Source organism: Gasterosteus aculeatus, chromosome 18, assembly GCF_964276395.1.
Source record: "Gasterosteus aculeatus chromosome 18, fGasAcu3.hap1.1, whole genome shotgun sequence".
Taxonomy (NCBI): domain Eukaryota; kingdom Metazoa; phylum Chordata; class Actinopteri; order Perciformes; family Gasterosteidae; genus Gasterosteus; species Gasterosteus aculeatus.
Genome location: NC_135706.1, coordinates 15538364 through 15608456, shown reverse-complemented (window position 1 = coordinate 15608456; position 70093 = coordinate 15538364). Strand labels below are relative to the sequence as shown.

The window sequence follows — 70093 nt, the reverse complement described above, 5'->3', positions numbered from 1 at the left end:
AGGGACGACAGCGATGGGGGAAAGCACTTTGTCTGCATTAGAGGGGGAGGGCTGGGCCGGGGGGGGGGGGGCATGTTAAAGGGGCACAGGTCAGGGTTCAGTCTGAGTCCTCACTAGCGTAGAATGCTACTGGTGTAGTGTGGTGCGATAATCCAGCACATTCTAGCACGGGCTATTATTTATGTATATATATATATATATACATATGTATATTTGTATCTTTACATGATGATTCCTAATCCGGGCTTTACGCGTATCTCTGCAGGAAGTCGAAGTCGCGTTCTTGTGTTTTATTGCAGGTTCTGACCGCGTGTTTTGGATTAATGGAACGGCATCTTAACCCGGTTGGTTACATTACACTGACAAAGCAAGGAAACAGGACTGGGAAATATTTATAAGCCCACGTTTCCAGCTCACAAAAGGGGGCTTGGGAACAAGTGTCCGACCCCGAGTGCGAGACTCTCCCACAGGGACCCCCGACCCAGTCACCTGACCCCGGGTTCTCCCCGCTCGGGGTCACGACCCTGTGGTCAAACACCATAGTGTGCCTGTCGTCGGGTCGATGCCGGCGCCGCCCCCCCCTTTTTCTGCCATTGTGCCAGATGACGTTAATTCCTCATCAGCTGCGCGTGGAAGGGACCACTTCAGCAGCAGACCCCGGGTCAGATTGCTCTCGGCGGTCGGTCGGGGGTCGTTTGAGGGCCGCAGGGCACCCGGCGCGCTGCTGGCAGCGCCGTGGCCCGTGACCAACCGGCCGGGCCTGTTTGTTCGTCCTTTGTGCCTTTTGTGTGAGATGGAGAATAAATCACTTTTCTCACAATTTCTCTGTCTTTCATGTTCTCTCTCTCTCTCTCTCTCTCTCTCTCTGTGTCTCTCGTCCATTCTCCATCACTCTGAGCTCTCATCAGCAGTACAGTCAATAAGGACACGTGCTTTATTTAAACAATCACCAGATTAGAGACAGATTTAGGAGTATTGATCCCCAGGATGAGCCTCTCTGGTGTGAAAGGGTCTTTATCCTTGAGAGTACAGTCTTATTGAAGACTCGTATTGATCAGGAAACCGTTACTAACCTTTGAATCGATTGGGATGCTCGTCTGTATTCCGCCAGTAAGCGGACGTATTATGAAAGATATCAGGTCAAAAACAATGCAGAGAAAGTGATAGAATATATATTATATATATATTTAATGCTCTCAAAGCACAAGCTCACACAGTTGGATGATGTCATTCATTTCTGGGTTTCAGATAAGGAGAGCCTCATCACGGAAAGTGGGAAGCTCCACACCTTGGACGTCCTGCTGAGCCGGCTGAAGGCCCACGGCCACAGAGTGCTCATCTACTCGCAGATGACCCGCATGATCGACCTACTGGAGGTATGAACGCACACACACACACGCACACACACACACACACACACAGGGGACTCTACGGAAACTTATATTAACTTCGATTTTAGTTTCGACGGCTCCCACTAGCGAGGCTGCCCCTCGTTAGCCGGCTAGTTAACGGGTCAGGGCTGATTAGCGGGGTCTCACGCAGCCAGATGGGAGGGATGAGGCGAGGTGGGGGGGTAAAAGGGGACGATGGGAGGGGCCAGGGCCTCGGGGTGAGAGGAGAGAGACAACGGTTGTTTTTTAGGCAGGGAGGAACACTTTTACCTCCAGAGGGTAAGTGAGCTAAGCTGCCTTGAAGTCCACACACACGCGTCAGCGTGATGAGGTCATCGACGGACACGACCGCGAGACGTCGTCCATGCTAAACATCACCGCGGGGCCAGAAGCCTCTGGCATGACGTCGCTGGGAAACCCTTCCCCAGTCACACTGATGGCAGACGGACCCGGGTGGGTTCGGTCTGCCTGTAACTGTTTAAGGTCACAGGAAAACGCAAAGGGGGGTGGGGGGGGCGTGTCCGAGACGGCGTGCGTTGACCCTTCTGGTCCCGACTTCTTTGAGGTGTTTTTTCCAGCTTGAAATAAGGATGAGCTGCTTTCTGCTGTGTTCTCCAGGTTGCGATGAGGTCATCATACGGCGTGAGTGCATTCTGCAGATGGAGTTGATTTTCTGAACCTGAGTCCGGGGGGGGGGGGGGGGGGCGGGCGAGGAGGGTGAGGGAGTTGGGGGAATTTGGGGGAGGGCCGACGCTAATCTGTGTCATTAGCGTTGGTGTTTTCGTCGCCGGCCGGCCGCCCGGCTTCTTCTGGTGACGTCTTCGGATGACGGATCGCTGAGCTGCGGGTGGCCCCCCGCAGAGAGGAAATAACAACGCTGAGTTTCTCTGGCAGCGGCCGACAGCCGAGGCCTCACACGACGCCGTCCCGTAAACGGACTTTGAGAGAAATCAAGTAGTTCTGCTGCTTGATGCTGTAGATGTTCCTCTCTGTGTTCTCGGGTGGGGAACCGAAGTAACTGCTATTAATGTGCGCGCTGTTTCTTGACTTCGGGCGCTCGTTATTGTTCAGGAAGCTGTCACGGTTTCGCCTTTTCTGAGAGCCGGTTGTGTGAAGCTTTTTCAAATTCATTCGCGCAGAGACACGATCTTAAACGGGATGGAGGGAAAACGTCTCTCTCCTCCCATCCGTCACGTCGGGTCTGTTGTTTCCGCAACGGGCTGCAGACCGCCGGCTGGACGGCTTGAACCTCGCACACTTCGACCAGTCGCGGGCCAGACTAAGGAACGCATAAAGAACCCGGGAAACACCCCAGATACAAAGAAGTGTCACTAGTGATTAACAGCAACCCAAACAAACTCCCCGGGTAAATTGCCAGCTGTTGAGGTAAAGATTGCAGGCAGCGGCCTCGCAGAGAAAGTCCAGCCCGGGTCCAGACGGGCCCTAAATCACGTCGGCTGAAGGCCGCAGAGATTGTAGCCGACCCCCGAAGCCTCGGACCTACTTCTCGCCTCGGCGTTCAGGCGGATGAGTTTTTCTTTTGTCTTTTTCGCTGAGATCACGTTGGCGTTCCGACGCTTCCTGTTCGAGCAACAATATCCGCAGCATCCTGCTGGCCGGCCGTCAAAACCCACGCCAACGAGGTTAGCGGCGTTTTGGCGAGCACCGGGCTAATGGCCCCTAATGGGGTGTTCACTCAGAGCAGATGGGGCTGCCGGGAACAGAGCCGGGAGGGCGAGCCCTGGGGCATGTTTGAGCGAGGAGGTCGGGGGGTTCAGGGCAGCGCTTAAAGAGAGGGCAGCGCTTAAAGAGAGATCAACATGTCACCTCATCACTGCTGTTGCACTTACAGGACCCCTCCCGTCAGACCTAACTACCCCCCCCCCTCCCCAAACACAGACACACACACACACACACAGCTCAGCAGACATTTGGGGGGATTGAGTTTCAAGTGTTGCTGTTCTGTGTGTCTCTCAGGGCCGTGATTGAGGTTTTAACTCCGGCAAATGTGCACAAGATAATGTGTGTTTTTATATTTCGGACTCGGCGGTTTTGTTGACTGTCTGTCAACCTGCGTTGGCGATTAGTGTCCGTCGACCCTCAGGACTCTGCAAGTAGACCTGCGGGGGCTTATTGACTTCAGAAGAGCAGTTTGGAAGCTCCGTGCAGCTCTGGCTCCACTTATTGTCATTACAGCGGCTTTAGGAGTAACTGATCTCACATGACAACTCGTGCATAGCAAGCGCTTTTTTAATGTGGCCATTTTTGGTCTCTGTCTTGGGTTTCCTCCCGTCCCCCCAGGAGTACATGGTCTACCGTAAGCACACCTACATGCGCCTCGATGGATCCTCCAAGATATCTGAGCGCAGGGACATGGTGGCCGACTTCCAGAGCCGGTGGGTAAAGATGGATATGATCCACAGCGCGTGTGTGTGTGAACCAAACACCGGCCTTTCGTCACTAACTAACTTTAAATCCGCCGTTTTGTACATTTGCTCATATCTATTTGTGTGTGTCCCCGTCCTCCCCCTGTAGGACGGACATCTTTGTCTTCCTGCTGAGTACGCGGGCCGGAGGCCTCGGCATCAATCTGACTGCCGCTGACACGGTGAGTCATCGACACCCCGACGGGGAAAACACTTCCAAGCCCGAGGCGTCCAAACGCTGCAGCGTACATTCCCTGCAGAGAGCCAGTTAATAACGCTCTGATGATCATTGTGACGATCTCTCTGTGTGTCTATCAGCATCTCTCAGCCTAATCTCCCTTCGCGTCCCCAACGCCCCGTTCCAGCGGGATTAGCTTCTCGCTGTGACTGTTAATGTGGGACAGCTGTTAAAGGGAAAAGTTTGTTGTTCTGCAGGTCATCTTCTACGACAGCGACTGGAACCCCACGGTGGACCAGCAGGCCATGGACAGAGCTCACCGGCTGGGTCAGACCAAGCAGGTCACCGTCTATCGCCTCATCTGCCAGGGCTCCATCGAGGAGAGGATCCTGCAGCGCGCCAAGGAGAAGAGCGAGGTCTGCGGCGCAAAGCCACCAATCCCAGTAAACCCAGACAAAATGATGTTAATTACCATCGCTTTTCTTCCTTTGTGCAATAAGATCCAAAGGGTGGTCATCTCCGGGGGCAACTTCAAACCGGACACGCTGAAACCCAAAGAGGTGGTCAGCCTGCTGCTGGACGACGACGAGCTGGAGAAGAAACGTCAGTATTTTGCGTTTTGAGTTTCGGGTTCGTTGCTCGGCAGCCAAGAAGAAAGCAATAAAAAGAAAAATGCTGTAATCCCGTATTTCACCCAGTGCGTCAGAGGCAGGACGAGAAGAGGCAGCTGGAAGAGTGCAGCAAGGTGAAGGAGCGCAAGAGGAAGAGGGAGAAGTACGCCGAGAAGGTACGGTACCTGCAGGGACCTCCAACGGGGCTGAATCCCCCGCGGTGTGTGGGTGTTTTCCAATATTCCTCACGTACAGTGATTAGTTTGTCCTCACAGGGAAGCCAGATGAAAAGGATTTGCCCGCTCGGCGTCCAGGAGTGGGAGAAAATTGAATGGAAATTTGTTTGAGGGGCCGTTGTGTCACCAACACCTGTTTTTAACCAGCAGAAGAAGAACGAGGACTCGGAGACCAAGAAGAAGAAGGAGGTGAACCTGGTCATCTCTCACGCGCCCTCGGCCGACAACTCCAACCTGTCGGCGGACGGAGACGACTCCTTCGTCAGCGCGGAGATGGACTCGGCCATGCCCAGTCCCTTCAGCGAGGTGAGGCAGGCTATGAAAAGTGAGGAAGAGGAGGAAGAATCCACAGAACCTTTTGAGGTTTATGTCTCCTCTTCCTCCCTTACTTCCTACTTCCTTCTTACATCGTTCCCCCATTTGTTTGCTGACCCCGTGCCTCTGTGTGTGTGTGTGTGTGTGTGTGTGTGTGTGTGTGTGTGTGTGTGTGCGCGCGCCCCACGGCCAGATCTCCCTGAGCAGCGAGCTTCAGCCCGGCTCGTTACCGCCGGACGCCGACGAGAGCAGCAGCGACATGCTGGTGATCGTGGACGACGCGGCGTCCTCCGCGCCGCAGTCCCGCGCCACCAACTCGCCGTCGTCCGTGTCGGGATCCGTCTCGGACAACATGAACGGTGAGCGCGAGGAAGACTGAAGTGGGCCGTCGTGGCGCAGGGGGTAGAGCGGCCGCGCTGGGAGCCGCAAAGGTTGGTGGTTCGAGTCCCGGCTGCCCCCATGACGCCCAATTGCTCCTAAAAGCTAAATGACCTGTAATGTAAAGTGGAAACAAGTCGTGCGTTACCCTCACGTGCACCGCGCAGGTGATTGTTTCGACTTACGGGCGTTTCTTTGGACGTTTCGCCGCGTTCTGCTCATCGAGACGCACCGCGGCGAGGTAATCCCTCCTAAATGCTCGCTGCTCCGTCGAAAACCCATGTGGGATTTTCGTTAAGAGGCTCCTGCCAGGAAAGAGAGGAACGGCGGTTACTGCCTGCGGAGTCGGCTTTGTGATGACCGCTTGGAACGAGGGAGGCGAGACTGCAGGATTTGTCCTGTGTGGCCGGAGGTTTGTCTCCTCTCTCCTCACACAACGGGGGGTCAGCGCGTGCATGGAAACATGCGTAGAAGATGTGAGGGCGGGATTAAGCACGTTAGCAGTGAGGCAAGCGCTGGCTCTAGTTCTGCAAACTCTTTAGAAAATGAGGGCGCCGTTGTGGTTCTTGCCGTAGCCTGTACTTACAGGACCAGTGGTAATTCTTCAGCATTACAGGAAAGCGATCACGTCCGCGTCCTCCGTCCACAATGTGACATCGTGCAGTCGGACCATTTCTCACGTTTTCGCCCCTTAATGCGCCTGCGTTCCCTCCTCAGGCGTTTCGGCCTCGGAAACCATCAGTCCCGGCAGAGGCCGGTCCGGGCGGAGTCGGGGGCGGCCCAAAGGCTCTGGCGGCGGGTCGAAGTCGGGCGGGAAGGGGCGCGGGCGCAAGTCAACGGCGGGCAGCGCGGCGGCCATGGCGGGAGCGATGGCCGGCGCGGCGGCCGCGTCTGCAGCAGCCTACGCCGCGTACGGTTACAGCGTCTCCAAAGGTCAGCACGCACACACACACACACACACATACGCGCACACACACACACACATATTAAGCCTGCCTCTGTCTGTCCCACCTCCCAGCAGGCCTCGCCGCCTCCAGCCCCCTGCAGCCCTCCCTGGGCCGGTCCGGTACTAGCCCCGCCTTCAACCCCAGCAGGAGCTCCTCCCCCCAGGCCAAAGGAGGCGCCTCCACGCCGAGCCCCCACAAACAGCTGACCCACAGCCACCACCACAGCAGCCACGCCGCAGTCAGGAAGGGCAAGGGCCCCGGTGGTCCCGGGGCGCGATGATGCAAACCGCACACGCACACACACACACGCACACACACACACACACAGGTCGATGACTGACCTACTCTCACTGTGATCCCCACAGACGCCTACACTGAATACAGTTTAAATGCCGTAACAGAGTTCCACTACCTGGCAGACGATCCTGCGTCTCAACTGAAATGACCCTTCACACACACACACACACACACACACACACACACACACCGGCCTCCACACTTCTTGGTTCTGTTTTGTTTTACTGTGTCCGGGTCAGTGGGCAGAAATCCGCCCGGAGCGTTTGCTGTTTGCAAGAGAAGACGGGCGGCACTTTTCCCACTGAAGTCGGGAAACTCGCTGAGACGTTACAACGTAAGAAGTGAACCGACACGTGTAGCGTAAAGGGCTTGGAAATGTTTCAGGGAGGCGAAGGAGCGACTGTCGAATGCACTGAGCGGCGTCTTCCGTTTCTTTTCTCTTTGTGTTGTTGGTGATTCTCACTCGTGTAAATGAGGTTATTTAATTGTGGTGTAGATGTGCTCAGTGCACCTTGCCGACCCCACACTTTACCAAACAATATGCCGACAGCTTTTCTACTAAAGCGCCTATTTTTGTAATGGAGGATGTGCGTGAGGACTCGAACCAACAGGAAAATCTTTTGTCCGTAAAATGTTTTCCCGCACAGACTGAAATTTAAAATCGCTGATATATATATTTTTTCTTTCTCCAAGTGGAAAATGAATGAATGGATGATGTGAAGATAATATTCCCAATCGAGGAGTACTGGTTGATCCGGCAATGCTGCTAACCGTAAATTTATGAATTCACTCGGATTATTTGGTTGTCTTTAAGTTATTTGAGTTATATTAAAACAGAATGGACAATTCATGATGGTTGCGAATGGCGTATTCACCTGTAAAAACTGTGTAAATTGTACCGAAGCCATTTTTATTTTCCCGAACATGCTTTCTGTGATTGGGGAGTCGGCGGTTCGCTTCCATGTTTTAGGAACACAAATTTCACAGTCCTCCGTTGAGCACTACATCTGTTATAGGCTTGTTTGTTTTGTGTTAATCGTGTGATTAAAGTGCGATGTTCTATATTGCTGTACATAAAGGTGAGAGCGACGTTTCCTTTGGCTTTTCCCTCATTTGCCTGTCTATTTTTATAGGTCATGTGTACATATGAAGAAATGCGTCCGCCATTTTACTAACAGGAGGAGCTAACTGAAAATAAAAGAGTGCTTAATCAGCCGTCCTGCGTGTTTTCAATCATTTTGTTTGTTGTGGTCATTGTACTTTTCTCACGTGAACCAGTTTTGTTGTCCAGCGAGGCTCAAAAGGACGGATACACAAAAAATACCTTTCATACCTGCACAGGTTTGTGCAGCTTTGCTCACGTTTTATAAACTTCAGAAGAAGAAGAATTCCATCTAACTTCACACCCACAGGTCACATTCAGACATAACAAGTTACAAGAATGCAAACTGGAGTCTTTGCAGGAACAACGTCCCTGTTGCTCAAGACCTGTGGACGCTTTTCATTGGAACTACTTTCTCCTGAAGAAATAGTCCCCACGAACCTCAGTAGTTGGAAATAGTGTTTTTGTGTTGCTGTTGAGGTTTCCTAATATATATTTTAATTTCTTTCACTAACCAAAACCAAGTGCTGTTTAGCCCCATTGTGTCATGGACGGCGGTGCAGATTTCTTTCTTGAATCTTGAATAAATCGCCCCCCAATCGAGGCGGTGCACTTTCAATCAGGTGGGTTGTGCGGCCTAAGAAGTCCACACTCTGAAGTGCACCGGAACGGACGCCAGCATGTCCTCACGTGGTTTGCTGAGATTCCATCTAGATGAGCAACCTCGGGCAGCGTGTTCTTCCCGGTGCCCTCTGACATGACCGCTGAGCACACTGTAAACACAGGACTTCCAGTCCCCGGCCCGCGGTTACATAAGCCCCTGAGAGAGAGAGATGGACTCTCGCCTTGAATCCCGGCCAGCGGTTGGGAGTGTCCTGCATGTTTGTTTACGAGTACACGGTTCCGAAAGGCTGGTTTACAGAGTTATGGGGATAATGCTGACGGCATTCTGCAACGCGGCCTAACCTGAAACGAGAGCTCGGGGGGGAGGGGAGAGGAATCTCAGCCGACGTACTTCCTGGAACAAGCCTCTGGCCTTTTAAGGTCACCAGACGTGGCATGTGCGTACGCAAATAACATATATGCAATAATAAACCAACCTTTTGAACAAATGACTCCACAGGTTGTGACCTTAATGTGATTGTGTGAAGTCCATCACGGCCCACTGGGTGATTGAGATTTACAGAAAGACAAACTGCATTCCTATAAAAGTAGGAGAGATTTCCCTATTGCGTAGTAAAAGCACCAAGTTGAGTTTTATGCCTGTAATTATCTTGTGCCTCAAATTTATTGAAGGGAAAGAGCACTAGTTTGGAAAATAAGGAGTCGACTGCAAAATGCATTGCGATGATTAAAGGTTGTGAACCACATGGCGTGCTGGGGCTCGTTTAGAAAAAAACTGGCCATGTTTTAGGAGTAACTTTGAAGGCACAGACAGAAAGTTCTTTTTAACGGTTTATTGGCATTTTGAACTTTATGAAAATACATCACCGCAACCTTTTGTTGAATAGCAAACCATTTTTGACCTCCATTACTGGCCGTATTCCATGGATTGGACGGAAAAAACAAAAAACTGTACAGTAAACGACAAACCCAGTTGATGTACAAACATGCACCATGAGTAACAATATAACGTAAACATTGGGCAAAATAAAAATACACCCAATATCAGGCTTCCCTTTTATTATCACTATAGTAGCATTAAAGTACACTGGATGGAAGTGATACGTTAGATTCCACAACATTAAACAGAAGTGTGTTTTGTTCATCCACTAAACAAGCCAGTGAGAACGGGTACGAGCTACTGGGCTGCAATCAGATAGGACGCCACGCTCAGCGCCGCCGCCTCGATGGAGAACAGGTGGTGGTCTTCCACGTGCGGGCAGCTGCTCCTCATGAACTCTGCCAGCCGCAGCAGATACTCCAGGTTGTGGCCCGTCTTCCCTCTGCACACCGCGATCTGGACGCCGATGGCCTCCGAGCTGGCCGGCCCCAGGTAGAGGGCGTTCTCCGTGGTGGCGATGTACACCAGGGCCTGCACCGGGGGCTGCTGCTCCTCCCCCTCGGGGAAGAAATCCACCATCTTGGTGACGTAGCCTCCGCAGACGGTCTCGCGGACGTTCAGGTACTTCAGGGACTCTTCGACCTCACTGCCAGTCACCTCGAAGGCCACACCCCAAGTGCTCGCCTGGGAAAAGAGAATGAGTCATTATAGGTTTGATTATTCAGGTAAAGCTGGAAACTCCCCTGCAATTTCTTTTTAAACAGCAGCTCTAGCAAAATTCCAGCCACGCCCACTTACGTCATCATCTTCAATCAGCGTCACCACTCGTCCGGGCTGCGGAGAGAGGAAGGGAAACGCGTCACGGACACGCCTCGTGCATTCAAGAGCCAAGAGTAAATAAGAAATAAGCCCAGTAAGAAAACAACAACACAACACATCCATTTAGCGTCTCACCAACTCGTCGTTGCCGCGGTGGAAGTTGTCTCCGTGCCAGAAACGTCTCTTGTAGCCTTGAATGTAACCGACCTGGCTCCTCTTGTACTTGAAGTCGGGCTTCCACACCAGAGAGCCGTACCCGAAGATCCACAGGCTGGTCTTCCCGGCGATGACGTCTTGAGGCTTCATGTCTTCTTTTTAATAATTTAAAAAAAAAAAAACACTGTAGACGACGTTGAGATGAATCGATGAATCTCTTTGCGGTGACGCGGTTTCGCCGAAGGCGACTAGCTAGCTAGCGTTAGCTTCCTCCGGTCCAGCAGCAGCGGTACCGGTTGGCTCGCAGGTATACCGCGGACGGTATTTGAGCCCAGCTGTTTAGCTGTTGCGAAGATGGAATTTCGCAGTGGGTTTTGCCTTGCACTATGCATTGCCTTTGCATTAGAGGTGCCGCATTATGCCTTAAAAATCCATGGCAGCCGATGCGGCCTTCAAACCAATGGAACACGGTAAAAAAAACAACACGGTTTCGGCCAGCAGCTCCGCCGGCCGATGACGTCAAAGCTAATAAAGTATAAACGATCGGGGTTCGATTCAGCGGTGGTGGCGTTTGTCGAACACCGTCAGGTTGATCTTCTCCTTCCCGAGGAAGCGACGACGCTTTGAACCGTTTACCCGATAACATGGCGCCGTGGAGCTTACGTATTTATACCGGCCAGAGCAGGTGGGCGTGTCTGTCCATTTTTTTAGACCAATGGTATTTAAGGAAAGCTGGTCCTCTAACCCGCTTTTATCCAAACAAATAACGCTGCACCGAAAATTGCGGGACTTTAAACAAAACCGGCTACATCATTGGCTCAAATATAACTTTCCACCTAAACTATTATTTCAAATTGATTGGCCGCAAAACTGTCACTCCAACTTACTCCCTTTCTAATTGGTCACTTGCTTTGTCATTCCCTGGACGTATGGACTTGTTGTTGAGAGCCGCTTGGCTGATGCAACCTCCCTCAGCATTTCAACCTTCAGGACCAATGCAGCAGCCAAGCAACATACCAAGTTCCTTGCATCAGACTGCATGTGGGAGAAGGAACTCTATGTAGGGCGATACTGTAGGCCACCAAAAAAAGCTAAAGCAGACATTAAGAGATTGTATTTGAAGTTAAGCTCGAGACAAATGCACTACATTAGCCTATTCCTGCTAGTGGGAATAACAGCCTGAGCACAGAGGGCCTAACAACAGCATTCATTCCTGACATGTGAGTAAATGAATAAACCCCACACACGGATGTTTAAGAGCCAGCTCACACGTCCGAAGGCTTTTCAAATGTCACCCGCTGCTGAAGATTCCTCATTCCTCTCAGCCCTCTGGACCCGATTGGCCCGCTTGCTCTTACAGAATTATTCCGACTTTGCAAAACGCACACTTGCACCCCCCCTTTAGAGGCCACATGCAGGCTCATCGAGCAGTCGGCATGTGTGACGCCTGAGCTCAATCACAACCCCCAGGTTTAGAACATGCGGACGACACATGACACACTAGAACCAAAAACCAGAAAGGCATGTTTACATGAGACAATGACGGCGGGAAACCCGATCAAGTGTACAAAAAGGCCATCCGTCCTGCTGGATCTGACATACTGGAATAGCAGCGGCTCATCTGCGCTCAATAGATAGATTATCTATTAATAGCTGGCATGATCTGCCCTGATAAATAGGCCGGACAACCTCATCAGCTCTCCATAAAGCGACAGCACCACCCAATCCAGGCCTTCGGGCGACGCTCCTTCCCAGGTTTTTAATGCGTGTGTGGGTTACGTGCTGTTGTTGGATGCTTTAAATCGAACCTCAAGTGCTCTCGGTGTTTTATTTTGGCACGCCGATAAACCACATTTCCCGTGTGTGAGCTTCTTACTGACACCTGGTGTTAATTAATGAGACAAGTATGGAGGCGATGCGGGGCGAGGTCACGTATGTCTCACATGTCAGGAGCTGAGTGACAATGGAAAAGAGTCACAGACGTGGAAGAAGAAGAAGAACAAGAAGCAGCGCTGAACTGTTGACCGTGACTCCGGCGTCACCATTTTTTGCCAAGCGTTGTGCTTGCTCGCACACTCCTAATGGCGAGATGGGAGGATTTTACTTTCAAAATCCGCTCGCCTGATCTCCACCCATGACATCCATCTCGCAGATCCCCCCCCCCCCTTTTCTTCCCCTCCCTTAGAACAGCCGCTGATTAACGCGCTTGTCCGCGCTGCCGCTTGTTTTGAGGCTGTTTCCCCCGAGTGCCGATTGAGGAGAGCGATGCGTGAGAAAAGCGGCCGGCGTGTTTTCCGAATTTTTTTTTAATCAGGGAGGAAACAGGAACTGATGTCACCGGGTCACAAACAGGATGCTGTGATTACAACACAATGAAAACGCCCGGCCATGGCGGTGGGGACCCAGGGGCCAAAGGGCAGAGCTCCCAGCGTGTGTCTGCCACCGCCGTGGAGCGCGAGAGAGGGGGCGGGTGTCTGGGGGTTTGTAGGTGTATTTGACGGTGGGAATCTGCTCTCAGGCTGGGTCAGGTGACAGAGCGAATAACGATTGGCTTCAACGCGGGTGATTCATCGTTGTTGTGGCATTCTTCGGCCGCGGTCGGGGAAAAGCACCCGTCTGCCCTCGGAGGAGGGGGGATGCCTACAGGCCCCCCGCGGGCTGCCCGGACGTGTGCGAGGGGAGAAGCCGTCCAGATTCTCTGCCGAGTGTTGATTGCTGGTGATCACGGGGGTGTGGACCCTCGCAGGGTCCCTGTTGATTGGCAGCAGCAGCAGGTTTGCATTCGACACGTTGCCAAAACACACACTTTCACACATCCTCTTCAGCGCAGATGCGTGCGCGACACATCGGGGGGGATGAAACTGAGCAGACGTCGCTAAAAACAGTCGTTTCATTCGCGTGGATTCCGAACAGACCCACCGTTTGCCCCCCGCCCCCTTCTTCTGGTGCCAGGCCCGCTCCCCCGCTCTGCGTTTTACGGGTGGGTGCCACACAGCCGTGCATTGAAATATTGCTCTTAACCCTGAAGGGGAGGCCGGCAGTTGGGGGGGGTGGAGGTGGTGGGGAAGGGGTGGGGGGGGGGCTGTAAGTACTCGAGTGTGTGTGTTTTTTTTATGGGAGGGGGGGGTCTGTGCACTTTGTGTCATGCACACGGGGCAAGAGGCCTGGCATATGCTGCTGTTTTTATGGCACCACAGACTCCGTCCCAGCTCCCCCCACGGCATCTGTTTGGCTGGCTGTGTGTGTGTGTGTGTGTGTGTGTGTGTGTGTGTGGGCCGGGGGGGGGCGTTCCCCTTTTGCCCCGCGCATGGCTTTGTTTTCCAGCTTGAGGGGGGGGGGTGGTATCCGTGGAAACGTAATTTGAATTTCAAGCCAATTTAGGGCCGGAGTCGGGGTGGGGAGGTGTGGGGGGGGGGTTACTGTAGTACTGCAGTGATGCTACATTCAGGGGGCTTTACGTCCAAAACATTAAATCCGAAATGTGAATAAGTCAAACGCAGTTTTTAGCTCTGATTACGCTTATGAGCACAGGATGAAGAAACAATGAACGAATAAATGAATACAAGACACATTTGATCATCTTCTGTTTTTGATTTCATTATTTAAAAACACCTCAAAAATAATTTCCTTTTCCATCCACTGACATCAAATTAAAAACAGTTTTCAAGGAAGTTTTATTCTTCAGAAGTTTGGTCCTTATAAATATGCATTATATACAAAATAATATTATAAAACATATAAAGAGCAGTGTGTCATACTTAAATTAAACTCTGGAAATAATCATTTAAAAAAATTACATTATTGGTTCTGTATTTTTGAAATGTATTATAGGCAGGCAGTGGTGTGACAGTCTCTTCTTGGTTTTTCTCAGTCGGGTTTGCATAAAAAACACACATTTCTATGCAAACGTTTCGCTTGGATCTTGCTGGCACTGACTAACTGGCTCCTGTTGATTAAAAACTATTCCCCCTTATTTTGTTATTGTAGTGCAAATGATCCAAGAACAGACAAGGGCACAAATTTAGCATCCACCCCCCCTCGGCCCCCGACTCTTTTAAGGCTTCTAGTGAATTTGGGCTGCATACTATCTTCACCGTTGCGTGGAAAAGGCCGACCTGTCACTTCCACTTGATTGACAGCTGAAGATTAGTTTCAGACATTCGTAACTCTCAGTGTTTGTGAGGTCGGATCACGACCGCGGGCGAGTTCACTGCCCCCCGCCCTGAGTCTTGCATAGCGGGCGAAGAAGCTGGCGGCAGCGAGTGTGTGTGGGGAGGGGGGGGGGTCCCCGAGGGGGTCAAACCGTAGGCACCTTTTCTCCTTCCTTTCTACGTGAATTTCACAGGACGCCGGGTCCGAGATCCGCCGCCGCCGCCGCCTCCGCCCTCCGCCTGGGACGGTTCCGCCGGTCACATCTGAGAGTCCTTCACTGTACAACGCTTTGCATACAAACACTCGGTCGACATAAAGTTTCTCAGTTCTGTTCTTTTGTTTTTAAACTTAAATTCTCTACGCGGAGCAGACGTTCCTGCCCTCCACAGTTCTCAAGTGTTCCAGAGCAGCAGTGGACATCTAAAACAATCTCCAGTCCCGTCTCCAAATTTGTAAACAATCCAGAAGTATCTCATTCTGCCTCGATTGTGTCTTTTTTTTTCTCCTCGTTCTCCTCGCCTTCAGATTCCTCACAGTTTATACCTGAAAGAAGAAGGAGAACATTATGGTCCGAAACCCGATGGAAAGCAAAACAACAAACCGGTCGTGCTTCCGTATCGCCGCGTTATTTTCCTTGGAAATGAACATCCGAAAAATGCCACAGCGTGTAACACACAGCCCCCCCGAGACCGAGCCGAGCCAAACATGTGCGAGGAATCAGGCCTCAGGTCATCAACACGGCCCAGATGTTTTGAGATATCAATAATCCAATTGATCAAGATCCCCCATTCCCCTGAGTTTAGGTCCAAATACCTAAATAGTTAATAACCGCTGTCATAAATGTTGCTGCGCTGGTGATGGACGGCGCGTTTCGTGTGGAGGATCTGCGGAGATGCAGAGGAGGACGTGGGGGTTTCCTTTTGTTGGCTTACCTCGGTTGCTATGACGCACTCCCTCCTCGCCTCTCCTATAACAAATACCGACTGGTACATGGAGTCTCTTGAGGGACGTATCGTTGATATCCTGCACTCTGGCTTTTCACTGCGGAAAACACAAATCAAACCGGCGCGTTAACGCAGGGCGCGCCGCGCGCTGACGCGGCAGGAAGCGCATGGTGCATGCGGATCTTCTTACCTGTACGTTCTGCTCAACGGCATTTTGTCTTCTAAACATTTCTCATAAATAAGACTTTTTTCCTCCTGTGACGGTTCATCCTTGAACTCCTTCGACTTCGAGTGGTACGAGTCCAAGTGATAGTTTTTATGGATAAAGTTTGATTTCTCCGAGTCGCAGTCCACCTCCATGCTCACTTTCTGGTTGGTGTTCTTCAGCTGGCACTCGGGGATCAGGTTGTCCTTCTGGACGTTGGACAAGTTGTTCATGGTCTCCGTGTCGCCGCGCTCTCCCCGCGCCTGCCCGTGGATGTGCCTCAGCGCCAGGCCCACCATGCACAGCAGCACCAGCAGCGCCACCAGGCCCACGGCCAGGGAGACCGCCGCCCACTGGAAGCCGCCCTGCGTCTCCCCGTTGGCCACCGGGGAGGTGACGGCGGCGAAGAACTCGCAGCGCGGCCCGGTGGAGCCCGACGGGCAGACGCAGGCGGCCGGGGGCTTGCCCGGCCCGCCGCCGCCGCCGGCGCAGACCCCCCCGTTGAGGCACGGTCGGAGGGCGCACTCGTCCAGGACCCTGTCGCAGTTGCGCCCCCCGTGGCCCGCGGGACAGGCGCAGGTGTAGTCGTTGATCCGGTCCTGGCAGGTGCCCCCGTTGAGGCAGGGGTTGCCGGCGCACTCGTTGACGTTGATTTCGCAGCGCTGGCCCGTGAATCCCGCGCGGCAGCTGCACTCGCGCACGCCGCCGTGGATCAGGCACAGCCCGCCTGCGGGAGAGGGGGAGAGGCGTTTACTACCGGCAGATGGCGATTCTCTAAATGAGAGAGCGGCCTTCTGGCGACATCAGAAAGAACGAGGTCTCCACGAGGGGGGTCTTATCCCGGGGACCCCACGCCAGAGGACGGATATATATATCGAGCCGCGCTGGACATTCGTCCCCTCGCGTCAACAACGAGCCGCGGGGACATTTACAAGCTGCTCCTCTGAGCTGCCGAGTGTTTACGCGCGGGACAATAGACGCCGAGTTCCCACCAATTCCTGTTGTTCCCCACTGCTTCCAGTTGCAGGAATTTGAAGGGGGCAGAAGGAGCGAGGGGAAGTTCAGATAAGAGGGGTTGGGGGGGGTAAAGAGGGGGGAGGAAGGCCGTACCGTTAGCGCAGGGAAGCGACGTGCACTTGTCCACTCTCTTCTCGCAGTTGAGCCCCGTGTAGCCGCGGGGACACTCGCACATGTAGCTGCGCCCGTTGTCCTTCTCCCGGCATTTGCCGCTGTGGAAACACGGCGAGTCGGCGCACGTCAGCAGGCCGTGCTCGCAGTGGGAGCCCTCGAAGCCGTGGGGACACGTGCACTTGTAGCCACTGTCCAAATTCTAAGGGGTTTCGAAAAAGACAGAAAAAAACGTTAGGCCTTCTTTGGGTTTGAGAAGCATGGAATGCAACGCGCCGGCTTCCCGCTCACCGTGCACGTCGCGCCGTTCCTGCAGGGGTTGCTGTCACACTCCTGCATCTCCAGCTCACAGTTGACCCCCGTGAAACCCGGCAGGCAAGTGCACGTGTAGCTGCCTTGTCCCGTGTTCATGCAGGTGGCGCTGTTCACACAGGGGTGGTGATGGGTGCAGAAGTTCAGGTCTAGGTGGGGGAGGGGGGGAGAGTGTCTGTTTACCGGGAGCTCGACGGAGGAACAAAAAACAACAACAAAAAACCCCCCCTCTGTACCCCGGATGTGTGCAAAGCTAAAGAAAACCTAATTCACTAATGCGTTCAGGTGGATTCATATGAAAACAGTGCACCACGTAACACGAGAAGATCTTTCTAGGAGAAGGAGCAGCAGCAGTGGTGCAAGTTGTCCGGTGTACCTTGGTCACACAATAGGCCTCCCCAGCCCTCCTGGCAGTTACACTGCCACGGCAGCTGGCAGGTGCCGTGCTTGCAGGCCGGATACTTCTTACACTCGTCACAGAAGGTTCCCTGCCAGCCTTCTCTGCATCTGCGAAATGAATCAATTGTGTTATTTCTTTAGTCGCTTATGCCCCCGTATCGTAGACCTCGCAATTGCCGTGAATAACATCACTGAATCTGGTGGTTCAAAACGGCCAATTTAAATTCTTTTTAAGTCATGCGAACTGTTGCTTGGGATTAAACGGGAGCAGACGCTTTTTGCTTCACAGCCCTGTTATGGATTAGCTGCAATTACTTCAAGAAATCCGCCGTAAATCATACAGCCATTAGACATTAATAGCCGACCCGCAGCGTGACACAGATCCTCACATTTTCGTTTCGCGTTTTCCCAACATGATGACATCGTTACACATCAGTTATTGCGAGTAAGCAACATTTGTTTATTGTGTAACCACGGTGAACGATGATGTCATTTTTATACAAACAATGTGACCACGGGGCAAACGCAAAAGGTGAAATATCGCCAACAGCTGAGGCATTTTTTGCCCTGTTTTGTTTCCCATGAATCTGTTTGAAGATGTCCTCGGACTCAGGACGCACGTTTAAGGTTTCCAGCAGAAAAAAACAGTTTGAAAGCCAGCAGCTTTACGCCGCAGCGTATCTCGTGGGTTAAGCCCACATTTGGGTCAGTTTCAATGATGGATTTATCTCTGAAAAGAGGGCGAAATAGAATTCGGGAGGAATTTCTCACAGCGAGTGTGTGTGATTTATCCCTGCTGGTGACAAGAACGGAACATGGGAAGCAGAGAAGCCAGTGAGTGACTTGGGGGGGGGAGACGAGAAAATATTTGTTGATTCAAAGAGCTCCAACCTCCCGTGATAAACGCTATGAATGGCAGACAAACGTGTGTGAAGGAATAATTAATATTACGGGAACTTGAAACGGACGCAGAGTTGCCGCTGTCGAAAAAGGGGGTCGGTGAACTTGAAAAAGTGGGTTTTCACAGAAACTCTCCACCCGCTTGTAACTCGCAGCGTTCCCAACCGGGTTCCTTCCTGCGCAACGGGCCGACACCTACTTCAACACCTCACCATTATTAATACTTACACACACTCGCCAGGTTTGGAGCAGTTTCCGTTCCTCTCGCTGCAGCCCTCCAGGCAGATAGCTGAAAGAAAAAAGAGGAGGAAACCACGTACAGTCAGGTCCACTGTTCATTTTTGTTTTTTGACGCAATGCATCAAATATTACATCTCACAGCTTTCAAACCGTGAAAAGAAAGAACCAGTGAGAAGAACGCTGAACACGCCAAAAGTCAAATCGATAGGCGCTGAAATGCCGCACAACGAAGGCCTCACAATGGCCGTGAACCTGCGCGTCGACGGCGCACGAGGCCTCAACCCGCCTTCATCTGAACCCGGTTTGGTGTGTTTGCGGCGCTCTGGCAGCAGCGTTTCGGGCGGCCTGCCGGTAAGCGGCGCCCCGGTTTATCTCGGAACAGATGCTCGCTCTCAATAGCAGGCAGCTGTCACTATTGTTGTTTGCGGTCGGGCCAGAACCGTATTTGCAGCTGCCGCCGCCCCGCGCGCGCTCGCACAACAATGGAAGGTTGACTAACCAGCGATGGCGCGTGGCGGGTAATAATGCCGCGATTAACCTTGGCGCGTGCAGTCGCATGGACTCCTCCTATTAACCCCCCCCCCCTCCGACACACCCTCTCCTCTGCGGATTATGTTACCGGGCGCGCGGTACAGTGAGAGGGTACAAAAGAGATGAAAAGAACGCAGCGAACCCCTCCGCTGTGGATGTGACTTTCTCTGTACACACATTGTGACAAACCGCCAGCTCGACGTGCACCTGTGGAAGCTGCTTGGCGCCATTTTGACAAACTAAGGAAATAGCCGAACTAAGAGGCCTTAATTTGGCTTTTCCAGCTGTGTTTTTTTTTTTCCAGCTTTATCGTCCTTTGATACAAACTTTCTTCCACTTCCCTAAATTGTTTGGGCCCAGTCGGGCAGAGCAGTAAATCGATGTGTGTGCGAGCGGAGAAACTACAGTGTCCCACAGACGCCCAATCTATCTTCCCCATGTATATTTTCTGTAGTCACCGACGATTGATGTGTCTGTAATTGCAACACGTGAGCCCATCTGGTTAGAATTCGGCGCCACAGTTAAAATAGCGCACGCCAATTTCTCTCTCACCACCGCGAGTGACAGCGATGACAGATCCGTCACCCGCGTGGCCGCGTACCCGGCACATGGTAACCATTACCCCCGCAGTGCCCGCCCTTCCAGTCTACTCTTTGACGCATTTGTTTTGGTGAAAGGGGCCCGGTATCGTGCAGGCCGAGTGGCGCGGGGGCCCATTCGGAGTCACGTGCCTGTTGTGAGCCGCCTGCCCCTCGAGTCCAAATCAACGAGTTCGTCCTCGAACCCACGACCTAATTATGTGCTCGCAGAGTTCCATTGAGTCGCGTCTTGTTATTGCACTCGAAGGTGATGATCTTTGGGTTTCGCTTCTGCTCAACAACTACTCATATCTGTCATTTGTGCGTGCGCCCGAATCGTCAGGGCAAAGGTCACGTGTGAGGAGGAGACCTCGCAGAAGGAACGACTCTTCAAGGTAAGGTCTTTCTGCGCCAAACCTAAAAAGAGTCCTTACCAGACCCCCGACCTCTGCCTTTCATTTGCAAAACATCTGGACGACCCTCATGTGTTACAAGAATACATCGGCCCGCGAGCCAGTAGGAGATCGCTTACGTTCTTCGCAGTATTTCCCTTTCCAGCCAGGCAGACAGGACAGCTGCCCGTCGCGGTCGCAGGTGTAGTGGCCGAATCGGTCGTCCCTGGGCGAACATTTCTTGGAGCAACTGTCTCCGTAGTAGCTTTCGTTGCAGACAAACCGGTACGAATACCTCAGCTCCGTCTGATCTCCGGTCCGCGTATCCGGAGACCAAGCGGTCCCTACGCCCATCTGTCTGTGGATGGCCATAAAGCTTATCAAGAGCTCTGGGTTGTCGGTATCTGAAAGGAGGAGGAAGTGCGAATGAATGCAGGATATCTCAGCCGGCGACCTGTTCGCAGGGGGGGTTATTGTATTTTATGTCAAGAGCTGCATCGCAGATAGCTCGTGGGTTCAAAAGTCGTCCACTTTCGCTTTGGTAATCTGCCCGGTGCCAAGCTGCATCCCTTATCCAATCCCACACAGTGTACATGAAAGATAAACCCAGGTTTGAATTTCCTCTTTCTTTCCATCAGCGAAAAACATTCCCAGGCCCGGTCACCCTCTTCCAAAGGGCGGAACGGAGTAAGGTGTAAAATACAGGAAGATGCAGTCAGGGTTTCTTGGCAGGCACTGTGTATTCTCACCAAAGCCCTCGGCTCTTTCCCACGACCAAAATAAACCAGAGGAAGTTCAATTGTATTGGGCATAAGAATGAAAAAGGTGTTCTGAAGTTCATAACAAAAGAGTGAATAGGCCAGAAAATGTGTGAAATTAGGAACAATTTACAGGGGATGGAGATGGAAACGCAGCGACATTTTTATTTATTTTTTTTTGGGGGGGGGGGGGGGACAATTTATGCAAAAATGGTATTTGGAGAAGCTTGTGCGTTAAATCTACAGACGGGGCTCCCTCCTGTGGTAAAAAAGACGTTGCACTTACCTACAGGTAGATTTCCATAAGGTGAATGCCGAGCTTCAATTATTAACGAAAACGACCCCTAAGAAGAAAAACACGCAGTTAGTTCAAATCTATTGTTTCATTTCTTTTAGCGCGACTCACATTTGCATGTTACACGATGCACTACGCGCGTCTCCGGCGCATTACCCAATGGCGCGGATTAAGAGCTCACCAATAACCGGCACGCTGCCAAAACGCTCCCTGCATCCCTCAAACAACAAAGAAATCTCTCTATCGATCCAGCGGCATGACAGAAAAGAACGTCCAATGCGCACATCCGGCGGCTCTTACCGGCCACCCGAAGGTGAAGGGGATCTGAATCGGTCTGGGCAAAGTGCCGCCGTCCTTTGCGCTGAAAGAGTTGGTCCCCAGCACCGCTGTCACCGTACTCCCAAAGATGCAGCCGCCCGGCGACACCACGGCCTGATAGTTCTTCAAGCAAATTCGAAAGTAAGTCCTGCAGTTGGGTTTGCACGCGTTCCCGTTCGCCAGCAGCCCTTTGTGGTTTTTAAATTCGTGGAGGTCCACCTCAAAAACTCCCGATCCGAAGGCCTAAAAGAGAATGGAATCACATTTACAAAAAGGTCGTTTCTGTTAAATATAAATTTTATTTTATTTCTTTTTTGGAAGGAGAAAAAAAAAGGAACATGACACTCAAATGTCTCCCCGGCCGGAGGTCTCGGGACCACCGGGGGGAGGGGGGCGCGTTGTCGTCCCTCATACCTGTGCGATCAACGTGGTGCTCACTGCGATGGTAAAGGTGAACCAGGCTGCCATCCTTCTCGCTTCCCCAGGGCAGCCGCGTCACCGGCCAGCGAAGCAGCGCGACCGCGTACAGTGTTTACGCCAAGCTCAGCAAAAAGCGACAAATAATAATCCTTCTTCACTCCAAGGGAGTTGTCCCGTAGCTCCCCGTCGGTGCGCGCCAGACGCGTCCACAGGAAGCCTTTCCAAGTTATCCAAGAGGTGAGGGGGGACTAGTATCCAGCGTGGCTGCGCGTCTTTTTGTCAGCAGGCGTCCCCTACTTGCGCGGTACTGTATCCACAATGGTCCGTCCGCTGCGCGCGCGCGCCTCGCGGCTTGTTTTGGTGCTAAACTTTGGTGCGTCGGTGCGCCGCGGATGTTCGCCGCTCGTCTTATTACTCGTGAATGAACCGGGGCGCGCGTCTCCTCCCAGATATATAGAATTGCACTGCGCCGCTCATTACATAAACTGTCAATCACCCCCGCCGTCACCGCCCACCTCTACATATTCAACCCCCTTCCCTTCCAACCCAACAACAATTATCCAGATTTAATACCCACTGGCACTGCGCACGCTGACCACCGCGGATACTGGGCGACTATTAACGACCCCTAACATCTGTTGACTTATTTATAGCGCGCAATGCGCCCCGGACACACATTTCACACGTCGTGGACGGTGGGACAGTGGGACGGCGGGACGGCGGGACGGCGGGACGGCGGGACGGCGGACGAGGACAATGAACCAGAGCCCAAACTTCCAGAATGGAGAGCAGCGATTCAATTACTGCCGTCCTCCCCGCACCCTCTCGCCCCGGGTTCCGCTCAATTGCACGCGTAATTAGCCCCCCAGCTCCAGCCGTTGTGCTCACTATTTCCTTTCAAGACCCTTTATCCCGGAGGGGAGGGGGGGGGGGGGGGGGGGGGGGGGGTCACGTGCCTCTCCCTCGGGCTCTATCGTGGAGGATCAAAGTAAAAAACGCGTTTAAATGTAAAATCTTTCCAGTGTTGGTTTGAAAAGCTGCTGGTGGAGAAATGCACTTTTTTTTTCTTTTTTTTCAAAAACATGTCTCTAAAGGCGCACAGTGTGCGGAGCACGCGCCTCAATGTCTATAAATCAACCCATTGCTTTGTCCTGATCGATAACACTGATAGGGATCCGTCTCCTTTTACGCGCAGACGCACAATCTCCCGTGACATGTTGTTTCGGGTGTGTTTCATCTCGGTGGAGGCGAGTGCCCCTTTATGCCCACCCATGCGTTTTACCGTTTGGAGGCAGCGTGCCCCCTATTGTTGTGGCGCGTGTCCCCCACCTTCTCCCCCCCCCCTCTCTCTCTCTCTCTCTCCCTCTCTCTCTCTCTCTCTCTCTCGCCCTCATGCGGGTGTAATGTGCATGGTAGACATAACTACTCAGCTGTATGCAAATGACCTCCCTCTTCCCTTCGCACACACACACACACACACATACACACACACACACACACACACACACTGACACACACACACACACGCGTGCACAATCATCTGGGTGTGTAAAATTGGTTTCTTCTTCCCCTTGGCCTTTCACAGCTAATGGGAATGACGGGGGGGGGGTCGAGCCACGTCGGATTGAGATAAAAGATTTAATTCGATGGCCTCGTATGGAGCGCGGTGATAAACGGACGATCCCCCCCCCTCCACGGATCAGTCGGCCACGAGGGTGAAAATAGCTTCACTCACTGTTAAATGCTGTCGAGGATGAGTGATAGACCGCATTGTATCATTGAATCAGGAGGAAAAAGCCCCAGAAGGAAATAGTCCCTAAAAATCAAAGAAGTTTAAAGTGAAAAACAAATGGAATGAACACATGGCGAGATGTTTAAGTTCAACACTCCATCGCTTTCGTCTCCGGGTGGTCTGATTGGTTGCGTTTGTTGCTGGATGGCTGGCATCTCTCTCGTTTACCATCTGGTGGGAGGCTGGCAGCTCCGTCTTCTTTCGTCTGTTCACGGGGAGGACGAGCCAATTTCCTCCAACCTGTTCGTCTCAATTCTGCTTGGCATCCGTCGTCCCGTTTGTGGAAAAAAAAAGAACTACAGTTACCCAGTAATAAGGACGTGTTATTTCCCACGTTGTCGAGCCTGGAAACATCACGCAGCCACACAATTTACCCACAATTACCCACACGCGGAGAGGATACAGTAGGCTTCTGTCAAATATGACGATTTCTATTAGTGTTTTTAACTGTGCACGGGATTCAAATCTCCATCTATCTTTGCCTCTGACCTGCACGTGATCTCTGAGTGTTTGCGCTCCTGTGCGCTGCAGAGAGTGAAACTGGAAAGCGTCTATATTTATTCAGCGTTGATGCGCGCAGCGGATCGGTAGAGTGGCCCGCCGTGTTGACACACCTGTTGTGTCTCCAACTGGGTCCACAGAGACACAATGGCGTTGCCCGTGCCCTCTGTGTCCACAACGCCCTCGGACGCCCACTCGGGGCTACTCGTTGACAGCGGGGCTTCTTCTTCTGGGGTTCTTTGAAATTTGCGGGGTGGGGGGGTTTGTGTGCGTCTGTTTGCTGAGCAGCAGCACTATTAATCAGCGCTTAACGTGTTTGCGCTCGGTGCCGCTATACGAGGGGGGGGAATTAAGTCGTAATCGCACGTTGGCCTTCATTATCTCGTCGCCCGCTCTGCCAGTAATGTTTTCTAATGGTGAATATTACACATCTTATCTCCTTTTACGGCCGTGTGTCTCCAGTTCAGCTTCCAACTAAACTGCCGTAATAAAAGGGGACAATTTCAGCTCACGGCAGGTTTAACAGGTGGGCACAGCTGATAAGGCGACACTCTCACCTAAGAAGAAAAGTGAATGATGTGTAAGCAATATGTTCTTTTCCATGCAGAATAAACAAACCGCACACACGGGCCGTGCTTTGTCGTAGCGCCGTCCGTGTCACGTGGTCTCTGCTTTGATTTACCTCGACAGGCCCTTTCGTCTTTTTGGGGTACGATGCATTTTTTTTTTTGTCAAAAACAAACCTGTTGGTTCAGCGTGAAAATAAGAGATTCAAAGAGTTTAAAACTGAGCAGGTTGTAAAATAAAAACTCAAATGAAATGAAATGTGTGCAATATAAATCGACAGCACAGTAACGGTACGTGAAACCCTAACGAGGGAAATCACTAAAGCAGGAGCCTCGAACCCGCGAATCAATCATCAATCACACGGCCCCTCGTATTATCACACGCTTGCTCCCCCAGCGAGGCTGCTCGGACCCCTTCTCTGGACCGCCGGCTCGGACCCTGCACAAGACGTCCCCATCAAAGACCTCCGCTCTCCAGCAACACAGCAGGGCCCGGGCCGAGCAGGCCGAGGGTCACACCCGGGTCTTCATCCAGAAGCTTTGATGTTTGCACGTGTGTGTGTGTGTGTGTGTGTGTGTGTCATGGAGGACGAGGGAAAGCATCCCGTCTTCACGTCTCCCCTGCTTCCCCTCCTCTCCTTGTGGGATTGTTCCGTCTGCTCGACGGAGAGAACTCTAAGGTTCCCGTTCTCACCGTTTGGGCCACTTGTCAGCGCAAACAGGCCGAGCGGTCGGCGAGCGGCGGCCAGAGCGTCTATTGTTGTGGATGGAATGTGGAAAACGCCGCCGTATTAAAGGTGAAGCTGGCGGTCGACGGCGCGACGTCAGCCTCCCGTTCACCACCTGCTATGTGTGAGTCACGAGTGACCAGAGGAAGGTAAAGCTGAGCAATTGTATTCATGGGAAATGGGACACATTCCGTCCCCACTTATGATAAGAAAAAAAAAAAAGAACTTGACTTTCAATCAGTCTGGAAAATATGTGACGTGGTCCCAGAAACACCCAGAAAGTCATTTTATACAGATTTAGTAAGTTAATACTAATGAAGTACCTGTTATTCTGACCATGAGTTCTACCCGGTCATCCATCTCTGTGGCCGCACATCAAAACAAGAAAAGCCTTTTCCGTATCGTGCGTCTAATAATAAACGTGGCTGAGCGATTTTTCACGCTGACGAAAAAAGCCGCGAACGTTTCTTTTGCTTTTGCTGCAGAGAGCGAGAAGAACGAAGGCGCAGGTTTTGGTCGCCCGGTCACACGTGGACTCATTTAAAGCCTCGACGCAAACAGAAAAGTAACGGAAGCACAGCGGGTGAAACGGGTTCTCATCAGGAGAATGTGGCCGCGGACGCACTGCGTTGTTAAGCGGGCGGACGGGGGCCACCTGTTGTATTGATCACGGGGGTCCCGTCCAGTGAAGGGGGGGCCAACGCGTTGGAGCGGGGGGGGGGGGGGGGGGCTGCGAGGCCAGAGGACGGGAGGCAGATTTATGACCCCCCCCCCCCCCCCCCGCCCCCCTCCCGCCCTCCCCCGGAGCCGCACCTGAAAAAGCCCCCTTGAGGAAGTCCACGGTGACCCACATGAAAGCGGTTCGGAGCCTCTCTGGCGTTCTCATCCGGCCGCGGCCGCAGGCGGAGGACGTGACCCACAGAGGCGGAGAAGTTAAGAGCGCTTCGCTCCTTTGATGAACCGACGTCAAAGTTGAATATCGTAAATCGCTCTGAAACCCGAAGTCCTTTACGCAGTTATTCGATCCGCGAAAAAACACGTTTACTGGTTTTCTCTGGTGGGAATGGGAATAACAGTCACGCCATTTTCGATTTAAGTGGCGGAAATATACCGTGGATGTGTGACCAGACCCAAAGGCAAACGTTGACCCTTCACACATATGTGCCCCACCCCCCCCACCCACCCACCATGTTCTGTTTTGGAACTTTCTTTCTATTAGTCTGACTTTTCGGTGTTTACTACAAACAGCCGTGGACCAGCACCCACCTGTGGACGAGTCCACCGGCAACACCGGCCGCCGGGGAGCTGCTGACCGTCACCGTCGCCAGAACTCACCTTCCCCGCCGGCGGACGGGGTGGAGGTCAGCTGCTCCTCAGTTCAGTTTGGGGTCCAATGAGTTGCTGAGCAGGAATAAAAGTCTCAGTCGTCGGTTGGATTCGAGTGTAACTGAAGTCCAAGTGAATCCAAAACAGATTCTCCAGCTTTGAGGGAATTAAATAAAATGTTTCAGTTGCACAGAAAAAGGCTTCTCTGAAAAGTGGGCAGGGAGCCTTTAGGGGAAAAAAAACCCTTTAAATTGGAAGCAGCGTGTCTGTTAATGAAATTTAGGTGGGATCGCATTATGGGACCCAGGTGGAAATGATTCACAAGTCATGCTGTGATTACTGAAATGATCCCGAGCACATAGATCGCATGAATGTTGCGGCCTTCGGCTCGCTTCAACCCTGGTAGCCATGGAAACACAGGGTCTATAGGCTAAATATAGTGACAGCCGCTTGCTTGAAGTTGATTCAAGCATTGGATTTCGTTTCACCACGAACACAGAACCTTCGTTCGCTCTGATAATTATTGCTGAGAACAAAATCGTGAGCATGTAGTGCACGATAGGCCGCCGATTAGCAAGGACTCCTGCTGTGTTCTTCCTTATTTTGTCGTCGATTTAACGCGCCTCACGGGCCTCGCTCACGCGTTTTTTTCGCGTTTTTTTCAGCTTACAAAGTTCTTAAAACACACAATCGCAGTGATTTGAACGTCACGGAGGACGGTATGAAAAGCTGCTTTCAAATGGTTTGTACGGGCGTGACCGGTTTTTGCTGATCTGTGGCCCTGTGGTTTAGACATGTAGACTCTTCCAGTGATTTGTGTTGAGTTAATCTGCAACTAATTTGATGATTGATATATCGCTTTAGTGATTCCAACGGGTTCCCATTTGCTGAATGTTGAAAATTATTGGCCAATGAATTGACAAAAAGAAATAGGTGAATATTTGGGCTTGCATTCATTTGTTGTCAGTACACAATTAGTAAGCCGGCGTGTTCTCAGAGATAAAACCTCGTCTTGCAGTATTTATTTCTCGTCTCTCTGCCCCCAAAAACTACCCCCTGACCCCCCCGTCCCCCGTCCCCTCCCTTCCCCTCCGACGTTGGTACGATCCAAAAAGCCCGGCGGTTTGTTTGCTTGGGAAAGGAGAATATCCTCTGAGGTCAAGTCAAACAGGATGTGCTAGAGTGTGGTCCTTCGCTCTTATTGGCTCTTTGTAATAACGCTCTCAGTGGGGCCAACACACACACACACACACGATGTGTGCGCACACACACGTCTGAAATGCCGTTTTTGTGAAATGCCGATCTGACAGGCCATCCGCTTGTATTTACCTTAAAAGAGGAGTTTGTGATTAAAGCAGCGTGCGCTTGTTTAAATAAGACGTTGCGTTGGGAAAATGTCAGACACCAGAACTAATAAACACAAAGTGCTGCAGATGAAGACACGTATTCCCGGCGAGAGGCGGGACGCCGCCATCAGACGGAGGCGCCGCATCAGCAACCAGCCGGGACTCGGGATCGTTCTCTTTTTTGCTCGCCAGCGACTCCGCTGATGTTTGTTAACTCCAGTGAATCTAAGCAAACATTCTGTCTTGTTATTCTATAAAGAATCCCGAAACAGAAAGATTCCTCCCCCACGTGAGGCCGAGTGCCTCCGCAGATAGAACAAGCAAATCGAAATGTTTGTTTTTGGGCAACTGTGTGGTCCGTCGTTTTTTGGTCAAACGTCAATGTTTTTGCTCTGCGTCGCCATCGTTAATAATGAACGCCGTTTCATTGCCCCGGCGTCCTCGCCTCCTGACCTCGGCCTCCTCGCCACCCAACCCCGGGCCTCCTCGCCACCTGACCTCGGCCGTCCTCGCCACCTGACCCCGGCCTCCTCGCCACCTGACCTCGGCCTCCTCACCACCTGACCCCGGGCCTCCTCGCCACCTGACCCCGGGCGTCCTCGCCACCTGACCTCGGCCTCCTCACCACCTGACCTCGGCCTCCTCACCACCTGACCCCCGGGCGTCCTCGCCACCTGACCCCGGGCCTCCTCGCCACCTGACCTCGGCCTCCTCACCACCTGACCCCCGGGCCTCCTCGCCACCTGACCCCGGCCTCCTCACCACCTGACCTCGGCCTCCTCACCACCTGACGTCGGCCTCCTCGCCACCTGACCCCGGCCTCCTCACCACCTGACCTCGGCCTCCTCACCACCTGACCTCGGCCTCCTCGCCACCTGACCCCGGGCCTCCTCTCTCTCCGGAGCAGAAGCGCTGTCGTCACCGGAGGTTCTGTCAGGTTTGATAGCACAAACAAACCGACCAAAGCAGAAGCAGAACAATCCGGAGTCTGATTTCCCTGATGTCACAGTGTGTTTACATGAACACAGGAACAGGTCCGACCCAGCAGCTGTTTATGGACATTGACACACTGACGTGTCTTCTTCATGCAGCGGCAACCGGTGAAAAGCAACGTGTCCGTGTCACGAGGGAAGACGTGGGTCTGCTCAACCGGCAAAATAACTATAGAGCAATGTTTTTAAACAGTGAGCGCGACTCTGCTGCTCCAAGCGGTGCCCGACTCGCCCGCGGCCTGCAGCCTCGAGCAGGCAAAATACTGGTCACATGGGTACCTGCCGCCCGAATGTCCGCGGCATGTGTCACCGAGTTCAGTGTGCAAAAGTCTCCAAAAACATGATCCCGTAGCAGAGAGGAAACTCGTTAATGGAATAAAATGGAAAAGAAGATCCTGGAGTTTCATGTCTGATTCTTTTAAAACCACATGTCAAGTTTCAAAAAGCATGCCGGCGTGTCAGTGTGTCATTCTATGGAAATGATACTTGGTATCAGCTGCATGCGGGACGTTGCACCACTAACATTAAAGGCCGTAATCGACCGATGGCCGAAAACACATTTGTAATGAAGTCGATCAGCAGTAAAGTCCGTTGTGACTTTCAGGTCAAACTGTTACGTTTTTTTGCAGACCCACATCAACAACGCCGCTACGTCACTGAAAGGTTCATTATGTCGTTTAAAGGTCATTGTCCTCGCTATACAAACGAGCGGAGTGGAGTTAGACAACATTTAATAACGCAGAGTGAAGAATTTCTCCTTATTTTGGGGACAAAAGAAGGAGATATTAAAGAGGAGGCGCACGGGTCTATTAGAACATCCTAATAGGAGACCAATGGCTCGGAAATTGAATCAATTAGGAAGAAGAGGTCGGAGGAAATGACCTGGGGGTCGGTGACCCCCACCTCCCAGCCACAGGAAGGGCTCTGTCACATGACGACCTGCTTAGCTTCTGCCTGCTGAACGGAGCAGATCTCTGCGTAAAACGGATGTCTGATCAGAGCGCGCGGCCTTTCTACGCCGGCGGCGGTCCTCCCCCTCCTCCCCCCCCTCCCCCCCGCACGTATCTATGCATCACTCGAGCGGAGGAGCCTCAGGTTGCAGCTCCCGTCCAGCTCGTGTGACTGCGGCGCGAACGCAGAACTTTGTGAATCCTCTCGAGGAAGTTAAAGGACAATGGAAAGTAAATAAACACGACATTTAAGAGGCTGGACTCGTCCCCCAGCAGCAGGGAGACCAGCTGTCCGGCGGCTCCACTTAGCGCTGATTAGCTTCGGGCCTAATGAGGTTTGGACCTTCTGCGTGGCTTCCCTGACCTGAGGAAGGCCGGAGCAGAAAGACCTGAGTAGCACATGGGGGGGGAGGGTGGAAGGTGGAGGAGGGCGAATGCCTCTCAAAAGAGCGGTTGCCACTTGAAGTTTCCTCGATATTGAGCCGCTGGAAGCAAAGTTGAGATGGAAGGAAGTGTGGAAGGAAAAACTGTCCCGAGCCGCAGGATGAGAGTAATGATGTTTCTGTTTATCTGCGGAGATGGTCCTGAGGTATTTTTGGATGGCCGTTGTTTTTTCCTCCGTAAATTCCAGGTTCCGGCTGTTTTTCCTTCTCCTTGTTCCCAGCCTGTGAATGCAGGGCCGCTTCCTCTCCCTCCTTCCTATTCTGAGCCTCTGATTGCATGGAAGTGGGGGTGGTTAACAGGATAGTGCGTACATGTGTGTGTGTGTGAATCTGCAGGAGGAATGTTGCAATAGGACTTTTGTTTTTTCAGTCAGCGGGTTTGAGCTGATGGAGGAGTGCAGCGCGGAGGGCGTGGTGGATGGAACCATTAGAGAGCTCAGCGTCTGTTGCCAAATTGCTGCTTTTTCTCCGATCCAGCTGGTGATGGGAGATGTGTGTGTGTGTGTGTGTGTGTGTGTGTGTGTGCGCCCTCCTGTGAGCCCTACTCGCTCCTCTCAGCAAGGAACAGATGGATTTTTCCTTTCTGATGTGACCGTACAGCGCAGACGAGGGCCGGATCAACAAACCCGCTTTGATCCGACTGAGCTGCAGAGACACACAAATTAAATGTCAACGCAACGACGATCAAACCGCAAACGTTTTTTTTTACTTCAGACAGCGAGCATCACCCAAATGCTTTACCTCCCCAATGGTTGCAACACAAACCCGCCAGTTTGAAGATTTAGTCTACGAGGGAACAAAAAAGCGGGATTTGGATTGTTCTGTGTTCTTTTTCCTCCTCTTTGGTTTTGATATTCCAACCAGCCGTCCAAGAGCGACCTCGGGTCCCGATTGGTCGATGTGCTTGTAAACACTTGAAGGAATCAAGAGCTGCACACAAAACACATTTCTATCCCAGAACTGTTTAGCAAAGCATTCTGGCGGCTCTTTGCTGCCTGTTAAAAAGAGATGCGTCATTTTGACAAAAGGCTGATGCTGAACACGATGCAGAAACGAAACGCAACTGAATTTGTATCTGAGTGTCGGGGAGTCCTGCTGGAGTCAAAGGTGCCTCACAGTAGCAGGTCAAAAGGGACAGAGGTGTGTGTGTGTGTGTGTGTGTGTGTGTGTCCTCTGGTCGAACAACTCCAGTGTTGACATGAAAAACAACGGCGCCCTGCAGCCTGCGCCCCTGTTTATTGCACAACAAGCCACTCGAGCCGCCGCCATGTTGGACTTACTGCGGCGGCAGCTTGCACGAGCGGGCTGAGCGCCTCACTGTGGGGTGTAAACACACCGTGTCGGACTTGTTTCACGTTTATCTTTTCATTTCCCCGGGCAGCTCTTTGGCGTTTCGCGCGGCCTGAAACGTTTCAGATGTACTGATTGACGAATCCCTCCGGCGGAATTATGGATTTTTCCCTGAATACCTGTGAAGTAGAACAGCGCAGCGGCGTTTCCCTACTCCTGCAATCCCTGTCCGTCGGCGTTCGCGCTCAGGAAAGTGCACGGGACACATTTGTGAAACTATTGTTTGTGTTTCCCCGTGTACCTCTCACAGTGGATCACAGTTTGCTCTCTGCCTGCTTCCTCTCGGGGACCTCCGGGGTCAGACGCTTGTACTCTTTGGCATTCCCGCTTTATATCTGGACGCCAGATAGAAGCTGTGTACTTTCGTCGCTGCGGATTGTGAAAAACTTCTCTCCGTGAGACAACCAAGAGCTTTCTGCCTCAAAAGATACGTCCTTATCCTCCAGCGCCCATTGGACGCTTGTCTGGAATTTCCAGCCGAAGGCAAAGTGATACGGGTCTTATCTGTGTTTAGACTATAAATGCTTTATTTTTTATTTTTTGGACTGTAGCAAAAAATAGACCTTGTGTGTGAGTGTCCGTGTTGTTGGTTGCAGCGTGCGCGAGCGCGTTGGATCGTCAGCTTAGAAAGGCACGGATTCCGAATCAGTCCTTTCCTGGCCTCCTGCATCAAGACAGATGGCAGATGTTTCCTAAAGGATGGATCTTTCAAACGGATCCACAAACTACCTTAATTGCTGTTTGTTTTGTCCCCCCCCCCCCCCCCTTCCCTCCCCCCTTTCTTCCTCCTCCCTCTCTTGGTCTTGCGTCAAGCATCTGAGGAGCATTTTCAAGAACAAAAAGGAACTCGTATTGCGGCTGCACATTTGGCTCTCGGACACGGGGGGGAGAGGAGGGGAGGGGGGGGCATTGTTTTTCAAGCTTTTATCCGTCCACCATTTGATCTCGGCTCAAAAAGGGGCTCTGGCCGCCCCCCCCCCCCCCCCCCCCCGGCTGGTTTTCGGGGGCCAGCAGTGAACCCCGATGGTGGTGGTTTTCCACGCCTGAGATGGGTACTGGGCGCTGATGGGATATCAAGCACACCTAAGTGCTTCCCTTTCCCCTCTCTCTTTATTTTCTTTCCTTTTCTCGTCGGCCTCTGCCTCTCTATCAGGCGCCTCACACATGCTCTGTGTCACGTCCTGTGGCGAAACAACAGCCCGACCTTCCCCGGGAGGCACGCCGATCGCCGCCATAGATCAAACCCTCTGCGATTGATGGAAAGCTGTGAGAAAGGTTTACTGTGGATTTGTTTTTTCTATGGATGACAGCGAGATTAGTCATGCTTGTATCCCTCCAGCCTTCACGTTCTCTCTCTCTGCCTCCCTACGCCCTGTTCCTTCTCATTCACGCGTACAATAGGCACACTTATCTTCTTTATTCTCTCCCTCTTCTCTCTCTCCCATCCCCCGCTGATTCGCACTCAAATTAAATGCAAGGTTTCTAAGCGTTCGAGGCTCCCTCTCAATTTCGCCTCTTTCTGTGTGTTCGCTGACCCGCATCCACGTCCTTCAGCCCTCATCTTCATCGGGTAGGAGTGCGTTTGTGGACGTCGTCCTGGCAACGACGCGCACTGCCAAGTGTTGCGCGGCCAAAGCGCGACCCCAAAGCTCAAATCATCAGTGGTCCACCATAACCTCCTTAACCTTCCCAGAATGTTCGTTGTTACACTTGTGTAAGTTGCCACATATCCGGGAACGAGGGGAACCGTCTCGTTGCTCAAGTCTCACGTCATCCTACGCTTTCTGGGTTTTCTACTTATTGGCCGGAGCTGTGCTGGTTTTTAAGGGCTTGCCAACCACGTCTGAACAGGAGAAGCTCCGTCCTGACCGGCATCGTGGTTTCACATCCAACAGGGAAGCGGGGAACCTCACGCAGCTCTCACAGCAGGATTAATGAAATAAAAACCCAGAGCGACGCGGTGATGCGCGCGACTACCCGCCTCTACGTGAAGAAATGAGCTCGCTGCACAATGAAAACTACGCGCAGTAACTTGACTTTTAGTAAGTTAGCAGTGTGGTTTATAGCCGGCACCTCGCCCTCTCTCCCTGGCAGCGGTGATTCATGTGATTGAGGAGAGTGTGGGAGGGGAAGCGGGTTGGAAGGGGAGGAAACGAGGCAGGAAGTCGGGGGGGGGAAAAGCTGGTCTACCAACGAGGCCTGATAATGGAGACCCGCAGGAAACCGCTGAGGACGATGTTCCACGACGTCGACACAGGAGCCCTGGCACTTTTATTTTACCTTCCCCACCCCCCCAAACCCGCCTCCAATCCCACAGGAACGGGGGCCACCCACGTGTCCCCGCGGCGAGAAAGTAGCCCGGCATCAATCGTCTCAATCAGCGTTTTTTCTCAAGTCGATCGGCGAATGCGTCAGCACCTTCTCCTTATCTCCCGCTCGGGCTGCACCTGCTGCGGCGGGGCACGCTGCCAGCGCCGGCTCACGGGCCTTTCACGGCTGGCAGCTATCGGGGGGGGAGTGGGGGGGTGGGGGTCCGCCAATAAACGAGGCCAATAAACGAGACGCAAAGCGAGTGCACGCGGAGATAGACGACGGCCTTCGTCGCCTTTCCCCCCCGTGATTTGAAGAACTCAAAGCTCGGCCGACTCTTCGCCGTGTCTGATCTCACATCAAAACGTATTCTTCAGATATGAGACGGGGGGGGGGGGAGGGCGGGGGCGGCGGAGAAAAAAGGTGTTTAAAGGGAACTTGGATCGCCTCCAGATCGGCCTGAAAGGACAGCGAGCCGGAGTGTGTGTGTGTGTGTGTGTGTGTGTGTGTGTCAGACGTGTTTGTCCTGTATGCGGACAGGGAGGGGTTCCTTGTTTTCCCTCTGCTCTTCCCTTTGGTTACACTGTTGTTTCCCAGCCCCCCCCCCTGGCCTAGTACCTTTGCACACACACACACACACACACACAGTCACACGCTGCATGGACCCAGGGGGCAAATCAATGGTGAGAAGACCTTGCTTCTCTTCCTACGGTGCGGTCGTCAGGGAAATGGAGGTAGTTCCATCTGCGTTCTCTGCACCCGCCGGTCGTGGTTGCAGCATCGGCCCTCATTAGCATAAACAGCAGCTTTTTGAATGAAAAAGCCCCCGCCCCCCCCCCACACACCCCCCCGTATTCAAAGAGCGTCTTTTCCCTGGATGGAACATCTTTGTCCGTCGCCGATGTTCGCTGTGCCCTGTGTTTGCCGCGTGGGGCTCGACGTGATGAGCGGCTCGTCCCCCGTTTGAGGAGCTCGCCGTGCTCAGGACGTCCTGTAGAGTGGTCCCCCCCCCCCCCCCCCCCCTCCCTGCACCGAAACACATAAAAACAGACACAAACACGCACACACATACTCCATCCGAGCGCCCCCCCCCTCTTTCTCTCTCACAGGCCCAGCTCCTTATCTTCAGCGTCCAGGCAGCTGCGTGTCTGTCTGTCTGTGTGTGTGTGTGTGTGTGTGTGTGTGTGTCTGTGTGTGTGTGTGTGTGTGTGTGTGAAAGGAGGGAGACAAAGTGTGTGAGTGCATTCATGTGCGTGGACGCTGTTGTGTGTGAAGACAGAGGAATAGGTGTGAAGTGCAGTCACCGAGGTTGCCTTTCAAGCCCCCCCGACCCTCCTGCCCCCCTCCTGCCCCCCTCCCTCGTAGCCAGTTGGGAGGGAGCCGGATTAACAGGCTACAGATGAAGGAAGGCCCACGCGTCGGACAAACGGTCCCTCCCGCGAGCTCTGGGACGGGAGGTGACCAGGAACCGTCCACGTTGAAATGACCCGCAGATATTCATGCAAACGCCGGCTTGCTGACGTCCTCACGATGAAGAGTCTTCCACGTTTGGCGTGTTCACCATCTGAGAAAAGGAATAGAAATATAAAATTAAAATTAAAATCGCCAAAGTCATTCACTCAATATAAGATCAGTCAGTCTGGGTCAAAGTGGCGGACAGACGGAACGTTATCTTCTCGATGTCTGCCGTGGAAAACTTTTCTCTCCGCCTCAAGTTTGTGCCGTGGCACGACGGGCAAATTACAAACCGTGTAAAAAAAAAAAGTGTTTTTTCCTTCCAGCATTGCAAGAAGAATTTCTTTTTTTTTATAGACTATTACACATGTTTAGTAGAAGAACACCGTGAGAGGAAAAGCGAGCAGATGTTTTATCTCAGGTTGCTGTCGGGGGGCGGAGCGAGTGAAGGAACCCCTCCAGTAAGCTGCCGTTTCTCAGTGTTTCTGCCGCACTGAAACATCCAGCGAGAGGGGCGTCCTGGGTTTGCGTGGCCCTGACACGGATCGGGTGGCTACCGAGCGAGTCTCGCTGTTAAAAGGAGGCCCGAAAGGCAGTCGAACGTAACGTGATGGGTATTGTTGTTGCACGTCTAACATGAAACATGTGATGCTGACGCACACGCGCGTCACAGCGCTCGGTTTGCTCCCCTGTTTGTTTCCTTCTCTTCTTGCACCTCCAGTTGTTTCCACACTTGTGATTCTCTGTGTGCCGGATTGTTTGGGTTAGCCTCTGATTTTGTAAATGGACGGTTTGGATTCCTCCATCCCGTTGCTTTTGGGGCTGTTGTAAACGTGCACAGTTTCGAGGCCCGTTTGTTCGTGTTATCCGTCACTTTGTGTCATGCGGTGATTTGGGATTGTTTGTCTGTGTTTTTGTCTTGATTATTATGGGATGCAGCTTGCTGCTGAGCCACGTCCTGTTTATTGTCCTCATCCTGGCCCCGGGATCATCACTGACATCACAAGGTTGTTTACGGTGTGGGAACCAAGGTAAGCTATATTTATCAGGAGTGTGAAGACATCTCTCTGACTTAAAATAAGCCAACTGCAGAGTTTTGTATATTAAAGTGGGGCTGTGGGAGGAAAAAGGCACATGTTCATGGGAAATGAAAATATATATATCGATCCCGGAAATGAAATCTGCAGTTTCCCTTTTCACATGTGCACTCCTGGTTCCCATTATAGCATCAGTGGAGCCTTTGCACCATCTGTTGAATGCAATACATTTCATGAGAAGGTTCCAGAAACATCTCTGAATCCTGTTGTCTCTCATATACAACAAAATATGTAAAACAAGTGTGTCTCCTTAGCACGCTTCAGAACAGTTTATAGACCTTTGACCACATCCTCCTTTGGTGATAGGATTAGTTTAGTTTATAGGGTTGTTATTGTCTTAAATAAAAGTTGAACACATAGGATAGGAATCCCACAGGCACCGCAGAACCTGTTAATAGAATTCAGATGAGGCTTAAGGCTCCTCAAAGTGAAGAGTAACAAGTGTGCAGCAGCGCACAAACAACCCGGAGACAAATCTGACGGGCCCCGACTGCCCTGTTTTTTTGGGCCAATAGCGTAGCTTAGCTTAGCATAAAGACTGGAAGGCATGAAAAGTTAGATAACGCGTGCCATTTTATGACCAGTTCATTAAATGACTCCGAAAGACAGAAGAGAAGAGCCGGTGCAGTCGTGAGAGAGACGGTGAGGTGATGATGCGCTGTGCTGCCCAGTGGAAACAAGGCAGAGGAGGGGGACAAATGGACATGTACCCCCCCGACCCCCCTGACCCCTGCGTTTCCTCTCAGATCACAGCCAGCTTCCTCTTCCCATCTCACCCACCTCCAGCGTCCACCGTGACGTCGGTGTGAAACTGCCGTCCTACAAATGAATGATTCAAGAAAACAGAACACCAAGTCACCCTCTTACATGCTTAGCTTACATGCTTAGCCTACATGCTTAGCTTACATGTTTAGCCTACATGCTTAGCCTACATGCTTAGCTTACATGCTTAGCTTACATGCTTAGCCTACATGCTTAGTTTACATGCTTAGCCTACATGCTTAGCCTACATGCTTAGCTTACATGCTTAGCTTACATGCTTACCCTACATGCTTAGCTTACATGCTTAGCGTATATGCTTAGCCTACATGCTTAGCCTGCAGGCTTAGTTTACATGCTTAGCTTACATGCTTAGCCTACATGCTTAGCTTACATGCTTAGCTTACATGCTTAGTCTACATGCTTAGCTTACATGCTTAGCTTAAATGCTCAGCCTACTTGCTTAGCCTACATGCTTAGCTTACATGCTTTGCTTACATGCTTAGCCTACATGCTTAGCTTACATGCTTAGCCTACATGCTTAGCCTACATGCTTAGCTTACATGCTTAGCCTACATGCTTAGCTTACATGCTTAGCCTACATGCTTAGCTTACATGCTTAGCGCTTAGCCTACATGCTTAGCTTACATGCTTGCCTACATGCTTAGCTTACGTTTGTCCTTATCAGCATGTTTTGTTGTCTGCCTCTGAAGCGCATCTTTTAAGTTGTTGTTTCTGGGGAAAAAAATGTTACACCAAATAACAAATTCACTAACCTTCTTATTTTCAAACTCCTCACAGTAACTCCACGGAGGATGGAAAACATCTATGATGGCCGCCGTGACGCCAAGTCCACCCGGAAAGAGCCATGAACACACCGCCATGTTTTCCCCTGCAAGCTACGCGCCGGTTTTACTGAGGGTTTTATTTCAGATCCGCACATTCACAGGGGCTTGTAACTTGGTAACAGTCTGCAGCAAGCTGCATGTTCGGCACCGGGGGAATAATGTTCCTGGCGAGGCGGCTCAACAGTTTTACGGCTGCTGTAAATGAAGCATCGCCGGATGCTTTTTTTTGTTGCAGTGTGACATGAATCAGCTGCTGCAGTTTTCAGTGTTGGTCATGAGGAATGAATCGTGAATATGATATTGGTGCATTCAAATTAAATTAAGTTTCTCAGTTTTTGACGTGACACTGAAGTGAACTCTCGCTTATCCTAATTCATTGTTGCATGTGCAGCACATTTTGAGAGGCACAGCTTTCACTGTCCCTGGTATCCTCTTAACAAACAACTTTTAAATGTTTTGCCTTCATTTCTCTGGCATATAAGACTGTACAGACCATTATCGGGACCGTGGGAGGTAATTGCAGTAAGAACATCTTATTCTGTGATTTCCCTTTTGTTTAAAAAAGAAGAAATAAGTGGCCAAACCCCCCCCGCACCCCTCACAATACTTTCCAAAACCTAACTAACAGCTAACAGGAGCCCACCCCGGCCCCCTGCCTGCTGCCCGGCCCCCCCGTTGGCCTCGTTAGCGGCCGCCAGCGGGAACGCTCCCCTAACGTGGCTCTCTGGCCACTTCAAGGAAGTCCAGCTGTGCGTGCCAATGTCACATCTTCTAACACAACATGTGATTAGTCTGATTAGTTTTTGTACAAGGAAAGGGCAGCGGGGGGGCGGGCGGAGCTGTGACATGGCAAGAAGTTGAAGCTGTAGTTTACGACGCCTGCGCTGTGATTTAAAGCCACGCCCCCCCCCCCGCCTTTCCTCCATTGAGCTAATCAGCGGTAGCTTAGGTCGCCATGGCGACAAATGCCTCTGGTAGCATCGGTTTCCTCTTACCTTCCGTTACCTTCCGTTTCATCCCCCTCTCCCTCCCCTCCCTGCTCCCGGGCCTCATACCTCCAAGCCTGGGAGCGGAATTCTGGGAACATTTTTCCATGTGAAACGGCGAGGGTCAGCGCAGGGGTGTGACGCCACGGCATTGTTCCCGCTGCGCGGAGAGGAACCGTGCGCCGTGAGGCCAATTCCTGTCCGCTGCAAAAAAACAGCCACTTTCTCACACCGCTTTCCTTCCTCCGCCGGACAGCTCAAAACAATCCCAGAGTGTTCGTGGGTACGAGGTGCAGCGGCCCCGAGAACAAGCGGCCGCAGGGAGATGCGGGAGAAAAAAAAAAAAGAAAAAATGCGATTAAATGAGTTTTTTCTTTTCCTGTTGGTCTACACACGCTGTGCGTGGACCATTTAAAACAAACAGAGGCGGAAAAAGGTCCCAAAGTGCCCAACTGATCCTCACGAACAATATGCACCATATATATATATATATATATATATATATGTTCCCCTTAGGTCAGAAGTTTAATAGGTTCCAAACGTGTGTCAGTGTGTGCACGCGTGCGCTGTGTGTTTAACGCAGGACTGCATACGTGCAAACCTCTCGCCACTTACCCAGACAACCTTCCCCCCTTTCCCCTTCCCTATTCTCGTCCCTAAACCCGACCGCCCCGCCCCTCCTCCCCGTGACGGCCCCATTGTTTTATTGAGGCCGTCTGCACGTATGGACCCCGCACTCCTCCCGGGCCTCATCGCGCTTCAATCGCGGCCCGCAGGTCACCGCAGAGCGGCCTGTCCGGCGTGCTCGACGTGCGCGAGGAGGAAACGTGAGAGGAAGGATGAGCCGTCCAAATCCCCCCCTCGTACGCAACGGGACAGGGGACGTTTGACTATTTCGGTGCTCAGTTTCCTTTTAACACTTTCTTCAAGGTTTATTTGGCTTCTTAATAGTGCCACAGCCCCCCCCCCTCCCCTCCTCCCCCCCCTCCTCCCCCCCATCACTCCCCACCTGTTTTGTTCGAAGTGGAAACCGAGAGAATGGAGGAGAGAAAATAGCCGCGGCTGCTCTCTAGAGTTTCCTGCCTGATGGCTTGTCTGCGTGCGTGCCCTGTCCTCCGTCCTCCTTGGCCCGCCTGTCCTCCCACCCCGTCCCTCCTGTCTGAGGACGCATGTGTGTGTGTGTGTGTGTGTGTGTGTGCGAGGGCTGGATGTCTGGGAAAGCCTCTGACACAGCTGAGGGAGGAGATGAGCAACAGACCTAATATAGTTTGCGTGTGTGTGTGCGTGTGTGTGTGTGTGTGTGTGTGTGTGTGTGTGTGTGTGTGTGTGTGTGATGTGTATCATTAAGGAAGCACCTGTCCCGTGTGACCGTCAGTCCTGTTGCGTTTATTTGACCCCTCTCACATCAGGTGGCTTCCTGGTTTGCGTCAGATGCGGCTCCCCACGGCCTGCTGGGATTGGTTGACTCAAACTCCTCCCGTTGCTTTGCTGCTGTTCATTGATCTTTTTTTTGGGTGGGGGGGAGACGGGGGGGGGGGGGGGGGAGGAAGGGGGAGGGGGTTCTTCTTCCAAGGCCCAACAGGCCTTTTGCTTTGTTCATCCTTCACGGCGCTGAAAGTGTTGTTAAAATGGAACATGGTTAAATAAAATGCTGTTAAATTGTCTGAATGTGAATTTAGCAAAAACGTACTTTGCCAGCTTGCTACGTCATGTGTATTATTATTATTATTATTATCACACACACTTTGTATTACAAAAGATTTTGAGTATTACTGTCATCAGTGTAAACTGATTATGTGATGTTTATTTGTATTTTCTAGGATTACAGTAAGTAGTAATACAGAAATATTGCACTCGCTTTACAGTCTTTGAGTCACTTTAAAACTCACTTTAGACTCAGCAGGCTTCCTCGACCGCTGCGCCCTCTGCAACCTTCATCAAAGTCCGATTCCGCCGAGGAACAGCTGGGCCGCCGCGCACGGCCTTCGGGGGAATCAAATGGCGGCGGGAGCACAGAAACAGCCCCGGCAGACCCCCCCCCATCAGGACAATTAGCTACTTGTGAGCCAGTGTTTTTTTTAATGCAGAAACAAGCAAATATCCTGATTCTACCATATAGCACCTACTGCTGTAGCTGGAAGCTGTCGCCGTGTTAAGGTCAAGGTCAGACAAGGAGAGGAGACCAGATGCGACAAAGTAATAAGAGGCAATAATAATAATTTGGTTAAAAACGTACCTTTTCTTGTCCGACCTTGTCTGGACGAGGACAACCCCCCCCCCTCGCCTTCAACCACAGATAAAACCAGACGGCGACACTGCGTTCTGACAATAACAAATCAACCCTGCGTTGCCGAATTATACCTGCTGTTATTCCCTGAGAGCGTCCGCCCCCCCCACTTGATTAGTGGGCCCCCACAGGGCAGCCGACCCCAGTGCATTCGTGAGTCGCGCTGATTGAATGCGGCTTAAAGGAAGCGACCGTGGAGTGTGGCCCTCAACCCCGTCGCTCCCTTTAATGATGAGCAAATGCTAATTCCTCGGCTTTCGGTGCTGACGTTCTGTGTTTCTACCCTCAGATCTCTCATTCTGTACGCGAATACGCTGAAGCTCGCTTGACTCTTTGATATCGCCTCTTTGTTGGGACACCGGCGCCTGGATTTGGATGCGCTGACATACATATTCATTGATTTTTTTTTTAAAGCGTAGCAGTGACCACAAAGATCACCGGAAGGCCCCTTACATTTTATAATTTACTACATCTTGAGAGTGAATGCGGCGATGTGTTAAGAATAGCTACTGATATCCTTAAACGTCCTGCTCGCTAAAAATATGACTATGTATCAATAAATACAACTATGTACAACACGATGACAATTGTTTTTGATATATCCTCATAGCTTTCTATTTAATAGTTGCAGTTCATGTCTATTTATGTGTTTATTTACTGCATATATAATTAATTTAATTTGGAAAAATACGCTACATTTACATATTTGATTCAAACATTAACTGGGCTGAAAGCTATTTATCATACATATTTTTGTATTTTGCTCCTTATTTGGGGGTTTTTGGATGTTGTTATTTATTTTTTCGTAGGACTTTTGAAAAGGCTTTGATTGCAATCGGAGTTGAACGACTACAATATGTGAACAAATCAGAACATTTCCATCACGCAAACTACATTGATACAGAAATAGCAACTTTAATACCTTTTCCATACACAGATATAGTCGTGTAAGCCTCCAGAGCCTTTAAACCGACACGCGGGCGTGTTGCCCTCGCGTCGCTCGCGTATTTTAGCCCCCGGCGACACACGTAGCGCAGCCTTCACCCGCCTAGATGGGTTCTGATCCTCGCCAGTGCAGTCGGGTTTGCAACAAAGACTCACAGAACCCCCCCCCCCCCAACCCTCCTCACACCCAAACACAGCATCCCTGACCTTTGACCTGTTGCTTTCTGTCTCTTGATCGACACCTCGGAACCACGAGTGGGTTGATTCTTTCTGCTTTCTGCTCTCAGAGCGGCTGCTGTCCAGCAGATGGCCCCCCACCCCCGCCCCCCCCAATCCTCCTTTTTGACCTCCTGTGACACAATTAGTAAAACACGTAACTGATAAAGGTGGCCTGGATCCCTTGTGCGCCCCCCCCCCACTCCCTCCCCTCCCCTCTCCACCCTCCCCCCTCCTATGCTGGAGGAAAAATAATGAGGCTAATTGACTTGGGGGGTAATTTTCGAGTAATTTCCCTTTTAATGGGCTACGGTTTGATGCCGTTTGTTTGGCATGCGCTCTTAATGATCTCCCCCCTCCCCAACCTCCACACACACATACGTTTTCCCAGGGGGGTCGAGAAAAAAGTCCAATTTAAAGGCGGGCCGCACACACACTGTGAATGCTGTTGGCTTCTGATGCTTCATGTTGCTTCGTGTTGGTTTGTGAGTCTCGAGCTCGGATTGGAGCGATCCGTCCCGACGTTACCGTTGTTTTTACGTGACGTTTTCCGTGATTCATGTCTCGTTATGCGTAGTTTCGGGGGCCGTGTGCACATCCGAGTCTGAGTTTGGTCGCTGAGGTTTTTCACACGAGGGTCTCGGGTTCCCAGGGATTCTTGCTCCCCGAGGCAGAAGGGTGACATTGGCCAGAGTGTGACTTGGTGGGAGAAACGCAGCCCCTACATCATACAGTGGAACACATGGCCCTCTCACACACACACACACACACGCACACACACACACAGTCGCACACTTACACAAAGCCATCTGGGCAAGCCAAACGTCAATTACATCCAATTCAGCTCATGTCACTCAGGAGGGGGGAAGGACGAGGACGTGTGCTGCGCTGCGGCGATGTGTAGAAACACGACAAGGTGATGATCCTTTGTCCCGCTTTGGATGGATGGCGCGTCAGCTCTCCGCCCCCCGCCCCCCGGACCCCGAAACTGTATGTGATGATGCATCGGCCCAATTATCCCGAAAATGTTCCAGTTGTGAGAAACAAATATTTCACCAGTTCCATGAGGTCAGAATTATGATTGCAGAGGAAAATGCGTGTTTCCTCGAGGGTTCTGGGAAATGTGCACGTCGAGGAACTAATGGTTTGGGGGTATTTGGAGGGTAATTAGGCGACAAATGAATTAGACTGTGTCAGCGGAGATCAAACCGACCTGTGGGGCTCGGAGGCCTGTTGAGGACCAGTCTCGGCCCGAGGGGGGGGGTTTTGAGATGTCATCTGAACTCCTCAGAGATGCTCTCACGGAACTCTGAGAGAAATAAAAGAACGGCGTGCTTTAAGTCCATAGATTTATTTCCCCCATGGATCGAAATTAAGATGGCAGTTTTGCTCAGGACTCTTTGCATTTCATATTTCTGAAATGCAGAAATGTGGACCCATGTTTGTAGATGTACTATCTTGAGGCGTGTTGAAGGGCATCGTGTGCCTTTATTGGACAGACTGCAGAAAGTGAGGGAAAAGGGAGATGGAGAAAACAAAAAGTCCTTTTGCCGGACGCCTCGATTCCCCGTCGGCCGCCAGAGCGCCGCAGCTGCAATGTGTCTTTGCACCAAATATATGGACGGCGTGGAGATTTGTTCATGTTCGTTGGCCCACGTGTGGGTGGTAAACATTCCAAATGCAAGGTGGACTTTTCTTACCGGAGCCGTGAGTCACAGCGCAGGCTGCAGGATGTTGAATCCTCTGCTAATTCAAACCTCATCCAGGCCACTTTGTTCTGAGACCAATGTCTACTTAAGAGTTCTGGTTCTTCCCAGTTCATAAAGGTTCATTAGTAATCTCAAGTTCTCTTACACACCAAACTACCTCACTGAAGTACTGAAGTCTTCAAAACGGTTTTATTCAAATCCATTTTGAACAAATTGCATCAGCTTGAAAAGTGCCAACTTGTTTTTGATCTAAGCAATCTAATAATTGTTAATCACGGTTTAATTAGTTTTGTGTTCACAGTTGTCTCAGTTTTTGAATGTACATCCGACTCAGATCAAATCATCACAATCCAACATCTCCTGCTTCGCTGCGGGACTATTTGCACCCTTTTTTTTCTTTCTTCTTCTTCTCCTTTCGAGCTCGGCAGCCGGCCCTGCACTGTCACGGCGTGTCAACGGCGCTTTGCGTCTGATTGATCACGCCGCGTCATTCCCCGGGAGGCCCAGCATGGACACACTTATCTCCTGTCCCGCGTGTGCGATCTTGTTTCGAAGGGATTCTTATCTGCGCCGCACTCATCTGGAATCTCGACGCAGCTGGAGGGATCGTATGCTGGAGTTCAATGATTTTTTCCCCCTCCGGGGAGAAATTCAATTAAGTGCGTGGACAAAGCTGTGCATGTCGCCCCTGAGAGCTTACGGGACAGGAAGACTGATCGTTGGTTTATTCCAATCTAGTTTCCTGCAGTGGAACACTTTTGAAGGACTGCACGAGAATGCATTCGCTGCACCTGAACATGGTGGTCAATAATATGAATTCATTAAGAAAATGCTGCAATAATGTAGATCATTTGTGCCGTGCATTAATTTGTGCACATGATTTTCTCTCGGTGTCAACGCAAGTCAACGCAACAAGTGCCCCTTTTCCTGTAGCGACATTTCGCACAGCAATGCAGAGGATATTTTCCGCTAATGATTCCGTGATCCCCCTCGATCCTTTCTTACTTTCTTACTTTGTTAACGTGTGAGAGGTCCACCGACATTCCAGAGGCCTGGAAGAATGACAGCTCGCCTGGTGATCGTCTGGATGTGGGATTTGAGTGGAGGAGAGAGGAAAACATTGCAGGCCAAAAGAGCAACAAGGGAGGAACCTTCGAAATGCAGATTTCTCGTTGGAAGGGGAGAGAAAAATCGGTCTGTTTTTGGAAACCGCCTCATGCAATATAAATCATACTTTGAGTTGCATCAAATTTACAGAAAGGTCATACATCACTCCTTTGAGATAGACTCATAAAATGTCCTCTGGGAAAGACGTACTGCCACGCACGCACTACGCATTCCATCGAATGGTACCACAAAGTGACGCCGAATTTAGCCGCGTGCGGCCGCGTAAGCATCAACTCAAATATATTTTCAGCTATGATCTCTTCATCACGGACCAGAATGTTTCACATACTTGGAGAGATATTACAGGAATTATGTCGAGGGCGAACGCAGCTGCCCGGAGCTCTTCAGTTGGATTGGCCCAAAATATTCTATGATATTTTTAGGCTCCTTTTTGTGTTTAGTTTACAACACACACTCCATCCGGGCCCCACAGACCTCCAAACCCCTGGCGGTGAATACTTTCCAGTGGTTTCCAGCTGACACCACTGTACGCACGCACCTTTGTTGAGGGCACTCCAAATAGTTTACATTGTCCCTTATCGAAATATGGCATGCACATTTTCTAATCGCTCTCATAAACTGGTCTCTGCCACTTGTGTTCTCTGGTGCATTGTTGTGTTCTTATCTCCCTGACACCACGCCGCTGTAACAAACACAGCGTGGCACAATGGAAGCAAAAAGGAAAAAAGAAAGAAAGAAGGAGTGGAAACAAATGTGATCATTCCGTGTCCTTGAAAAACCGTTTGTGTTTGTGCGACATCGGCCTTATTGTGGTTTTCGAGCTCATATGACAGCGTGTGCGTGTGTGTGTGTGTCGCCGTGTGTACTGTACACGTGTTGACGGTGATGACAAGATGGCAGGTGAAAGCAGAGAGTTTATCTTTCCACTATTTTAGCGTAAATACGTCTCGGGGCTGCGGAGAACGCGCGCGGAAAGGAAAAACCTCCCAAGGAAAACGAGGCAGGGTGATGAAGCGTGACACTGTTCCGCCCCATCAAAAGCCGCAATGCAACTCCTCGGTCAACTGAGACGTTCGGCGTCTTTGGGCGGCGTCGGCTCGTTGTGCACTCTCAGCCACTCTCGAACCTCACCAATGTGCACACATTATAAAATCTTTCCCTTAAGCAGCTCTCCTGGCTCTATGAAACGCTTTCTTCAGGTGGCCGTGCTTCTGTTTAAACCATTAGTCTGGAAATGTGGCGGAGCACAATAAGGCGGCCGGGACACAATGGTGCCGACAACAAGGGAGTGAATTTAATCAGCTGCTTTTCCAACCTCTTGAAGCTCTTTACATTGTGAAAGAGGGGGTGGACGGGGACTCACACATGGACGGGTTGGAAGCTCAGGCGGCTTCTGGACCTCCACGCGTTGTTTGGTCCCACAGACCGGAGCTGACGTCTGTAAATCACGAGCCTTTAATGGCTTATTTTCAGGTTACACTAAAGGTCAGTGTTATGACGAGGGGTCGCGCCGCAGCGCCTCAGGTGTTACCGGTACCCGACCCGAGTGACCCGCCCAGCTGTAATATTAGGCGCCAGCACGCGGCTCAGCTCTCATCGCCTGTTAAGCAAGTCAGGCATCAAGAGGCGTCTTAAATAACAAGCTGAGGAAGGGAGAGCGGTTTGCGAGTAGAAACCCCCCCCCAGAGGTCAAGGGAGGGACGCTTGGACGAGGAGGACTCATGTTTTATCATTTTGGATCTGGAGTACGAAGGTAGAAGATTCTGTTCGGCTCAAAGCAGCTTCATCAACCTTTTTATAAACTAAAATAGCTGAAATGTTGACTTGATATTGAGGGACGGGAGAAGTGATCTTAAAACACAGACGCAGTGTTTGACTTGAAGAAAGTAACAAGTCTTGGTTATCAAAACAGTTGAAATTTAAAACAGGCCTCCCACAAACAGGGAATTATTGAGTGTTCCCCATTAAAAGCCTAAACAGTAAAAGCAAAGTTGAAACACCCGACTTTTGTAGTTTTACGAGCGATGAATGAGAGCAGCAAACGGAAAGCGCTCTGAAGCCTTTCGCCTCGGTCATGAACCAGGCCAACAGGCGACGCCGCGAAGCTTTTCTTTACCCAAAACTAGCGTGATTAGCACATCCACACACACACACACACACACACACACACACACACACACACACACACACACATAAGACAGCCGTCTTATGACCCCCCCACCCCCTTCTCTCTCAGGTACTTTCTTCCCCCCGCGGGGGTCTTTGCGAGGCGGCCGGATAGAAAACAGATGGCCGGCTGAGGCGCGGGAAGCGTTTCAAAGGTTTTGGATCCAACTGCTCGTGACACGCCGCGTCAACGCCGGCGGGCCTGCGGGGCCGGCGGGCCGGCGTCGCTTTGGCCTTGGGGGTGAAAACGGCGCGGGCCGCGGTTTCGGTGTGACGCCGCCTCTCCGCCCTCACCTGCGTCCAATAGGATGAAGGTTTTTGGATGGAGAGCATCCTGCCCGCAAAACGGAAAGAAAAAAAGTCGCGGAAAAAAACGAAAGGAGCCAAGTTTAAAATGACTGGTTTTGCCGGAGGAGGGGATTAGTGTGGGTATAGTTTGAGTTATTAAAATGTGCACAAGAGGTTTTTAAAGGTTATTAAAGTTCCTCCCCGGGTCCGATGTTCTTCATGTAATTTCCTTTCCAGGTGGGAGACGGAGAAGTATGTGTGAAGGGAGGGATGTCCGTGGGGACGTTCTGTTGGTCACTGAGCTTTTCTGGAGGTAATTTCATCAAAGAGATTTACACATTGTCCTCGTTTGGCTTTGCACGGGGGAATAGATGCTTGGCAGAGTGCAGTGGAAATCCCTCGATATCATTTAATATAAGAAACATTTGACCAAAGTTTTGAGTTGATCAATAAATGTGTTAAATTGGCCCACTTTGTCCTCATTATCGTGGTATATAGAAAGTTTCGTCCAATCCCTTTTGATCTGATCTTTGAAACTATTTGTTTTCCGTACGACAGACCGGGGGATGACTGAAAACATGTGTCTCCCAGAAGGTTTCTTCATCTCATAATCAGCAACAGCAGCCTCGTGTTGACTTCGACCAGATGTAATTCCACTTCCCCGTTCAGAGAGCGCGTTTGGAGACGGAGCGCTTTAATGAATTGACAGTTTTTCCGGGAATCACAGCGTGAAGGCGTCACCCTGCAGTTCGTCCTGCGTGGTGAAAACGGAAGCTAAATATTATCAGGCAGCGAGGTTCCGAGATTTGTGCCATGGTGCGACATTCCTCAATCCCTCTGTCAGCAATTCAGATCAGATTCACACAAAGAAAAAAAAAGACAATGTAACCGGCAAATTGTGCGTTTAAAAGGTACCCGGTGCCATTAGTTTGCATCATGACTCGCAGGTATCACCGTACAGTCATTTCAGCAAGAGGACATTGATTTGAACAACGGCCACTTTGGGAAGGAAAATGCATTTAACGCTGTCACTTTGTGTGTTAAACAATAAAACAATCCACAGGAGACACCGCAGATCTTCCTCAATGATTTTCTCGTGGGCTTCTTAGTCAGTGCTCAATGTCAACGGCTCCCTCACAAACGCATTCACGCTCCGCACGATGTCTGAGATCACAGGCCGGCGGCGTGACCCTTCTGCGGTTACACTGGTGCTTGTGTAAAAGTGGGAGAGTGGTTGGAGTCTTAAGTAACGGTGACGGCGGTGCTGTGGTCTGGAGACAGCTGGCACACAGCCGCGCCTCCTAATACATGTGATGTGTATGTGAATTTGGTTTGATGCGCAGCAGGTATCTGCCCCGTTTTGAAATGAATCCGCTGACGTGATTCTCATCCGGTTGATAAATAAACGATAAGCTGAAAAACAACAGATGCGGATCAAGCTCAGCGTTTGCCAATAAGCAGAAAAGTGCTTCATTGAACCGCTCGCTGACAACGGCAGCGCCGAGGCCCCTGAGTGTAATTGGGTGGAAAAGCTGGTTGGGGCAGCAGTGTGTGTTTGTGTGTGTGTGTGTGTGTGTGTGTGTTTGTGGTGTGAGAGTTTAGCGCTCACTCGGGATTGACTTTTATAACAGGTATCAGTCCCCCGCTGCTACTTGCACACCTGCTCTTGTGGTGGTAAACGACCACAACGCGGTGTTTGCAAAGCACCGACTCGCACGCGTGCGTGTGTTTGCGGTGCAGCCGAGCCTCACAACGAGGAGACGTGAGGCAAAGGGGAACCGTGTGTTGTTGAGGTGTTGAGATGACTGCACGTTGAATACAGTGAGCTTGGCTCATGTCTGCATGCTAAGCTAATGAAAGGCTGCATTTGAACGCGCAGATCGCTGACAGAAGCCGAACCACGCGTCGCTGTCTGTCGACCGCTGCCTCCTGCCTCAAGGGCCCACCTGTGCACCGCTGATGAGGGTGCACGTTTTACGCATCACGCGCGAATGAACGGCAGCCGAATCAAACTGAAGCTCAAACACTTAATTGCCCAAAGCTCAGCGTGCGTGTCACAGACACGCTCCAACAGGCAAACAAGCGCAACGCTGAGCTGTTCATCCTCTATTCTGACTCTCGGGTGGAAGGCCAAACAAGCGTTTTCACCAACGACTCCTCTTTAGCCGCGTGTCACAGCGAACTCAGCGCGATTCTGACTCTTCTCCGGGGTCACGGCGAGGCCACACGGGGGGCCAAAGAGACACGGGCCGCTTTCTCACATATCTCTCACATATATTTCAGCAATACACCCGCCGTTTCCCCCGTCGTGCAGTGATTTAGAGGCATTGTGTGTGCGCGGTGTCATTATGTGACTTTCAGCTGCAGAGCGGGAACGTTCCCGCGCCGTGGAACTGTTGTGCTTGGACTCACAGGGGAGCAGTTCGCGGTGGCACCGCTCATTCTGGCCATTGTTCCTGCGCCCTTAATGACAGACTCAGCCACAATGGAGATGAAAACGGAGACTTTGTGCCAATGTGACATGCAGGCGGACTGAAAGTTCAGGGAGCGGGTCAAAAAAAAGCCATTAAAGCTGAGTCATTCCGATTGGAGGAGATGCAGAAGGGGGTCTGGTGCCTCATAAAATGCAACACACTGTGCAAATATTATGAAATGACACTCATCTCCGGAGCTTTAAACCTGGTTTCATTTATTCCGAGATCACAAAATATTTTTCCACTGCTTTACTTCATTGAGTAATGACTCTAATTACCCAGAGCAGCGATGTCTGGACTGTCCGTGTAATCCGCTCTGCTGGGCCTGCGGGAGATTTGCGCGCTCCTATAAGCGAATCATTCGGCACATCCGCAAATTGATGAGTCACGCTGTGTGCAACCCCACGGCTTCCTCGCGCACGCCAACAATCTGGAGTGATTTCTAATAAAAGTTTGTCGTAGACAATGACCTGAGGGGCTCATTCAGCCTGTCGAGCTGTCTTCGTAATTTTGCGTTATTACGTTTGACAGCTCAGCCGCTGCAGCGCCGATTCATGTATCGCTACAGTTTAAACAGCGTCGCCTCGAACCCACGCCGATGACTTCATTTCAATCACTGTCTTATTATATCACAATATAAGGCTGTTGAAAACACTAGTGTGACAGGCAGGTTTTCCCCCTCAGGGCTCCTCGGTTACCCAGTCCGCTCATGTTCTCCTCCAGCTGCCGATGAAGCGCCAAAAAACTCACGGAAAAAAGTGCTGAGACAGGTTCCAGTGGACCACCACCCCCCCCCCCCTGGTAAATCCCGCAGACTGAGCTTAAAGGACGGACGGAGCGAGAAGGACGCGGGGGCAGGAAGGAGGGAGGCGCGACAGCGAGCCGGCTAGATAAAGGCCTGCCGCCGCGCCGCCACCAGCAAATAAACAAGCGGATGATTATTTTCGGCAACACGCGACTCGGCTAAGTGAGTGAATCAGGAGGCCCCCCCCCCCCCCCCCGGCTCGCCACGGCGATAAGCCGAACCCCTGGCGCTCACGGCCCTCTCGGCCCTCGCCTCTGTTTTCTTAACTAATGCGCTCCCCGCTCCCTCCCCGGGCCCGTTTAATCAGTTTAAGATCTGCCTTGGATCAGCTTCACCATTCAGGACCCAGAATGTCAAAGCAAATTACCCCAATGAGGCTGTTCACACATCCAATGTGTGTTTGCAGACGACGGCGGGAGGTTGGATTTCGCCGCGTGTTGTTTGAAGTTGTCTCGGTGCTAATCTGCTCTGCTCTCACGTCATTAAGCAGACCTGCAACAGAAGCAGGCCCAATGTAAGAGGCACTTTAGTTGGTTTGCTGGCAGACAAGTGTGAGATGTTTGTAGATTTACATGTAGTTAACTTTTACTCCCTGTCCTGTGCACATTATGCTCAATGCCAACAGCTGGCGTGCCGTGTCTGGATTTAATTTATGATTAAATGCAACTTATCCTCCTCTTTTCGGGGCAAGCGCCCCTCATTTTGAGACTCGCTCCACGTGGATGGTTTGCAGATGTTTGCTTGTGAAGACTCATCAGTGAAGTTCTGCACCGGGGCTTGGATTACACTCAGCTTGGTTTTTCTCATGGCGAGATGGAGCCGAAGGTAGATAAAAGCAGGAGTGTTATTGCACGATTAGAGCCGGAGCAGCTCCTTAATGACCCCCCCACCCCCTCCCCACCCGCCTCCTTCCAGGTCAGTCATCGGCCGCCTGGTCCCTCTGGCCAGCATCATGTAGACCACAGGCCTCTGGTCCCCATTAGTACCCCGTCCCCACCCCTCCCCCTCCCTTTGTACAGTATCTCTGAGCCCAACGGTTAAAAGACCAAGGCGCCGGGTTCCGCTTCCCATTAGCTCTCCGTGATGATGGAGCCGCGCAGAGTTCCCCTGCTTTGATGGCAGGAACGGCTAAAAGATAAGAAGAGATTAACTTGTCCCCCATTTTAAATGTTTTCTTTGTTCTCACGTGCAAATACAGGTCGTCGGAGACTCGTTAAGAAAGGAGGTGTGCTCTCGTGCTTCATGGCTCTCGTGGTGTGAATTGGATGCAGCTTCTCCGGGTCAGAGAAGCTGTATCCAATCTGGATCAATAACACTCGTTCATATGTGCATTCTACGTTGTTGCCACTCGTTCGTATGTGCATTCTACGTTGTTGCCACTCGTTCGTATGTGCATTCTACGTTGTTGCCCCTCGTTCATATGTGCATTCTACGTTGTTACCACTCGTTCGTATGTGCATTCTACGTTGTTGCCCCTCGTTCATATGTGCATTCTACGTTGTTACCACTCGTTCGTATGTGCATTCTACGTTGTTACCACTCGTTCGTATGTGCATTCTACGTTGTTGCCACTCGTTCGTATGTGCATTCTACGTTGTTGCCACTCGTTCGTATGTGCATTCTACGTTGTTGCCACTCGTTCGTATGTGCATTCTACGTTGTTGCCACTCGTTCATATGTGCATTCTACGTTGTTACCACTCGTTCGTATGTGCATTCTACGTTGTTGCCACTCGTTCGTATGTGCATTCTACGTTGTTGCCACTCGTTCCTCCTTCTCAAACCCACCACCTACTTCTCGCGTCCCACCGACCTCACCTCTTTCGCCCTCACTTCCCTCTTTCACCGCCCTCTCTCCTAACCAAATTCTTACCCTAGTAACCTCTGCCCGTCCGACCACCTGCCCTCTTGACCCCATTCCATCACATCTTCTACAATCTATCGCACCTGACCTTCTTCCGTTCCTTACCTTTCTCATCAACAACGCTCTGTCATCTGGCTGTTTTCCCAATTCTCTGAAGGAGGCAAGAGTCAACCCTCTCCTGAAGAAACCCACCCTCAACCCTTCTGAAGAAAACAACTACAGACCGGTCTCTCTTCTTCCCTTTATGTCCAAAACCCTTGAACGTGCTATCTTTAATCAACTCTCCTCTTATCTCCACTGTAACAACCTCCTTGACCCCCACCAGTCAGGTTTCAAGGCAGGCCACTCCACAGAGACTGCTCTCCTTGCTGTCTCTGAGCAACTCCACACTGCTAGAGCCGCCTCTCTCTCCTCTGTCCTCATCCTTCTGGACCTCTCTGCTGCATTTGACACGGTCAACCACCAGATCCTTATTTCCTCCCTTCAGGAACTTGGTGTCACAGGCTCTGCTCTCTCCCTTCTCTCGTCCTACCTCGATGGCCGCACCTACCGGGTAACCTGGCGAGGATCTGTGTCGGAACCGTGTCCTCTTACTACTGGAGTTCCTCAGGGTTCCGTGCTGGGTCCCCTCCTGTTTTCGCTTTACACCAACTCTCTTGGCGCTGTCATTCGCTCGCATGGCTTCTCTTACCACAGCTATGCCGATGACACCCAACTAATTCTCTCCTTCCCTCACTCGGACACCCAGGTGGCGGCTCGGATCTCTGCCTGTCTAACTGACATCTCTCAGTGGATGTCCGCCCACCATCTGAAAATCAACCCCGACAAGACTGAACTATTTCTCTTTCCCGGAAAAGATTCGCTTACCCAGGACCTGACAGTCAACTTTGGAAACTCTGTGCTAACGCCCACTTCGACTGCTAAGAACCTCGGCGTCACACTCGACAGCCAACTCTCCCTGACTCCCAACATCACTGCGATCCTGTAGATACACGCTCTACAACATCAGGAGAATACGTCCCCTTCTCACTCAGAAGGCAGCGCAGGTACTGATTCAGGCTCTTGTCATCTCCCGCCTGGACTACTGCAACTCCCTCCTGGCTGGTCTCCCTGCCACCGCCATTCGACCTCTGCAGCTCATTCAGAATGCAGCAGCTCGACTGGTCTTCAACCTTCCGAAATTCTCCCACACTACTCCACTCCTCCGCTCTCTTCACTGGCTACCGGTGGCCGCCTGCATCCAGTTCAAAACACTGGTGCTCACGTACCGTGCTGTGAATGGATCGGGTCCAGCTTACATCCAGGACATGGTCAAACCCTACATCCCAACCCGCACTCTCCGCTCTGCATCTGCAAAACTACTCGTCCCTCCCTCACTGAGAGCAAAACACTTGACTAGGTCTCGACTCTTCGCTGTCCTTGCGCCGAAATGGTGGAACGCGCTCTCTGAAGACATCAGGACCGCAGAGAGCCTTCACATCTTCCGCCGCAAACTAAAGACACACCTCTTCAGACTCTACCTCGACTAAAGACTAACAAATTGTAGCACTTAAATTGTACTTGTAACGTCACTCATCTATAGCAAATTGTAAATTGGCTTATTTGAGGAAATTGCACTTTCTTGTTTCTTGTTCTCCTGAGTTTGTACCCTATGGTTGAATGCACTTATTGTACGTCGCTTTGGATAAAAGCGTCAGCTAAATGACATGTAATGTAATGTAATGTAATGTAATGTTCATATGTGCATTCTACGTTGTTGCCACTCGTTCATATGTGCGTTCTACGTTGTTGCCACTCGTTCATATGTGCGTTCTACGTTGTTGCCACTCGTTCATATGTGCGTTCTACGTTGTTGCCACTCGTTCGTATGTGCATTCTACGTTGTTGCCATGCACCAATCACATGTAGACATGATCGTTTGTGTCTTTTCCACTTGTTATTTATATAATATTTGACTGCCTGAATGGAAAAGGGCACCATTGCAAACGGACCTCCGGACCACACAGACGCCTCCCGGAATTTAGAATTGAAGTCTTTTTTCTTTCTAAGTACCAGGAACACAAGACATGCAGCATTTCTCAACCGCAGATACAAATCTATTCCTTCAGTCAGTTGTTTTGGGTCCTATCTTAGTTATTATCTCTTGGTTGGTTCACTTATACTTTCACAGATCATACGAGGGAGCACATGGTGTTGATTCTTGGTTCGTCTGGTCCACTAAAGACGAGAGGCTCCAAACACTTTTTGCTGACATGCTTCCAATTGACCGAGAAAGACCAGCCAGCGTCACCAAATGTGCACATTCTAGTTCTTCAATTGGACATCAACAGTGTCTGCGAGCGCCGGCACTCCTCTACGTCGGTCAGAAACCAATCGGCGAGCCGTCTCTTCTCCATCCCGGGAGATCTGCTGAGTGACAGTGGCCATGGCAACGGCCCGTGCCCCCCCCCCCCCCCCCCCCCCACTGCGTCTGATGGCGGTTAAATGTGTCGTGGGGTAATTGGGTTGCGCACCGGGGTGAGAGATGTCCCCGAAGGCGTGACAGAATGTGAGAAAGCGGAGCAGGTGGTGGAGGCCCAGAGGCATCGCCACACTCACACCGACGGTGGTGGCCTCCCCAGGTGGAAACCCCCCTGCGCCCCGCCGTCCGTACACGCACGCCGTCCACTGAGTCTGACCAGTCGAGACTCCACCAAAGTGATTTATCCGGCAGGCGTTAACCAGGCCGGGGAAGTGATGTCATCCTTTAACACCGCGGCGCTGTCAGCGAGCTCAACGGCTGCCTGCAAATGTTAACAACCTCATAAAAACGTCCTTCCCCAAAATCTGTTTGTTGGAAATGTTTAATTTGGAGTTACAGGTCCGCTGAAATGTTTCAAGACCTCACAGCCAGTTCAGATGTTAGAATTCTGTATATGACTTTTCATATGCACTCATTCATCTTAATAAATTACTACTTCTACCCCAAAAATCTTGCTATTTTTGTTTGCACAAGAGCAACTACAAAGTATAGTGAGCTTCACAATTACTATTCATCACAAACAACAAAGCTTTCCTCTGCAGATAGAAGTCAGCTGTGGATGTTCAAACTTTGCACTATTGTGTGCTTATTGTCCTTGTTGACAACTCGCTGTGGACTTGAGGGGGAATAAATGAGGGATTTTGCTCTGTTTTTTCCCTCTAGCTTTGTAATTTATATCACGAGTGTCCTGAACTTTGACCCGTGAGCTGCCTGCGTCGTTCCTGCTGCTGCGAATCGAAGCCACGAACGAGACCGCGAGCACCTCCGGAGCCACGTGCCACGTGCCACAAGCCACGATCCGACTCGAATCGACGGAAGCGACCCAGTGGATCCCCCAGCCTCCCGCCCGCAGAGCGCTGTGACCGAGCGGCGGCGACGTCAGGCGGACGCCACGTGAAAGGAACGAGCTGTCACGGTACACTTGTACCGACATCCGCGGACATCGCCAAGCGCTATCGGGTGTCGCTGCGGGGCGGCGGGGAGCGGCACATCACCCGGTGTCCCGGTGTGCCGTCGCCATTCTTAATTATTTAGAGTTGCCATTCCATGCGCTACATTTCTAAGGGAAACAATGTGCAACACTTAATATACAACAATTAATCTGGAATTCTCATAGATTAAAAAGATCGAGCAGTAGATTGAGTCGGTAAACTTTTACACACATGTTACGCAGCCGTGTGCAAGGAATACAAAGGCGTCGCCTCAAGCATTTGGAGCCATTAACCAAAATCGTTAAACAAAAGACTCCCAGTTCCTGTGCTTTGCACCATAAATCTAGAAAGTCCACAGCATGAAGGAAGTATGTTTAAATCATCGGTGAAGTGCTGTTGGTCATTCATTGGGAAAAATGTATTTCCACAGTACCTTTTAAAGATAAACATAACTACCGGACTGAGTGGGATACAATGGTGTGAAATTGTACCCTGGTGCTGGATATGGAGCCGGCTCAGCAACAACGCCGGAGCCAGTCGGAGGGATGACAGATAGAGAGAGCGAGGGAGCTGGTTCCGGATCGGCCGGATCGGGGTGTGAGATGGAGCCGGGCCGCTAGAACGCGTATGTAGCCAAGGGCCGAGCTACACACGAGTGTGTGTGTGTGTGTGTGTGTGTGTGTGTGTTTGCGCGCTGATGCCTACCCATCTGTTGGTACACACGTGGTAATCCGAATCAACCGCGAAACACGAGCAGCCTCGCCCACCACGCGTTTAATTATTCACCTGGAGGATCCGTTCTACCGCCGCGAGTGCCGCCACGAAGGGGGGGGGAGGGGGGGAGTTAGGCGGGAGACCACTGGAAAGGAAAGAAGAAACCACCCTCTGTGGTATGTTTCGCCTAAACAGGCAGACTGAATTATACAACACACGGTGTGTGAGACCCAAGGAGCAGGTCTTCAAATCCGCCAACGTTGTCGTGTAGAGGGATTGTCGGACACGGTGGGAGGATGGCGGCCGGATTACGTGCTGTGACGGCGGCCGCGTCTAGTTTTCCAGGTGTCTTTTAAAGAAATTGCTCTGGTTTGAATCAAACCTCCTGATCCGCTGCCCTCCTGGAGCAGCTGCCTTGACTTTACGCAACCTAATTTGTAGAGAGAAAGATAATTGTGGGCATTTGACCATCTGGTCCTACGCCTACCCCCCCCCCCCCCCAAAAAGGGTCTTTTCCTGCCCAGCCAGAGGTTTCAATTTTATTAACAGCATTGGGCAGGAGACAGCAGGGAATTAAGTATACCGTGGGGGGCATGAGCCCCGGCTCTGGAGGGGAAGTCCAAGCCATGAAAATAGTGATTTGTCGGTGTTGTAGCTGAAAGGCGTCTTGCCAGAGAGAAGAGTTTCTCCACAAGCCTCCAACTGGCGGATAATTACTCCGCTCAGTAGAGGGGGGGGGGGGGGGGCGAGGCTGTCCGACATCCCCACGACATCCGGGGCCCGAAGGATCGCGAAGCCTCACGTGGGGCCCAGAGCTGCTTAATCTGGGACCTTCTCATGTTCCTTCACACCAGGGTCACTGAGGAGAAGTGGTTATCGTGCGCCCGCAATATCATGCACTGTTGTTTAATCACATTATAGAAACAATGTGTGTGACGCGTAAATATATTGCTCATGGGAGACAAGCTCTAAACATGTGTTTCATTGTGTGCCGGCAATAAACTGAATCTCCCGTGTTTGAATTGGCCCCTCGCATGTAAACCCCTCGGGCAGCAACACCAACACGGGCGAGCCCACCACCACTTGGCCAGCTAACTGAATATTGACACCGAGGAGCCCGACTGCGAGGACGAGATCGCAGCCGGGGCCACGGGGCCCCGGCTCTATACAGGGCTCTACACAGGGCTCCACAGCTGACACTGCTCATGTGGATGTGGAGATGTGGAGATGTGGAGTTGTGGAGAAGGCTACCGGGGGCCGAGCTCCCCAACTGTTGCCAGAACAGGACTTGGATGCGATGACTAAACGCAACAGAAAGCTTCTATTAGGACTTTATGGCCTGGCTATTCGCCTCTAATCACATGGCAGGTTTTAATCACCACTCACTGGTTTTATTGTAGTATTTCCACCAGAGACAAAAGAGATTGAGAATGAATTTGATCCCACTTAAAGAGATTGGTGGTGCCGGGACTCACAAATGTGTTACCTTCTACGCTACATCCCCAAAAGGTGTTATGTTCTAAATGATTGTTTGGTTTAAGCTTCTTTGCTTGCTTGGTTTATGTGATTTGTATGTTTTTATGAACAACGTGCCACAGCTCCAGCTGCCACTCAAAAATCAACTCAACGGCTTTTGCCAAATAAACACAATAGTTTTTTTTTAAAGGGATTTTAGGATTTACAATCAGTGTGGTTATTTACCAATTCAGTAATGGCTTGTAGATCAGTTAAATAGGTCTCCTGTAAATCCACAGATGTGACACAGAACAAAAGGGAGAAATGATACAGATTCATCAGCATTTCAATTTAATAATTCATTAATTCCTGTGAAAAACAGAAACAGAGTCTTTGTTCGACTCCCCAAATATTTGTTTGTATTGTACGTGTTTTTAATGAAATGTTTTAATGTATTACTCATGTAAATGCACAATATTACATTCTAAATATCACATTTATGCAAATTAAGCATAAAATGAGATGCATTTCTGTAAATGTAAATATAAACCAGCGTCGTAATGGCCCTTCTTTGAATTTAAAGTTTTGAAAGTCCTCAGTAAACCTTCTTATATATTTCATAACTGAGCATATGTGACATTGGTTGAAGAGTCGTACTCTTTCTCCTTTACACTGTTTTATTGATTGTGACCATCGCAGGTTGAGTGAAGGGTGAGGGTGAGACCATGTGACCAGTGATGCAGACATAACGAAACACCTGTCACGCCTCCTATAAAACATAAAAACACACGCAGAACAAACTGCACTGATCACTTTGAGCTTTAATTGCTACACACACACACACACACACACACACACACACACACACAGATGTGCTTTGCCAGAGCACACAAGTCATAAAACAACTGTTCCTGCTGCGCTTTGCTTCTCGTAACAGACTTGATTTGATTTGTTATCAACATTGTGGCCATATGCTGCCCTGGACGTTGGAACAAGACTGAAACGTACGGCATCACTGCCGAGCGTCTTTGCCGCTTTGAACTTTGTGTGAGTGTTTTCGTCCGTGTCAAAGTTTAGGCCGAGCAAAGGCCGCCTGCTTTGTTGTTGTCAGACGTGTTTCTGGCGTTTCGTGGTTTCCTATCTGCATCCAACGATGCGATCTTCTGCCCCCGGACCAAACAATGCAGTAAATATGCCTCCGTTGTTTGATCCCTGAGAAAAAAGGAAGAGGCATTGAACACTTTTCCTGGAACTCCCGGTGTTCCTAGTGACACAAAAACAGAGTGTTTGTTCCTCGCTGACGCAGACTTGGTAGCGTAGAGGTGATCAGCGTCAACACAACAGCCGCTTTCGCAGATATCCAATTATACGATGTGCAGAAGAAGGACTGAAGGACAGATTACATCACAAAGACCAGTTTTATTACAGAGGGTATGAACATAAAAGGCAATATTGATACTATCTCTACCAGTGTGTTGTGTGTATGAACCTCCCCATAGTCTGAAACCAGTGAAACCATTTATTTGAAGGCAAGACCTCTGTTACATAAATAAATAAAATAAAAGTAAAAAAATAAATCAAATAAATCGTATTTGCCAGATTGGCTTTACTCTCATTTGATGTAAAGGTCAGGGTGGACTTAAATACCAATACACAAGATATTCAAGCAGACACAGAATACACATCTATACATATCTATGTATCCAGTATATCAAAGTCCAGTAAATACTTACAGTACTTACTGTATTACAGTATAATTGGTGTGGCATATTAAGGTATTGTATTGTATTGGCTGTATATAGTACAGTAGAAGGTTATTGTATAATATAGCACAGTATATAAAGTATTCAGCAATATATGAAGGTATGATATGATGATGTTGTACAGTGGGCTATTTTATATAGAGAGTCAAGATCATACGTCTATATATATATATATATATATATATATATATATATACATTCACACACACACTTAAAGACAAGTAGGGCCGCTCCCTCAGGAGCGGTAGAGGATCAGAGAGCACAGACAAGAGGATATCCATTAGGAAGTCCCTGTAATTGGGATGCAGAGGGAGGGGGACGGGGGGGATGGGGGGGACGGGGGACGGTGGGACGGGGGGACGGGGGCCAAAGACTCATGCAGAGCAGCGCTGCAGCAAATACTGTTTTTTTTTTTTAATTCGAGCCCCACATTTGCAATAAACCAAAGCTCATCCTTCATGCGAAGCTTGTGATGATCACATCAATTCCTCCCAACTGCCCATCTGGTAAATCTTCACGCCGCGGAGGGCAGATGTTCCACAGATGTTCTCGGCTCTCGGGTTGATAGAGGGAGACGCGTGGGTGACGGCGGCCTTTTCTTGGATATCGCTTCTTTCAACGCAGCTGTCGCCGTCGCTGCGCCCCATACTCGTTAGACCGCGGCGCCGTTGCTCTAAAGACTAAAGCGTGACAGTAATAGATCCCATCCATCCATCCATCCATCCACCCGTCTACCCATCCATCCATCCATCCATCCACCCATCCACTCATCCATCCATCCATCCATCCATCCATCCATCCACCCATCCATCCATCCATCCATCCATCCATCCATCCATCCACCCATCCATCCATCCATCCACCCATCCACCCATCCATCCATCCACCCATCCATCCACCCATCCACCCATCCATCCATCCATCCACCCATCCACCCATCCATCCATCCACCCATGCATCCACCCATCCATCCATCCATCCACCCATCCACCCATCCACCCATCCACCCATCCATCCATCCACCCATCCACCCATCCACCCATCCACCCATCCATCCATCCACACATCCATCCATCCACCCATCCACCCATCCATCCATCCTCCCGGCTGTTTGACAGGGTGTGTGTGTGTGTGTGTGTGTGTGTGTGTGTGTGTGTGTGTGTGTGTGTGTGTGTGTGTGTGTGTGTGTGACATCAGGTCTCTTCCTGAGGCACGTCCCTGGAACAGCGAGTTCGGGCTGATGACTCCCCCGGGTCCTCCCCCGGGTCCTCCCCCTTCACCAGCCTCCACGTTCCCTTGCTAAGTTACAACCCACACACACATGCACTCCTAAACACGGCGTGCTACATGCATGCAACCATTACAGTAGGAGATGGAACACACGCATTCACCAGCACGCACTAAAAGGAGGACCACCACCACCACTCGCAGCGGCGCGTGGGCGGTGCGCTCGCTCACCAGCAGACGCCCCCACGTGCACCCGCAGCGCATGTTTATTCAGGTACATCCTTCCTGACTTTGCCGGTAGACCTGTATGATGTGGTTACCTCTCATCCTTTGTGGAAAAAGACTGAGAGACGGACGCGAGAGAAAACGGCTCTCCGAATGAAAGGCTCACGCGGCCCTTTATGGGTGCGAGAACGAGCCGTGCACGCGGGGCTCCGTGCACAAAAATGAAACAGAAAGCTGCCTCAATTTCTGGTCGATTGTTGGTCCAAAGCGAGGTGTGGGGGGGGGGGGGGGGCTGTGACGAGCAGCGCTCCCATTAACAGGCCGTAAAGGCAGTCGAGCAAGGCAGGATGGAGGATGTCGGTGTCACTGTGCACATCCTCACACGCAGCCGCGTCTCGTGCGACAAAGCGACATCCCCACATGGGCCTCGGGGGAAACGAAGGAGAAGGTCGTCCCGGGCGTTGGTGGCCCCTCAGACGCGTCCCCCTGACCTCCGCGTCGGGAGCAAACCGCCGGCCCTCGGCGCCGATTCAGGACCTCGCTGGTAAACAAACCGGACAGGACGGCAGGCCTGCAGTTTATCGCCGGTGCTGTCGGACTGTTTTTATGTCCGTACTTTGACCCCTGGCAGCTTTACTACTGCTCGGTAAACACGTGCACTAAATCCCCCGCACGTCGCCAATAAAAAGCGTTTTTTCACCACGAGGATACTTTGACTGTTCAACCGGTCGGTCTCTGCCTTCACGTTTTTATTATCTGCATCTTGTTTGTTCTCTGATTGAGTGTCTGATTTCGTGACGGAGCTTTGAGACTTAATCTACCTTCAGATGCTCCCTCTTCAGTCCATCAAGTCATGTCGTGTCCGACAGCGTCACTCATGTAAAAAAGGCCGAGGTCGGCAGAGGTCGGAGGTCCCGGGTGGATGCACGACTCGATAAAACTTTAACACGTAAACAAAAAAAACACGGCGTTGCGTCGAGGGTTTAGAAAGACGCAGAGAAATGAGGTTGTCCTGATTACAAAGCGCTGTTTGTTTGTTTGTCGTTGAAGTCGCAGGACTCTTTAGTTCCTATTTCCTCGGCTTAAGGAGACGAGTGCCAGGATGTCTCGGGTTTCCTGCTTCTCACTCAAGGCCTCCAGAAGCCTCTGCGTCACTTTTCATTCCCTTCTAAAAAAAAAAAAAAAAAACGTAGTTACCTAACTTTTATTTTCAGTTTCTTTTTTAGTTTGTGTGTTTGTTTGATGCGATGGTGTCGAAGGAGGAAAATGATAGTTAGCAAAAACTCTGCCTCTCCTTTCACCTCCCTCCTCTAAAGCATCTCCTGCTCGCTTCTACTCGCCGGTGTCCATTTCTCTTTCTCTCTTTCTCTCTTTCTGGTGTTGTGTGCTGTTACAAATTAATGAAGTGAATTACTTTGCCCGTATTACCGGCTTTGTTGTGTCACCGCTTGCACATGTCAAAATGGTTAAGGTCGTAATTTTAGGAAAATAGAGTTTGAATGATCTAAATTCACAATGTAGCATCAAACTGTTTGTTCGCACATACAAATGTGGATATTAAACGATTAAAATCACCTTTCCTTTTCAGCTTCTTTGAGAGCCTCTCACCGTTTTCTACACAAAGCCCATGAGCAAAACATATTTTCGACATGTTTCTGTGTTTCCATAGTAACCTATTGTAGCGGCAACTTGAACAGTTGTAATTGTAATTGTATCAATAATGCATCAGTTTGTTATCAATGGTCCGTCCATGCATCCATGCCCTCCTAAAAGACACGGTCCGGCACCCTCTGCCACCCAAACACCCACACAGCCTGTTGTGTCTCATCAGAGGACTTTGTGATGGTCATTGACCCCTACTGGTCAAACTCAGGACAGCATCTCTCTCTAATTGATGCCAAAACAAACAGCACTAAACAGATTATGATGCCATGCAAATGTTTCTGCTGTAAAACAGTCCCTGGTCACACAAGCGTAAACATGGATTTGGAAGTGTCTCGTTTTTTTTTTTTTTTTTAAATTCAGCACGAAACGTGGAATGACGCTTTCTCTCCTGGCTGGTCCGTTATCCAGATCTGTTTTCCCTCCCCCTCCCTCCCTCCCTCCCTCCCTCTCCTCCCTCTCCTCCCTCCTGCTCCTCGGCCCACTCAAACTCCCACGCAGCGCTTATCTGCCTCTCACCTACATCCTCCTCTCTTCTTCTTCTGCCTCTCTTTCTGGCCTTCCCTAAAGCAGCCAATCGTCGACGCTCGGATGCCAGCATCCAGAACAACGGAGCCACTCATCGTTATCACCACCTCACCATCGCCGTGATGAAGACAGAAGAACAGAGAAACGGGGGCTTTTTTTCTTCTCCTGCCTGGGACGTGATCCGGCTTGTCGCTGCAGGCGACAGTTTCAGTTCCTCGCGACACGTCTGCATATTTATAATGTTATTATTAGAGAGAGATGTTTGCATATTTTTTTCTCCTTATAAATATCCGCCACCACTCACACCACTCGAGATAATGGCCGTGTGCATAAATGCATATCATTTGCATGTGGATGGCACACGCACACGCACACACACACACACACACACACACACTCTGAGGGTGAGGCGGGGGAGTGGCTCCCATTTACACACCGCCGTAAATTACCCAACACTTCTCAATCAATTATTCATAACCCGTAATTAATTATGAAACGATCAGTAATCCAACACCAGTAAACTCTGTTTGTGGTTGCCTAGTAACCATGACCCATATTAGATGCCACCATTGTTGCCCGTAACTAGAGCACATTTCTTTTTTTTCCCACATGGCTTCTGTCCCGGAGGTATTATATTGGAGAGTAAATAATGTGTGTGTGTGTGTGTGTGTGTGTGTGTGTGCACGTGCACGGGCGCGACCAGCGCGTGGAGGCCCGGTTGTACGCGCGTGGCCGCGCACATCGTGCTGGTCGCTTTGAAGGTTGATCACGCGGGGTAAACAAGCGGGGCCGATTAATAATGCAGTATTTGGGGGACGAGTTGCCCGCTGATGGGAGCGCGGGCAAAGAGCACGTCCCCGTCCCCGTCCCCCTTCACAGCCACGTCCACTGGGACACGTAGCCGCGCAGAGCCACCTGTTTCTGGGAACGCGGCGCTCCGGCGGAGGCCTGAATGAATGATTCATCGCGGCGTTTCGGCGGGCTTTGAGTGGCCATTTTTTAGGAGATCACTTTCCCTCCACTTCACTGCAACGGCGGGCTGAAAATCGACTGCCTGTGTCCTCGTCCCCCACCCTCCCCCCCACCCTCCTCATCCCTCTGCCGGTGTCCTCTCCTCGTCCTCTGTTATTCCGACTTCCACATCCCTTTTCTACACCAGCAGATAAACACGGCCTGTAAATGTAGAAGCCGTGTTCTTAACTCTCATGCCAGTGACATGTAAAAATACCCTTCAATGTGGAGAACATCCGGCCTCCAGTGAGAAAGCGTTGCGTGTTTGTTTGTGCGTGCGCCTTCTCCAACGGCGAGGAACCCGCGTGGGAGGGGAGGAAGGGGGGGGGGGGGACAGAGGTGAGAGGTGGGGGACGAATAAAAAGTCAACGAAGGACGGGAGATAGAATGTAATGGGGAGACGACGGAGGTGCAGAGGCCGAAGCGTGAAGAAGCGGGCGGGCGGGGCGGCACTCAGAGGGAAGCCGTGAGCACCGTGTGACCAGACTGAGGTTCCTTCCTCGCCAGCCTGAGAACCAGGAAGTAGAGCTGCTTGTTCTTGCATCATTGGGACTAACAGGAAATGCAAAGGTCTTCAGGAGGGGTAACGTGTGTGTGTGTGTGTGTGACGGTAGCTTGCTGTTGGTACGGATGGTAATCATCATTATTTTGGGTCAACTCGCCTTGTTTTCAACATGAATCAAATCTGCTGTGATTAAAAGGTTTGTACCAACAATATATTACAATATACTTACTTTCTGCCTCTTATCGGCACAACTTGGAAATGTACCTTGACATCACTCTGTGTGATTGTATAAATAATCATCTTTTTCTGTGAAGTTCACCATATAAATTCATGACACGGTTCATGTGTCAGTGTTTCTGCTGCCCTGCGATCGGGTGGCACCCAATCAAAACCTGCAGTGTGCAGCAGATTAGAAGTAAAAAAGCTAAACAAGCCTCACCGTGTTTCATATGCTGACAGCTGAACACCCGAAGAACCCTCGTCTTCTTCTTCCAAACCCCAGCCATTGTTCTCCACAGTCTTTCTAAATAGTTTCATATGATGCTCCAGGGGCGGTCGTGCTGTTATTTCCCCTCCAGACCAGCACAGAAACCCGCAGCCTGCGACTCGTTGACCTAAAGTGTAAGAGCCTGACGTCACGCATGCTTTCATGCTGCGATCCATCAAACGCAGCCGGAGCTTTCGTACCCTCCAACATGTCATCGACTCAAATCTCTCCAACCGCAGCTTCCCGCTGAGCTTGATTGAGATTCTTGAAAATGTGCTGCAACACATCGCTTGGGTGATCCGTTTGCTCGAGGCTACGTCGAGCGTGTCGCAACCAGCGGGCCCTGCGTGGACTCAGCGCCGGATTATTTCTCTACTCCCGGGTCTCATTTTTGTTGTTACTGTGCATACGACATCTCCAGCTGAATAAATGAATGACATCTAGCGGGAGATGTTGAACCTGGTGGGTAGGGCCTGCGATGCGGGGCTTCCAGCGAGCCAAGAGGTCATCAAAATAATCACTGGTGCCTGTGCAAACAGCGTGCAGGTGCTCAGGCACAAGACAACATGAGACGGGGGGGACGGGGGGGATGGGGGGGGACGGGGAGCAGCAGGTTGCCTTGGGAACCCCTCGCCTCCCTCTTTCTTGTCATTGCTCCTTTGCACACTCCCCCCTCTTTAATCTGCACCATGCTTTCAGCGTCGACCCCCCCCCCCCCCATTCCCCTTGACGTGTTCGCACAATGCAGCGCGCGCTCGCATGCACACGGGGAAGCCGGCAGACGTTGCCAGCCGGTATCCGCCGCGGAGCCTCCGTCCATCGCCCTGCGTGGATGGAAAGGACGATTCCTTTTACATACTTTATTAAATGTGCACTACAGGTGACCTCATGTCCCCGTGTCATTGCGTTTTTCTCGGATGCGTCTTTATTCAGCGGTTCCCGATTTGCATCCGAAGAGGCGGAGGGTCACTCGTCTGTTGACCTTAGGCCCGATAATCAAAGCCTCCTCGGACAAACCCAAAGGAAACCCTCTCGCACTTACGTACAGGCGGCATGTACAGATCTCAGGGGGCCCGGCTGAGGATGGGACCCCCTGAATGCCCCGCAGAGGGAGCGGGGGTCAGCATGACCGAGCAAAACGACGCCCCTCGAGCTGAGCTTTTTTTTTCACACGGTAAAACCTTATCATGTAATAACGAACAGCAACCTGGCATTGTTCAGAGGTGTGGCTGTAAATCAAAATGTGTGGAGCGCCGCGGTGATGTATCGCCTTCGGTATCGCGTGTTTTATTAAGCTGAACTCGGGGCTTGAACTGAGTGTGGTTTTGAAATATTGAACGTGTCCATGACATGCTTGGCTGCAGGCGCACGCGGCGCTCAGCACCGGAGGGGCGGCGTGCTCAAACACTGGGTGTCTACTGCCTCTCAGTGGGCAGAGGCCGACTCAGAGGTTACTTCCACCTCACATCTGGGACTGAGAGCCAATTTGACAAAATACGAACCCTCGTAAAGTGGACATGACGTGGTAAAAAAAAAAAGAGAGAGAAAATAACCAGGAATTGTTGCTGTTCCAGAGGAAGTCTGCACTGGTTCCTGGAGCTCTGCTGGTATTTTATTATGGGAAATCTAGAAACGTAGATTAAGCAACAGTGAAAACAAGTCAGTTGCACAAATCTCTCGTTTGGTTTGTGTTTCATTGATCATCGTAATGGTTCACAAGGCAACATTTCTTCACATTTCCGGTGGTGCCGCTGCCGTGGAGGTGCGGTCCCACAGTTCAAATCTCTCGCCCGGTGGATTCTACGAGGTGAGAACTAAACTCACGCAGGGAGTTAACCGGTTCAGCCCACGACACTCCTGGTTATCTGGCTGACACTGAACACACGCCCCCCCACACACACACACACACACACACACTCACACAAAGCATCCAGTCACTTTGGGTCATGGGAACGCGACGGTGAGCTCACCCTGTGTTTATTCTGTACGGTTTCCTATTTGAATGCGTCCCTCTCACGGGACTGTTAATTGCTTCCCCTTTCCCAGGGCAGGGCGATCGGACCTCATCCGGGTCGTGCCAGCGGGGGCAGGAGGCACCAGGAGGAATGAAGTCGATTCCCGAGACAGTCGGCCCTCCTCAAGGACGGCTTCTTTAAAAGGTTCGTTTTGAGAAATGTGACTCGTGAGATTGATTCCTGGGAGCCGGAGCACTTTTCTTCCTTTTGATCAGTGACTTGTGTGTGTGTGTGTGTGTGTGTGTGTTTTTAAGCTGAGGCAATTTACAGGTTATTGAAGAGAGAACGTGTCCTTTCCACACCGCAGAGACACATGTCTGCATTTGTAGTCAAATCACGTTCGGTTCCCGTTTGATGCAGTAAAAATGACTTTCTTGAGAGATCCCGCGACGTATTGACGGCGCTGAGCTGTGCTGAGAGGCCTTATCAGCTCAAAAAGTCCAGCCCGAAGGTAAAAAGGATGCATCTCAGATGAGGGCTGCAGGGGAATCGGCCCCACACAAGAATGCAAATGTGACATTTCGGCTTGAATGGTCTTCGGTGGTCCGGACAAATGTTGACATTTTGTGGAAGTGATCCAACTTCACAGACCGACTGCTATCTGGTTTCAGTTTAACTTACACGAGGAGGCGGAAAAAAGGAAACAAAGGAGGAGACGCGCACGTCCTTGCAGAGGAGCTTTTCACCACACGGGGGGGCTGTCGTCAGAGGATCGTCAGACAACCCACTTCAAATCATCTTTATTCAACCAAGTGCAACTTTAGAAAATCATGAACAACAGTCTCGGAGGAGGAAAATGTAAACGGTCCAACTTAGAGAGGAGGTCACCGCCGTGGATTCTGCATAAATACAAATATCCGTTCACGCAGGTCAGAGCCCTCGAGGACGTCTGCATTCAGCACTGCTTCATAAATGAATGACAATGGCACCAGATATTAAAACACTTTCACGGCCTCCACCAGCCGGCCAATCGGCTCAAGCGGTGACTTAAATATTCGCCGGTGCCCGAGGGTTGAAATGGGAGTAAGATGAAACATGATCGGCACTTTAAATAGAGGAATGAGGTGAGAAACCCGCCGACGGGTATCTCATTAAAAAGCCAATGTTCAGCATGGACTATATTAAGGCTGATATCGATCTGCCTGAGCCGTGCACGTGGATCGATCCGTTCGGTGAGAAGCCTGCTGGGTAATATCCCCGACCCCGTGAGTGCTGCAGGGTTAAGGTCACACTGCCTCCTGCGATCCATCCAGCCACGTCTCACTCCAGATCCCTTCGCTCGGTTCCGCTTCAGATTGCTTTTTATTATCCACAGAACGTCGACAAACCTCGCTGTCATTGATTTTTTTTTTTTTGTGGCTGCATAATCTACACTCTACATTATCTCGCTCGTGAGGAGCCATCAGGTATTCTCACACTCGAAGAAGTTGGGAGGAGCAACGGGAACGTTGGTGAAACCGGTACTGAACTGAAAGGGAACCCTGTGGGTCCGTTAAAGTAAGAACATCGTATCAACTGTTTTACCTTTTAACAAATAACCAGCAACCTCAGCGTGCTCCAGTTTGGCGTTTTTGCTCCTGCAGGAGATTAGGACGCTTCCTCCTGTGGTGTGTTTGTCGTCTCGTCCTGCCGATGGGTGCTTCCCCGAGACGAACTGCGTCAGGAGCTTCAGCAAACTCCAAAGGGCCGAATGAGGCGAAATGAGACATCTTCATTATTTCTGTGGCGTGTGACCGCGAGGCTCCGTTAACACGACCGACCCCGGCTGGATTGGGAAGCAGTGTTG

The 70093-nt window shown here is 51.1% G+C and overlaps 3 protein-coding genes and 1 long non-coding RNA gene across 8 annotated transcripts in view; 2 read left to right on the top strand and 2 right to left on the bottom strand.

Moving 5' to 3' along the window:
* The window catches only part of ino80 (INO80 complex ATPase subunit), a 23649-nt gene extending 15666 nt beyond the window's left edge, over positions 1–7983 (top strand). For 2 of the 5 annotated variants that reach the window (XM_040160244.2, XM_040160245.2), the window contains exons 28-37: positions 1249–1376; positions 3693–3787; positions 3927–3999; positions 4253–4411; positions 4496–4598; positions 4694–4782; positions 4990–5148; positions 5351–5516; positions 6253–6468; positions 6554–7983. In XM_040160244.2, the coding sequence (XP_040016178.2) occupies positions 1249–1376; positions 3693–3787; positions 3927–3999; positions 4253–4411; positions 4496–4598; positions 4694–4782; positions 4990–5148; positions 5351–5516; positions 6253–6468; positions 6554–6762 (1397 nt within the window). In that variant the 3' untranslated portion in view covers positions 6763–7983. The remainder of the gene's footprint in view (positions 1–1248; positions 1377–3692; positions 3788–3926; positions 4000–4252; positions 4412–4495; positions 4599–4693; positions 4783–4989; positions 5149–5350; positions 5517–6252; positions 6469–6553) is intronic. The other 3 variants (XM_078093633.1, XM_040160246.2, XM_040160247.2) reach the window with 3 other exon arrangements.
* Positions 7984–9323: 1340 nt separating this feature from the next.
* On the bottom strand, positions 9324–11819 carry chac1 (ChaC, cation transport regulator homolog 1 (E. coli)). Its single transcript, XM_040160816.2, has 3 exons — positions 10340–11819; positions 10184–10219; positions 9324–10069 (listed from the first exon to the last, which is right to left on the bottom strand). The coding sequence occupies exons 1-3, from the start codon at positions 10508–10510 to the stop codon at positions 9683–9685; spliced, it is 594 nt and encodes a 197-aa protein (XP_040016750.1). The 5' UTR covers positions 10511–11819; the 3' UTR covers positions 9324–9682.
* A 2117-nt stretch (positions 11820–13936) lies between these two features.
* dll4 (delta-like 4 (Drosophila)) lies at positions 13937–22371 on the bottom strand. Its single transcript, XM_040161154.2, has 11 exons — positions 21927–22371; positions 21495–21755; positions 21186–21243; positions 20282–20545; positions 18629–18689; positions 17478–17608; positions 17081–17250; positions 16772–16991; positions 15647–16388; positions 15445–15553; positions 13937–15055 (listed from the first exon to the last, which is right to left on the bottom strand). The coding sequence occupies exons 1-11, from the start codon at positions 21978–21980 to the stop codon at positions 15050–15052; spliced, it is 2076 nt and encodes a 691-aa protein (XP_040017088.1). The 5' UTR covers positions 21981–22371; the 3' UTR covers positions 13937–15049.
* Positions 22372–35284: 12913 nt separating this feature from the next.
* Positions 35285–38727, top strand: LOC144389399 (uncharacterized). The gene is made up of 2 exons (XR_013453413.1): positions 35285–36722; positions 38349–38727. It is a non-coding gene; the product is annotated as an uncharacterized LOC144389399 (long non-coding RNA).
* The last annotated feature ends 31366 nt before the right edge of the window (positions 38728–70093 follow it).

What these genes read in the sequence shown, in the direction of transcription:
- chac1 (XM_040160816.2), bottom strand. Translation starts at nt 10,510, where the DNA reads ATGAAGCCTCAAGACGTCATCGCCGGGAAGACCAGCCTGTGGATCTTC. An exon ending in ACCGCGGCAACGACGAGTTG is followed by an intron (nt 10,220 to 10,339) that starts GTGAGACGCTAA and finishes CTCTCTCCGCAG; the next exon opens with CCCGGACGAGTGGTGACGCT. An exon ending in CGCTGATTGAAGATGATGAC is followed by an intron (nt 10,070 to 10,183) that starts GTAAGTGGGCGT and finishes CTCTTTTCCCAG; the next exon opens with GCGAGCACTTGGGGTGTGGC.
- dll4 (XM_040161154.2), bottom strand. Translation starts at nt 21,980, where the DNA reads ATGGCAGCCTGGTTCACCTTTACCATCGCAGTGAGCACCACGTTGATC. An exon ending in AGGGAAATACTGCGAAGAAC is followed by an intron (nt 18,690 to 20,281) that starts GTAAGCGATCTC and finishes TTTTTCTTTCAG; the next exon opens with CTATCTGCCTGGAGGGCTGC. An exon ending in TCCAAACCTGGCGAGTGTGT is followed by an intron (nt 17,609 to 18,628) that starts GTAAGTATTAAT and finishes TTCATTTCGCAG; the next exon opens with ATGCAGAGAAGGCTGGCAGG.